This window comes from Toxotes jaculatrix, chromosome 8, assembly GCF_017976425.1.
Source record: "Toxotes jaculatrix isolate fToxJac2 chromosome 8, fToxJac2.pri, whole genome shotgun sequence".
In the NCBI taxonomy this organism is placed as follows: domain Eukaryota; kingdom Metazoa; phylum Chordata; class Actinopteri; family Toxotidae; genus Toxotes; species Toxotes jaculatrix.
In genome coordinates, this window is record NC_054401.1 from 2,989,466 (window position 1) to 3,060,782 (window position 71,317).

Consider the following 71,317-nt stretch of genomic DNA (forward strand, 5'->3'; position numbering starts at 1 on the left):
CTCTTGTAATGATGTCACTCTTGTAATGATGTCACTCTTGTGATGACATCACTCGTTCAGATTTCAAAAGTCTATAAATAGGACCCAATGTAACAGCAGAAAATCACAGGGCCTTTGGGTAAACTGACGAGATTACTATGACAGACAACTATTATAGGGTGGCTCTAGGAGCTGCTGCTGTCATAGGCGTCCTGGCAGCTTATCCAGAGGTCCGACAGGCTGCTTGGGCCCGTTTGTCCACGTGGTGGGAACGACTGTTCACAGCACATGGACAAGAAGGACAAGGTGCTGCTGAGCCAGGAAATCAATATTATGACTTGATTATTTGGGTAATTTTAAGCATCCTGACTCGCGGCAGAGGGAGAAGAAGGCGAAACAACTGATAACCTCCCACAGCCATCAATGCATCATAAAAAATAAAAAAAAATTTAAAAATACAGACATATGCCTCTTTCTCGTTTTTCTCCAACCAGACATAATAATATTGTTAAGCAATAATGCAAATCAGTCCAGTGAATTCAATTAAAAATCTTAGTGTGATTCAAGTAGCTAACAGTGTTGAAATGTCCTGTGAAAATAAACTTGCCTTGAATGCGACTGACCGTCAAAGATCTTAAAACTTGAGTGCGTCCTGGTCGACACATTATCAGCTTTGGAGAAAAAAAAAATTGAACTGCATTTTGGATCTCAGGATCCTCTGGTATTGCGATGATTCAAATGAGCTCCACCTCAACCAGCTACAAAGGCAAACTTACACATTAATGCATTAGTAATACTCTTCTGATAATATGATATAATAAAACTTGATAGTGTTGTTTTCCTGCAAAACAAAGACTTTTATTTTGATACTTTAAGTAAATTAATCTGTCAAAACTTTCTACTTTTACTTGTAATGGAAAACTTTAACACTGTAAAGAATCTTAATATTAGCATAATAGTTTCTTTTGTTTGTTTTACACTTTTTATGTAAAAAATCATTGATATGTTACTGTTTGCATTAGGCCAACATTATATTCAAGATCCAGTAAACAAGAATAGCACAAGCACAACACATTAATCAGATAATGAGGCTTCATGGACCTGGTAGTTTGCTTTATTGAGCAAATAGTGACGTGATGAGAGCAAACTCCAGCAGACACGCCTCAGCTGTCAGCCTCATACCCTTCATACAAATACAAGACAAAAAGAGTTAAAGAATGAGAAATCCATACGTGGCTAAATATGGAGAGATCAGACATCAGCAGTACTGTGGCAGACTGTGAAGAGACAGACTGTCTTGTATCTGAAAGGTCACTGTTTGAGCCCATGTGTCAAGTAAAAATGCCCTTGTGTAAAACAGTCCACCTCTTCTTCCTCACTCCCTGTCAGATAGTTTTGGTAGGCACATCAGCAAAATGCAAATTGGTCCATTTTCATTTTCGTGGCCTGTGGACAGCTGGCCTGTCTTTTCTACTCTGGAAACTGGTCCGGGAAAGCAGTAGCTCGGAGGCTTGAGAGACAGACTTAGGACTGAGCGGTTGCCTGTTTGAATTCCTGGTCGTCTGCAAAATAATGACACACGCTCCCCTCAACAGCCACAGAGTTACTCCTGAGCAGGTCCCTCACTGTCTCTGTGTAGTCAGCTGTTTAGTTACTTTTTTAAGATTTTTGAGTGGACATGGAAAAAAAAAAAATATTGTTGTGGATTTTAACTACAAAGCTCAGTGAACTGTGACGTGCAAATTTACACCACTGAAGAATAAACTGCTCCATGAAACAGATCCAGTTTGCAGACATGAGTCGATTCAAGTTTGTCTTTAGCGGCTACGCTAACAAGCTTTCAAGATAGCTACCTTGATCAGCTTCCCTCCTCTCTTCAGTAATGACATGGTGTGAAACTGCAAAGAGAGTAAACAGAGAGGGAGAGTAAACAACACAGGACAGAGAAAATCGGAGGAGGCACAGAGAGCGGTTGTAAACAAAAGGCTCTTAGCTTGCTGCCATGCTAGTTGTCAGCTACATTGCATTAGCTGCTAGCAGCACATATTTTAGCTAGGCCTCATCTACCAGAACGCAGGACACTCCATAGTGCCAATGTATAAATCTGACCTTTGGGGACTTTAAACATTGAACTTGTGTAGTTTATACTCTGTGCTGGATGGGATGGATGTCTATAACTGGCCGTTGGCCCACAGTGATCTGCTGCTGGACATTAGCTTCATTCCTCACATGAAATGAGGCTCTGAACTGAGTCTGCACCATCACCGTTCCCACAGTGCTTGGTGAGTGACAAGTGTTGTCGTCTTGCCCTGCTCATCTGGCACCAAAAGGGGGGGAGCCCCCCCTCCACCCCACTGAGGGCGTAATCACCCTCTGGCCCCTCATCCCTCTCAATAACATCGTCATGGTCAATCTGCTGGACAGAGAAATCCCCCCCCGTCGCCAGATTACAGCACTGGTCGGCTGGGATTAGGTTTTAAACAGCGATGGGACTCGTGTTATTCTTTTCATTTTCCCTTCATGTGTGCACACACAGATGCTACAGTCAGAGAGTTAAGCAGCTAACACAGCAAAACAACCAAACTGAGAACATCTTGCACATCACGTGCCTCCCAGGCTGGAAAAAAAAAATCAGGTTTTTCTTTTAGAAAACTGGATGTAGAAACTCAAAAAGTAATCTAATGACCTAAACTGACATCTGCAGTCTCAGTCCAAAACCTTAACATGGTCTATTCTGCAACCAGTAATAGTGCACATCCTACTGCACCTTCACTATTCTGCATAACAATGAAAACATAGTTAAAATATGTAAATTAAATAACTAATAAAAACGTGATGGCATTCTTATTTCATTTTAAACCAGTTTCAGTGGCTTGGTACAAGCCTTTGTTCATTTTGTTTCTTGTATTGATTACACACAGATTCATCAAACCCTGAAATAGATGAGAAAGAATAAAGAAGAAAACTTTACGGCACTTTGTCCTGAGGTGTAGAGAGTTTTACTAATCACTGAAGCTGTGTACAGTTGTGTACTTAGAGTGTTTACAGTACATGCACTGTGGCCATTATATTCTTACATATTATGTAATTTGATTATTATTAGTCATTCATTGATATAAAATCAGAATTTTGTTGTTATCAAGAGCTAGTTTTAACTCGTTTGTATAGGTCTGCAAACAATGATTGTTTTCAGTTTTTCAATTGTTTGGTTTGCAAAAACTGGAAAAAGTGAGAAATGCCATCGCAAGCTTCAAAAAAGACTAAAATTTTCTTTAAAAAAAAAAAAAATTAAAAATTAAAACTGTTAAAATAACTGGACGGAAAGGCACCGAATCAACACATTGGAACCATGAAATGTTTGTCATCTTCTGCACAATTGTAAAATTAGTTACCATCGAATTTTCTCACTGATAATTAACACTTATTTGCCTAATTGTTTCAGCTGTACTTGCATTTAGTCAGGCAGTTTAATTCATCACAAAGCATAACATTTTATAAGCTCTTCCTGTTTTGTGTGCAAATCACACACAACATATGCAAAACATCTCAACAATACAAAGGATCCAAGATGGATAAAAGCAGTCTGAGCAGACGTCACCAGTTTTCCAAATAAGAAGGAAACACACATTTCCACAACAGCTTGATAAGCCTGTGGTGTCACTACGAAATGTGTACACACTGTGAAAACATTGTGTACAGATGCTTCGCAGCAACGTCCCTAATCCCAACACAAAGGCCAAAGACAGATACACACAGATAATCCAGGTTCTCCTGCAGTTTGTGAAAAACACTGGACATAATGACGGGAAACACAGTAACAACCCTCATCTCCACATCACAGACCATCAATCCATCTGTTAGTTTGACAGCTCTATGCAACACTGCAACAGTTTATGGTACCCATTTTAAGGAACTGTTATTCACAGTAAGTGCTTTTACATTTTAATTTAGGAAAAACATTTTACTCTGTGGCAGCACTTCACTGATATTAGAGGGACAGTGACAATTTTACGTCAAAGTCAATTATCAACTCACCAGTGATAAAGCTCATCAGACTGTGAAAACAGTTGTATAATGTTGTCTATGGCCGTGAAAGAGTTTTGTCAAATCGGAGAAGGTTACTCACGATGTATCACCCACGTTTCAGCTTGAGATGGGAAACAACACTCTGCAGAAAGCCGGAGCTGTAGAGTTTGAAAGACATGGATCTTTAAGCAGGTAGAGAAGGTCGAACAAACAGATGCTGCAGGAAAATAAACCAAAAAAACTTTGGAAAAACTTTTGTCTTGTCAGTACAAGACAAGGACATTGCAGTAAGAGAGGACACACAAACAGGGTTCAGATTTTTCTAAAGCTCGATAAACAGCAGAGCAACATCTGCAGCAAGATACGCAGGCAACGAGGAACACAACAAACCTTTTCTACCATTTGAAAAGGTAACGTTTACCTTCCCACAGAGTAAACCCAAAGCCAGAGTCTGCGTTCCCAATCTGTCAGACAAGCTCACAAACAAGCCTCCCCCGGTAACCTTAGCTCAAACTCCAGCAGCAGTTTTTGTGTGATACTTATTTAAACTCATTGTTGCTGTTGCTTTGTTGAATCATAAACATTTGACTGTTTCACACTCTGTATCCTTGAGGTCTAACAAACATGCTGAATGCATTCCCCTCCACATTAATGGTATTAAGTGTATATATGGATAATTATTGACACTGATCAGCGCAGAAGATGAAATATTGTTCGACCATTTTGGGCTTTATGGCCCAATGCTTGGTGAGAGAGAAGCAGAACAGTTCATTTGTGGAGCTGAATCCACAAAACAATTACATGAAAGATGTAACAAACTGAGGGAAAGTGTAAAGGCAGGTGATTTTTGTACATTGGACACTTGGTTTTACAGCTCTCTCACTGTAAACCCTGAGCTTGTGAGAGATTTGGGCTGGTTTGTGAAATGTTGTGTTGTCATGTTGTATGAAGAAGGGTTGAATAAGATGTTTTCAAAAACCGAGACATCGGGCTCATACAAAACACAGTTTATTCGACAGTGTCTAGGTCCAAGTACCAACAGACCCCATACAAAATAAAAAAAAAAAAGGAAAACAAATGCTACAAACTTCCAAAGGACATAGATAACTTCCATCTACACAAAACTTCTCCTTAAAAATACATTACCATTAACACAAAAAAGTATTGATTAAAGATCATATATGTAAGGGGATTCCCGTCATATGTAAGTGATATTACATAACAAGCCTGGTAAGATGCTGAATGGGTGAAGGAGGGCGCGGTGAATCAGAGTGAGAGTCAGAGACTGTACGTGTGTTGGTGTATTTTCTTCTTCCACAGACTGGGAGAAGGGGGCAACAGTCAGTGATGCAGCAGTCATGTGGGCAGGAAAAAGAAAAGATAAAAGAGGAAATTAAAAGAAAGGGACGAGAGGTAGCGAAGGGGTGCGCAGAGAGGTAGCAGATAGCGAGAGGAAGATTTCTAGAAGAGGTAGCTAGCGGATGAACGAGGAAGAGGTAGCAGAGATACTAACAGTGCTAGCGAAGGTGGGGGCAGGAGTGTTTGGGGTTAAGACTTCACTTTAAAAACAACCGTATTCACGCTTATTATTAACCTGTGTGTCGACTATGGAAAGGTACGAGGCGGCGAACGTGTGATGCTATTTTGTTTTTGTATGAGAAGAACCAGCTCAAATTGAGGACAACTGGGAAACTGCATCTGCTGAGAAAGACTGTGTCACACGATCAAAAGCTCCAGAACAGCTACTAAATGGGTCAAGCAGCGAGATTATTAAACCTTAACTGCTTTTCCAGGGGTGAAGAATGGACTGTCGAGCTCCATAATCTCGATGAACAGCTGATTACTAAAATAGTTAGAGAATACCTTTCAAATCGATTACTGATTTCACCAAAGTAAATAAACATTCAGTGGTTGTTCCCCTTGCTTATGTACCTTTTTATTTTTACTGCAACATCACAGGACACAGGGTTTCAGAACTGAACTGTGAAATCCAGATTGCTTCTTGCTCGTAGCCCAGTATTTTTCAGCGTATAGACCACAAATAGGCTGATACACAGAATTGAGGATATTGCTAAGTTTTACCGTGGCTAGTGGAGAAAAAGCAAAAACGTCAGAGGTGTGTGCGTGTGAGGTGGGGTTAGCGAGGTAGGCAGCACTAGGCGTTAGGAAATTCTGAGCAGAGGTGCGAGGGGGAGGGGTTTATTCGCTACAGTATCAGCACCTAAAAACATCTACAAGCCCACCGCGGTAAGAAAGAGCGTTGCTCATGTTCTGATGTTTCAGTTGAGCCGCATCACAGCGTCTCCCTCTCTGTAAAGGCTGTGTGAAGGTCAGCAGGAGATTATATGTATGTACGTGTGTGTGTGTGTGTATGTGTGTGTGTGTGTATGTATGTATGTGGTTGTCCAGTGCTTTCGTGGCAGGGTCTGGCCAAGTTGGTGTGTGCACGCAGCCTCCAGTGTGAGCCTCAGCTTAGCTTACATTTCTGTGTGTGTTACAGTGCTGTGGTTGGTGCGACAGAAGCTGTGGATGATGGTGTGTTCATCTGTCTGTCCTTCCTCTGATGCTTTAACCGTGGGTCACCTCTCATGTCATCGGAGCTGAGACTTCTGCATTAACGCTTTAAAGAAAACACTTGTATTTTCCTTATCGACAACAAACCCAGTTAAAGGCTCAAACCAACCATGAATCAAGTCCCGCCTGACATTTTTTTTCTTGGAGCCACACACACGATGGGCTAACACGTTGCTGGTTTTGGTCTTTTCCTGGGGTTTGTTGACAATAAGAAAAAAATATAATAAAGCCAGTCGTATTCTTTGACTTCATTGATACAAAAAAGTTTCTGTCAAAAAAATCAGATGCACTTTAGAAAATCATCTTCAGACTCTTCTACCCTGTTGAGACAAATCTGCTGCCCTTTCGGAGGGTGTGTCCCAATCCTTGACTCAAACATGGCAACCAGTTGAGTAAGTTGCAGTATTTACAGATGCCATCTTTGTTTGGGTCAAGGACCGGAGATGAATCAGATTACACGACCACCTCACTGCAGCCTTTTAGGGTTTATTTTTTTGTCCGTCAATCTGCTTTGTTTTTCCAATACACACATTCTTGATAATTAACTGTCATATTTTTAGCTTTATAGCTCAACTTAATCATGAACAACTTACATGAGGTACACACTGTGGTCAGAGGAGGCAGACGCGTGAACCGCCATCAAACACTCGGTCTTGAACACACACACACACTAACAGACACACACACACAAAGATCTACAGTGTATCGTTTCAAGAGGAGCGAGAGGTAGATACTCGACGAGACGAGAGTGAGGGCAGGCTGGGTTCCCCTCTGCGTGTGTGTCTGTGTTTTATTCATATTATTGTCGGAGTCATCAGTGTTTGTGTGTTACAGCTCAGGTTGCTTAGAGCATGCACAAACAAACACACACACACACACACACACACACACACACACACAACCCTGCATGTCTGACCGGCCGTCTGGTCTCACTAGCTCCCCCTTGTAAGTGGCCTTGAAAAAGAGGCATCAGACAAGAAGAGGTGTGTGTATGCGTGTGTTAAAGAGAGACGGGAGGAGGGGGTTACAGTGTTATTTAAAACAGCATTGGAAAGAGAAAAAAGTCGAGACAGACTGAGGCTTTTATCTTTTCTGTCTCCTTGTCTTGTTTTCTGTACACAGAGTCATTCTCTCCAGCCTCCACCTGGCCCAACAGAGCAGAAAACAGTGTTTATTACTAGACCACCTTTGCCGCTGTGCCCTGAGAGGAAATCTGGATGTGTGTTCATGTGTGAAAAATTGGGTTACCCTTGCCACTGAACCCTGAGTGTGTGTGTGTGTGTCCTGTGATGAAGTTTATGGTAGTTGTTGAGGAAAAAATATTGAGCCAGTAGCAAAGGCCATCAAAAAGGGACTGAGGTTCAGAGATAGTTTTGTGTATGTGCTTTTGTTTGTGTGTGTGTGTGTGTGTGTGTGTGTGTGTGTGTGTGTGTGTGTGTAGGTCTTAGTTGTCAGCCACTCGTCCACTCGGGGGCGCTGCAGGACCCACGGGAGCTGGAGGCATCGCTTCAGGCTGTGCAGGTGCTGGGCCAGGGTCTGGAAAGAGAGCGATGCTGGTTTTAGAGCAGGAAAGAAGCATTTTATGGGGGAAAGGTGACTCCATGGTTTCTTGGCAGTGGTTCCCAACCTGAGCGTCTGGAGTCTGAGCCCTCACAAAGGGCTGGCAGGTAAATCTAAACTGTCACGAGATGATTAACACAGGAGGAAAGACAGTGTTTATCTGTCCAAACTTTCGTCGAATCTTTGTTTTAATGTCTAGTATTACTTGTAAAAATATTAAAATGCAACAAATAAGGGAACATTAGTTTTTAAACTACTAAAACAACGGTCACCTATCAGGTTAATAGCAGCCATTCAGTGTTCTGTAATGAGTCTGCCAGGCTGTTAATTATCAACATAAAAGTGCCGGAAAACCTCTGTTAATGTTTCAAGAACATACAACTGGAAAACTTTGATTTAAAATAGGTTAAATCCCTCAACACTGTTCTTAAAGTATCTATGAGCAAAACGCAACTACAAAACAGGTGGAAACACAGACACAAAGTCTGCCAAAGGTAAATTTATAATGGAAAATACTAGTAAATCTCTTTGCTTTACTTTAACAGATGCCATGATGCTGCTGCCTGATTTGAGTTATTGTTTGGCTGCAGAGTCAAAAACGTTGGAGAAATCAATGCAACCTACACGCTTAGTGTGTGATGTGATGCTAATGAGCAGCAACGACCCAAACGTTTAGCTGCAGCTGACATTCAAAGTAAATACCAGCTGTCAGCTCCTGGGTCAAAGCAGTATTTGGATTCCCAGAAGCCCGTTTTTTTCTTAGTTTGTTTGTGGTGTATTAAACGGTGTACACAACACCAAAAACAGATGACCGAGAGTTTGCTTAATAATCTGATGTACACAAACGCAAAAGACGTTTGTACTCACACATGCCGTTAGGAGCTCCGGGGTGGCGTGGGGGCATCATGGGAGGCATGCCACCAGGAGGGGGGCCAGCAGAGGGCGGGCCGGGCATCATACGTCCGGGCATCGGTTGACCCGGTCCCATCGGTCCTGCAGTACCAAAAGTATAGAAGAGACAAATCAGACGTGTGGAGATTTGGAGGAGAGGATGAACTGCAGCACAAAAAAACTGGAAGGATTTTTTTTATTTTTATGACAGAACTTGATAAAACATAAAACACAGAACACACAATTTCTCTTCTTACAATCCCAAAGTTTCTCAAATATAAATTGTAGGTACTGCAGCAAAACAACTGGTTTTGCAATAGTAGATTAAACAATAAACAATTACAGACAAAACACCAAGACACAGCAACAGAAAAGGAAATAATCTCCATCTCTTTGCTTTGTCCCTCTCTTTCTGCTCACTTTATTATTTATTATTATTTATTATTATATTTATTATATAGGACCACATGCTCTGTGTTTGTCTCTCACCTGTCTGTCCTGGGTGGTGAGGGGCCATGGGGTGGTGACCCATTGGGGGGTAGCCAGGGTGCATGGCAGCGCCGGGCGGTGGTCCTCCGTGGTGGGGTGGTGGCGCTCCGTGGTGCGGGGGTGGTCCTCCATGGTGTGGTGGGGGTCCTCCGGGGTGCATGCCCGGTTGAGGGGGCCCTGGGTGTGGTCCAGATCCAGGGGCCTGTCCCTGTCCTTGGGCCTGGGCGGCTGCAGCAGCGGCGGCGGCGGCGGCAGCAGCAGCTTGCTGCTCCATCTGCTGTCTTGCCTTCATCTCAGCATATTTGAGCTGCTCCATGTGGAACGCCTGACGCTCGGTGAGCAGCTGCTGCCGCTGAAGCTCCAGCTGCACAGAGAGACGGAGGGAACACAGAAAAAGACGATTAGATTCAGAGACTTGTTATAATCAACACCAAGAACGACTGGCAGCCAAACATCAATAACTGGTACATGAGCACACGCACAGTGGTTAATTAAGCTTCGTTGCACGACATATGAGGGTCTGTAAAAAGGTCACTGGGTGTCATTGGCAAATTTACCCTCCATTAAAAGTTAGTATAAAAGATTGTGTAAGAATATTTATGAAGTGTTCCTTGCCACATTTTCCTTCTGTGATTATAGGAACACTTACTTTCCTTGGCTCCTTAAACTTTGACAATTTTATCAATAATTTAATATGATACAAGACAAAATCAAATGGAGATATGTGGTTTGATGCATCTGCAAAATAGCAGCATGCACTAAAAACATGTTTAATAAATGTTATAGTATAGACTGTGTAAAACTGGTGCGTCTTTGTTGTTGTGCGTGTGTTTTTTTTTTTAAGTTCAGTGTTTTACACTCGATGGCAGCAGCAGAGCTTTGGTTTCTCTCCAGTCTTCAGAAAGCTTATGTAAACCAGAGTCCTTTTCATGCACTATTTACAGCTGTGAAACTGGGCTGCGCTCCCAATGCCTCCACCGTGAAAACACAGTTTTACACTCGCAGTCGTGTCTCCAGGGATTGTCCCGGGGCAGGACACACACACACGCACACACAGAGCTGAGGGCTTTTCATTTGCCCTGCAGAAGCAGGTAACAGTTTCACTTGCCCACAACCGCTTTGCTCTGGAAAATGTTCTATTTGCAATTCAGTTCCCTCACAAAGAACTGATTCTGTGTCCTCTTCAGTCTCTGTGGGTTTATTGGCCAACACTGGCAGATGGATTCCAAATATTCACTGACCACCTACCTCAGTTTAGCCACCACAAGAAGTCGGGCTGTGTGGCACAGTCCCACTAATTCCCAAAAGCCTGTATTTTAATTCACTGCTTTCTTTTTTATCCACATATTTTTTGCTGTTGTTGGGTATAAGAACAATTAAACAATATCTTTGTTAATCTGAATTGTAAAAACGTGACTTATCTTAAAAAAAAAAACAAAAATAAGAAAAAAAAAGATTTAATTCACAGTTCAAACCAGTAAATAATCAAAAAAGAGAGCGAAGATTTGTGATAAGCACTGACAACCAGCATAAAACAAGGAGTTTTCAAATACTGAATCTAATGGTTACTCTTCTGGCAGGTGAATAGTGTGAGCAACTTGAAAACACCTGAAATTATTAAAATAATCTCTTGTTGAAGCTTTAATCTGTCCTCGCAGTTTTTATGAGCTCAGAGTAATACATACACATCAAGCAACACTGGTAAGCTTCTCATATTTTTCCATCGCGGACCAGTTAAAAATGATAAAGCTCAGCAGCAGATTATAGCAGCTGCAGCTTATTAACATGAATTCCACAGCTACAGCAGTTCAGTTGTGTGGCTGATGTGCTCTCTGACACACCAGTGTCTTTACTTGGCTAAAGAAGGAAGAGAAACATGAATCTGCAGCACTGCTCGACAACTGTAAGCACACGGTGTGTTCTGTAGTTCAACAAGGTCAGCAGAGTCTCTGGAGAAAGCATCTAGCTGACTGCATGAGTCATTTACAGGAGAATCCAAGTTAAACTTTCATCGATATGTCAATAATTTAAGATCATCAACTTGAGGTTCTGCTTCAAGACCTTTAATCCAAGTAGCTGTTGGAAATAAAAGGTGTAAAAGTAAGTGGGGTACACCTGTGTTGGATATTTGCTCTTCACTTTCAGATAATTAGATGATACTTAACCAACAGAACTGAGAACTGAATGTGAGTAGGTTGTAAACGTGTTATATTCACTCTTTCATATATTTAAATGTACACTTTAGGGAGTGGGTGTGACTTCGAACTGCAGGATGAGCTTATGTTAACAGACAACCTTCATTATTCATAAGCTCAGCTGAAACCCCTTACTGAGTGCGTAGAGAATATGAGTGCTTGCAATAATTAACACTGTGCCATCTTTCCTAGTTGTGCGCGGCCACTGTTGGTCAATCACATCTGCATTTAATATGAGGTTTGACATTCAGAAAGCACAACGTCTTTTTGACTTACAGCCTCTTTCTCTCGGTCCATGATGGTCTCGAGCTCCTCGAAGTGCCTCAATTTGATCTCCAGCTTCTTCATCTGCGTCTCCACCAGCAGAGCAACCAGGGACTTGATCTTCCTCTCCTCCACTGCTGCCAAGTGCTGAAAAGATGGAGAAACAGGGGGGACAGAAAGTCGGTGTCTAATCCTGTCGCGAGCGTTACATTAAGACATGATGAAACTAAGTTCAGGGCATTCTGGGAGTTAATCTGAGACCAGCAGCTCGTTGCATTTTCTGTTGCTGTACCCTGTTCTTTATATATGTCACACATTTCACAGAATCCGCTTCAACAATCATCAGAAAACAAAGTATTTCACAAACATTCACCTCTGTGCACAGAAAGGACAGATCAGTACCCATCAGCAGAATGAGAGATTTCTAGTCTTCTGCATTCTTGCCTATTGAAGCCTTAGTAAATAAAATTTGAGTAAAACCAGGAGGAGTAAAAATAAATAAAAGATAAAAATGACTCTGCAAAATTTCCAAAATAATAACCCGAGTGAACTTTGGAAAATCCGACTTGCTAAAGTGTATGTGTTCGCTGTGGTTCGGTCAGCTCTTCCATAGTCTCTCACCTTGGCTTTGGTGGCAGCAGATGCCAGAGCAGCAGCAGCGGCAGTGGCGATATTTCCCTCTCCAATGTCATGCTCCAGTTTCTTCCTCTTGTCCTCTCCCTCCTCTGAAGACGCCTTCTCCTCCTTATCCTTCTCCTGCTCTGAGGACGATGTCTCCATGGCCTCCTCCTTATCCTTGTCTGACAGTGACAAACAGAAACACAACCACTGCAGAGTGTTTTCTGAACATCAGCATCGACAGATAAAAATTTCTTTCTGCGCTTAACTTCACTGAATAACAGTCATAGAACAAAATACAGGAAAGGTTTCCACACGATGTCTTAGGTTCGCAACTACAACATTTTTAATAATTAGTGATGAACCCCTGAAGGTGACCTTTTATACTGCAGGAGTAAAGCTGAAACGATTGATTGATTAATCAACAGAAAAAATAATGTGCAACTACTCTGACAATCATTTAAGTCATTTTTCAAGTTGAATTGCGGCCTGCATCCTCGTTCCAGATTCTTTGTGAATTTGAATTCGCTGCTTTTCTTTGTCAAATTCTGTAGCAAACTGAATGTCTTTGGGTTGTGAACCGTTGATTGAGCATCTTGACTTTAGGAAATTTTGATTTTCACTATAATCGACTGATTGAGAAAATAACTTGCAGGCCACTTGATAATGAAAATAATAGCTGCTGCAGTAATTTAGAGCAAACTGCTGATGAAAACTGTAACTGCGAGTTTAGGAACTCAAAGTGGGACGAGTTCTTATATTTCGTCGTGACTCTCAGTGTTACCTGCTGGAGCCGTCTTTGCCTCTCCTCCTTCCCCTGTCTCCTCCTCGCGCTCCGAAGCCTCCGTTCCCTCCTTCTTCACCTTGTCTGTGATCTCTGTCTTGTCGCTCTTTTCTGCAGACTCACTGGGCTTCTCTGCCTCGTCTTTCAACTCCGCCTGAAGGATTAAGACACAGGCAATCAATTAGTTGTAATAATTAGTTGGCCCTGCTAGTGACACCAGAAGTAAGAACAAGTCTGACTTTGAGATATGACTTTAGCTTGGGTGTACGAGTGTTGCACATTGCTTAAAGAGGGTAGCAGTCTTAGTAAAACATTACAGAGAAAAAAAAACATGCAAAGACGGACATAAAAAAATGGAAGAAATCTGAAAACGGACGAACAAACAACCATAACAGGTAAATGTAGCTGTGCAACTGTTAAATGCTGTGATGCTCAGGGCACATGGAATAATAGGTCCTGTTGTGACCCTACTTATGTTTTGGAGACAATCACTGACAAAGTCACTGGTTAATGGATGGTAATTAGGAAGCCATCAACAACTGAGCGGTCCAGCAAAGTGGGGACAATGTGAACGTTTGAAAATGCCATTAAATTCACCCGCTGGGCCTTTCCAAAGCAAGACACATGGACCCAACGTGGATGAATGGAAAAATTAACTTTAAACACCGAGTGAGAGAGGACAAGTGTTGGAAAACACACAGAAGTGAACATTTATGAGAGTCATAACGATGGTATGATATTTAATACACTAAAATAGAGGTATTTCTAAAAGTACTGCACAATATTTTAAGTGAGATAGTTTTTCTGAATGTTGTAACAACAATTACACGTGACAATTAGTTTTCATATTTTATGGGATAAAGTCTCGACACTCTCTAGCTGCATTTAAGTTTTAATGTGTCCAAAAACTATTAAAAACACATCAGTGAGCCGCTGTTGCACTGGGAGACATGCTCCTTCATTACCATGAACACACACACAGTAGTTTATTTTGACTCGGCCCCACATACCCTGTCCTACTGCTGTAAATACTCACCAGAACACCAAATATGTATTAATGTGCTGCTGAAAATAGTCCCCAACAAGGATAAAAACATAATTTATTTCCAGCCTTGTCTGTTTCATTTGCAGAGGTTTGCTTTACACCATTCGTCCCCAAAGGAAAAATGAAAAAACGGGTTTTCCGTAAGTGACAACATTGAAAAGTTGGTCTTACCTTATCAGCTTGTTGGGAGTCTGTGTCAGTGTCCATCTTTTCTGGCTCTGTGGTTTCTGTAAGTGACAGCGTGAGGAACAATGAGCATCACAGAAATGAACTGATCAACATGGTAGATTTTCATTGCAACACAACAGTCCCCCATTAATTCTTTATGCTGCCAAAAACACAAGAACGTGAGGAAGAAATAAGGTGGGACTGCATACATGAATTTATAATCACAAAGATTACACAACAAATTAAATGTCATGCATCTGTAACAGAATGAGGTGACACCGACATATTGTCCAGTTTGAAATTAACCAGGTATTTGTTGATTGAGGTAAACAACATCAAAAACAGATGTTTTCGGGGAGGACGTCCAGAGAGGAAATTAAGGTCAAAAGCATTTTAAGCAAACAGCCACCTCCCCTGGGAAGGGGGTGAAATGGGCACACGCACACGCACACACTCACAAATGACCAAACACACACGTGACCGGGTGAATACATGTGTACGGCTGAGTGTTAAACCATGTCATGGGTGCACTTGAGCGTGTGTTAAAGGTTTGAATATTGACTGTGTGATGTGTGCGCCGGTTGAATGCTTCAGGCCGGGCGAGGCACTGAACGCATTAAAGCTTATTGATTGCAACAGTGACTCTAGAGGGCTTTAATTCAGGTATAATAAATGATTGGTGTTTTGTGTGTGTGTGTGTGTGTGTGTGTGTGCGTGTGTGGGAGACTAAGCAGCCAAAGAGGCAGAGAGAAATATTTAAAGAAAGCACAGAGCAAAAACAGAAAGAGAAAGAGATAAGCACGTGGTAAAATGTGATGACCCAGTTTTCTGCTCCCCCTCCTCCCGCTCTCATGCCCCATCTGCCACCGTTGTTTTAATCCACTACCTCGGCAGTATGTGCACACACACACACACACACACACACATATTTCTGTATTGCTCAGCACCCTGCTGTTGGTACTAAGTGACATGCATATTGCCTTCAAATGTTAAGACAGACCTGCCTCACATTCAGGTAATCATGAAAAAACAACAACAACAAGGATTTGACTACAGGACAACGTGATGACACAGTCCACTCCTCCCTTGGTGTTTACATATCCACACACAAACACTCACACACCGATAATCTGCCATCAAAGTTGCCTCTTCCTGCCCCTGCTGGTGATAGAGCTACCATTTGCTGCCCTCCAGTGGTTGCAGAAGCCATAACACACAAAACCACCAAACCAACTCTGAATGAGATCAAATTTTAAAAGTTACAAGCCCAAAACCACACTTCCCTTTTTCCAACAAACCACTGCTTCAGGTTTTACACAATTTCTCACTTTCATTCACTGACTATTGATTTTTTCCAGGCTAATCAGAAGATCTTAACCGGCACCTTCAACTCCTGTTTCCACCCCACCCCACCTTACTCACCAGTCCTTTCTGGCTCCTCGGGGGCAGTGCCAGCGATGCCGCTGCTCTCCAAGCCAAAGGCGGGGTCCACCTTTCCTGTGCTCCTGGCCGCCTCCTGCACCTTCTTCACATGAGCCTCCACCAGCTCAGCTGGCACCTCCTCACGCACACGGGAAAACTCCTCTGTAGACAGAGAGTGTTATGTGTGTTAATTTACAATTAACACACTCATTAACAGATCTCAACGATGTTTCAGCTTCCTCCCCTCCATTCTCACCTAGGGCTGCCTTGGCAGCGGCAGACGCCACTCGGGGGTCGACCACAGAGGCGAGGAAGGCTACTGTGCTCATGACTGGGTTTCCAGACTGGCTGAAGGGTATGGGTTGGTAGGCCAGAGGGCCGAGAGAGGTCTCAGTGCTCTCCAGGTACGGATCCTCGATGGGCAGCCGCAGGAAGTGGAGGATACACTCATCCTGGGTACGTGAACCGACATGCTCTGACACTTTGTTCCAGTCGTCTTTGTACATCTCCAGGGCCTGGGAGAAGGTAAGGGGAGTGAGTATGCAAGTCTCACAATCAGAAAAACAACAGAAGAGCGGGAGGACAGAGGTACAGACTAAAGAGTTGTAAGGTGTATGATGATGGGATGGAGGGAGAGGAGGAGGGTGTTATATACTGTGGAAGGGTGGGTGGAGGGATGGCTTTCAGAAAGGGAGAGAAGATTTACAAAGCCCAGAGGACGAAGCAAGATGATCATATAGAGAGGAATTCTGTTAAAAGAAGGAGGAATAAGAGTGACAAGTGGGGAAGGGAGAGGGCAACAACAGCAAGTGGGACTCACCTCTAGCAGCAGTAGAGTCTCCTGCTCGGTCCATTCCCTGGTGGAGCTGACTACTTTACCCTGCAGGGACGCAAAACCACATTAAGATAGGTAATAAGACAGTGCAAAGACAAGGAAGAGGTAGACCAGGAAAGTCTTTTCACTGTATTTTAAGTGGAAAAGGAGAGCAGTTTTCATCAATTGCCTCCTTAGCTTCCCATATAGAGTGGACAAATGACATTTTAGGTCTTTTTGAGGATGTATTACTACTATTGTTCTGCCATTTTCTCATTATTTACACCTTAGAAGCCCTAAGAAATTATCTCACCACCCCACGGAGGATTGCAGTCTTAAAAGCTGAGAACACATTCAGGATGATGAGTGAGTTATGTGCTGACCTTGGGGCCTTTCTTGTAGAGGTCGGTGCGAAGGCCGAAGTTCTGCAAGTCGATGGGCTTGTCTTTGCCTTTGTCTCCAAAGTTGGGCATTGGCTGTGGAGGGGGAATCTGGAGGGATGAAACACAGCACATTGATTAGACGCACATGTAGAGATCTTTATAGCAAGTTTTCACTGTGCTTTAAAAATTCAACTTATCACAGAATTAGCACAGGAGGTACTGGACGGAATGCGTTATCATGCAGCTGTGATTTTCTGAAGCTGTCCTTACCGGTGGGGGTCGGTGGTTCAAGGGCATGAGGCCAGAGGGTGTGTCAGCCAGCACAGTGAAGTGGGGTGTAGGTGGAGGTCCCATAGGCAACGGGCGACTCTCAGCGTCAACCTGGTAGTTCACCAAACCCCACTGCTCCAAGAACGCATGAACCCTAAAGACAGATAACAAAGGCATTTAATATACTTTTATTCTTTTGAGAATTTTTATAATTTTTTTTTTCCAATTTATTCATGAAAAATCTCACATTTGCTCTCATGGCTCAGGAACTTCCCAGTAGGTGTTCACTTACATAAACTAATACAGTAACCTATTCTGCTGTTCTCAGGTCCAACATTTAGACTCCACAAAAATCTTTCATTGTGCCACAATCTGTTTTGAGGACAGTAAGTGACAAACAACAGAGCCATCCAAGCTAAGACTGCACATGCTGTGGGACTTAGCTCACCTCATGATGGCACAGACATCCCCGGTCAGGTTTCTGCGGCAGGAGGTGGAGGTAAGGTACTCCTGAGGGTTTAGCCGATACGTGTCGATCATGAAGTTACGGTAAGCCAGGTAACTGTCGAGGAGAACCACACAGAGATCAGCACGACAGGGGAAGCATCACTCGGGGTCTATAGCCACCTCTCTGGTGGTCTGTAATATAATTTGTGGCTGTGTGTGTATGATGGGCGTGTGTGTGTGTATACATATAAACTCACATTTCTGGAGTTTTGGATTTGTTCTTTCCATTGAAGAATTCAGGCAAAGCTCTTCTCTCAATCTCATGGATGCTGGCAACAGAGAAAAATAATTATAAAGTAGAAACATGACTAAATGCTGTTCAAAGATGTAATCTTTTAAAACCTACAAGTCATATTTAAGAGCAACTCTGCTGACTAATATAACCTTTATGAAATAAAAATACCACACTAACTCTCCTCTTGATTTAGGAATTAACAAAGCCTCTTATCTCCCAAACTCACTCTGGCCACATGGAATTTGTGGCAGAGGTCTAACATTTTCATTATTACAACAAAAGAGGAAACAAAAAGCAAAATCTGCAAAATTGTCAAGACAATCTGTGTAGTAGTAGCAGTTGTAGTGTATTTATACCCATTCCCCAACTCTTACCAGTTGTAGTCGAACCAAGCAGCGTAGCTGGGGATGATGATGTGGTGAGTCTGTTCGGTCACGTTGTCCTCGCCAGCATCTATCAGCCGGTTGATTTCCGCTTTGCCCTGCTCCTCGTCATCCTGCAAAAAGAGACAGAGTCAGACACGTCGGCATGATTAGGTCTGGTTTTGTGTGAGCATGACTGAGACACACTAAAGAACTTTTTAAAAGCTCTGTATCAAGAACGACTGCGACACTACTCCGACATTAATGCTTCATTAATTAATTATTCATTTTTCCTCATGATTAGTAATTTCTAATACTTGTTGGTTATAGTTGAGTGACAGCATCACTTTAATAACTTGTGAGTGTCCACTTGTGCGATTTTATACACTAAACAATTATTTAGCTACAAATTTGGTTAAAATCTTGTAAAAAGGGTAAAGTAACGCTGTTTATGTCCGTCCTCTCATTCACACAAGCCCACGGTGTTTGGTTTGACAGAGGGGAAGTCTGAGTCCTCAGTGATCTTACCTTTCCACCAGACAGCACAGAGTCATCCTCCATGTCATCTGTAAGAAATAAAAAAAAAACAGATTTCAGCTGAGATGTATCATGTGGCCGACGCTTATATTTGTAAATGAATCAAGACTGATTAATGTTCTGAACTGAACTGCTTAATGTTACACATACCTAAGTCGGCCACATTCCCTCCTTTCACTGGAGTATTTTCACTGTCTTTCTTTGAACTTGCTGTGTATGGAGGAAAAGAGAAAAGACGGTGAAGGACAAAAAGAATTAAAAAAAAAAAATTCAAAGAGAGTTTAATTCAGCCGTGGGCATGGAGGCATTAACCGGCACTTTGGTTTGCAAAGGAGGACACTAAAATAGATTGAGTGAGAATGAGTGTGTGAGTCCGCTGGAATGAAAAAGGAGATTTTTGTAAAAGTGGGACATTGCAGATGGGACTTGGTCTAAAAACAGCATTTTCAGTAAGGATTGTGTGTTTGGTTTTAAGCGGAAGAAGGAGAATACAGATCAAGCTCCACTCATCCACTGTGTGTGTGTGTGTATGCGAATGTCTTCTGGAGATTTTTCATGTCATTCTTATGCCCCGGGGAACAACAACCACACAGGGAACCAGAGAAAACCCACCACAGATGTCAGGCTTAAAAAAATCAATTCATTAAATGACCTCTGTTAGCGATTTGCGGCACTTTTATAATAAATAAATCATCTTAAATGAACGCAGACAAGAAAACAATGAAAGATAAAGAAAAGTGTGTCCGAAAAATAAGCTGAACTATCAATGCCCATGTACAATAAAACTGAAATACAGAGTCCTAGCTGCACAATATGACACTTTAAAAACAGATCTGCATTCTCACACGTTTGGAAATAAAGAGGCTTAATGAAATTTGTTTTTCACACTTCGTCTGATGTCCAACTTGAGGAGGCAGATTCACAAAATACAACAGTTTATATGTCTTAAGTTCTTGTGTGATATGGAGCTGTAAGCAGCTTTTATGTCACCACACAAACAGTAGACACTATATATATGACTATTAGAAAATTACAAGGTACAATCATTTGAAAGATATTGAAAATTATTGTTTGGGAGCTGGAAAACTTCACTGTGCGCACAGCCTCTTCTTTTCTTTCAGTAATTTAATACAGCAGCTATACCCAAACAGAAACTCAGCATTTCTGATAACCTCCGACCAATCATTAGTACTGGAACTTGAAACTTGAACTTTCATAATAAGTTAATCATATCACATCATAGCCTCTGAGAAAGTGCGATAGCATTTTGTAAATTTTCGATCAAAAATATTATCAATAATAAAAACTATTTATTAATCATTCCTGCTTTGACCTTGAGCTACATATTACGGCATCTGATCAAATTTAGAGCAGAACAGCTCATAATAGCAACAGCTAGTACACAATTGATAGCATAGCTCTTGACTGACATCGTTATATGAACTTCTGCCTCAACATGGTTGTTCAGAGAGACTGTGTATTACATCAAAGAAAGAGTCCCACACTAAGCACATACCATTCTTGGACATGCTGCCCTCTTCCATGCTGGCACCAGCTGATGAGTCGTCCATGTCCTTGGTCATGTCCTCCTCTGTGTCCTCCTCCTCGCCTCTGTGGCCCCTTCGCTTCCAGTGAGGCCCGGGATTCCTGACACCAAAGAGTAAACCAAGTTAGAAGTCAGTTACGTTTAACTGGAAAAATACTAAACAAGTTAGAAATTCAGTGCATAGTGCATTAAGAGAACTTCTCAAAATATCTAAAAATCACATTATAAAATACATCAAATACAATACATCAAATACAAGACGTGGCTAAAGCCATCAGCACACATGATCTGAATTTGACTTGACCAAATGTAAAGACAAAGTACTGACAGATGGACTAACACTGTTGTTTGGTTGCCTAATAAGATTTGTTGACCAAAAGAAAAGTATAGAGTAACACCGGCCTTATTGTTAAAAGTCTTTCATTTAACAACTTGAGTTCTTTGCTCTACCTCTTGCAATAAAAAGAAATATTAAAGAATTAGCCTCCTTACCCCTTCTTTCCTCCCTTCTTGCGGGACTCGGCAGGGGTGCTGGGCGGCGAGGGCGAGCGCCTCCTCTTCTTGCCGGCAGAGTTGGCCTTGCGCTCCTTGCGATCGGGTGTACGGGAAGACTGATCAGACAAACCCCGTGTAGCGCAGGGAGCGAGGGATGGAGGATGAGAGAAAGAGCCGCAGAATGAGAGGATGGAACGGTTCCACACACAAGGAGGGGAAGTGTTGGGAGAACAACGGCAGGGAGGGGGGGATGCCGTGGTGGTGGAGGAGACGACCAGGGTTCCTGTATAAATGTCCTCTTAAAATAGCCTCTCTTTCACACAAACCTTCACTTCTGGGTTTGTGTACTGTGGTGAGATATTTATCTGCCATAGATTATCTTTAGCAGACAAACTCCTGTAATGTTAGTTTCAATACTTTTTGGTTTGGTTGTTCACTACCTTTGAACCAAAAGTAACTAAAATATCTCTTTCTGATGAATCTGATCTAATCTGTATGGCCAGTTAATATAATTAGTGCTATTATTATTATTCTAACGATTAGCATAATAGCTAAATAGCGTAAAGTGTGAAGGCATTCCCAGAAGCATAAATAAACTGACCAAGTCAAAATGAGTGTAATTTTCAAAATAAGACTAAATATTATACACAGTCTTAATGAACTCTTCAAATGGCCTTTAACTGGAACTGCCTTTTGCCATGAGAAGTAATTTGTGGCACGTAAACCTATTTTAGGTAACCAGCACGCTGTCTGGCTTCTCAATCCTGGGAAAATGTTCACACTTATTTACCAAACATGGACAGAAACCCTGAAACCCATTAGTAGGAGACAAAGAGAGAGGAAAGGCTTGGAAAGGATGGGCAACAAACAGACAGAGACGAGACGGAGACGAAGGAGGACGCACGACGCACAGTCCATAGAGCATAGCCACATCCAGCAAAACACAAACTTGGAGCAAAGACACTCACACACAGGCACTTACAAAAAAAATCCATCACCAGCTTTCCATACAGTACGGAGCGCATAAGCTGTATTTATATGTTAGCCCATTGGAACATTCGACAATGTCTCTGAATTTTGAATTAATTTGTACTGATGGACAAGTGCCAAAAAGCCAGCTTTCAGACCCAGGACTTTCTGGGGCTGAAATTTTGTCAAAAAGCCAAGCCACACACAGTCACACAGCACAATACCTACCTCCTCCTCCTTGGGGAAGATCCTCTGGCGGAAGCTGACTGGCTTCTTGTTCTCGTCTACCTCGTAGTCTTCTTCGTTCATCCACTCATTGAAGGCATCCGTGTCTAAAACCCACTTGGCGTGGACCTGATGGGGAGAAGGAACGACACAGAGGTAGAGGCGAGTTGTTCACAACGATCAAGTCTCAGTGTGCCGATAGTTTATTATTTGCAGTTTATAAAACAGGAGTCTAATCATCCCGTTACACTGCTGTCCTGATTTTCCTCCAGCGTTTCCCAGTGGAATTGACTCACTTTTGCATGTTAAAAACCTCTGCTCTTTTTCCCTTAAAGTAAATATCTTATTTTGTAAAAATGCATATATTTTATTAAGTTATTGGAGGTGGTCAACCTCTGCTATGACAACACTTCAGAAATCCCTGCAGTAGCCAAAAGCAATGCTTCCTATGTGTATCCCCTTTGAACTAAAAGCCATTAAAAATTTCAAATAAACAAAACTGGATGGTTTGACTTGACACTGGCTGCTAATTTATTCCGTTTCAAAAGCTAATTCACACCAAATGCCACTTTAAAGCTGTAGATGTTAAAATTGCTTGAAGTTCCTTTTGCACAGTTCAGCTCTGCGTGCACCGCTCACCTTCCAGGGCCTGTCAGTGCTGGGAGGATCCTCCACATCACCATCCACCTCACTGGCTGACACCCAGGTATCATAGCTAACAGAACAAAAAAACAGTCATGACTCAGTGATCACTAAGTCATCATAAATCACATGGTAAGAACACAGATCTGTGAGTGTTGTGTGTGAAAGCCTCTCTACTCACCTGTCTGGGTAGAGACCCCAGTGCACCAGCACCTGCTTGTCTTTCCTCATGACAGGACGAAGCCACTCCTCTGCAACACACAAAAACCAATGCTGACAAATATACACACACACTGACCAACAAGCTTTAAGAATATGGAGCATTTTACACAAGAATTATTGCTGTGATGGTGAAAATGGTACTGAGAACAATAAGGAAGGGAACTTATCCAATTCCACCTTACCTTCTTCTTGTTGGGATGGTGAGGGGTAAATGTGGTGGGTGGCCTTTGACTTATCATCAGTCATGGAGCCCTGTGAGGGACAGAAGGGAAAAAATAATAAACAACTAAAGAGAAAGATACAACAGAGTTTGCCATTAGGAACAAGTCATCTCTACTTGAGTGAGGAATCTTTTCATTCCTCAGGCATCACTGGCTGTTCTTTTGTATGAAGTTAAGCTCACCTGGTGCCTTTTGATGATGTCTTTGAGCTTACTGGCCTGTTTCTGCTCGATGTCCGACGACAGGAAGACGGTGGGTCGAGTCAAGCAGTTATTCTAGAAGTACAGAAACATTAAGCTAGAATCAGAAAAAATATTTTAACATACTAACTAATACACTACTTCTGCTCATCTGTCTGTGTAGTTTGGTTAGGTAAAAAAATGCAAGATAGAAAAAACAACAACGCCATTACTAGATTATGTGGGTCAGATCCAAAAGACTTCAGAACAGCAGATTAATGTCAGTTCACCAAAACAGTACATTTCTGGTTTTAACAACCACCAATAAAATGAAGCCTAAAGGCTACAACTAGTTACTTTCTGTATGCACAGGAGCATCACAATGACAAAAATCAAGTTTATTCATACATCTACAGACAAAGCAACAAACATCTTAATTAGAGATACTGCCCTGTTTATCAGTCAGCAGCTTGTGAAGTGCAGAGTATGGGTCATACCTGGACCAGGTTCTTCTCTACATTTAAGAACATTTCCACATTCCTGTCCATTCGGGAAGGATTCTGCAGGTCAAATCGACGCCTGGGAATGATGGACAGAAAACGGTAAAAAAAAACAATGTGATGCTGTTGCATCGTTCCAGCACAGTACCCAAGCAAATCAAATTAGATATCTACATTATTCAGCGACCTCCTTATGATTATTATAGTTTCAGTTAGTACCTGACAAAAGCTGTTCTGATGTTAAATTCAAGGAAAAAAATAGATACAAAGGAGTTTAAAGTACTATGTCCTGTTTTACCTTATGAGAACAATCACATAGGACTTGTGCAAATAAGTCGCCACCAATCAGCATCCAAAAATACAAAGTCATTATCATTATTAGTTTCTTAGTTCTCAAGAATATGCATAATTTAAAGACTTAAAGAGTGAAAACTCTGCAGCAAGAGAAGCAGCCACATGGATTACAAGTCATGACTATGAGAAGTTTTAAGCTAGGGTCAACAGCAGTTGTAACCACAAGTCAACTCACCAGCCCTGCTCGCTCTTAAACTTGTAGACCGACCCCAGGATGTGACAGAGAGCACCTCCAGCCTTGAAATCCAGGAAACACTTGGCCTGAGAAAAGAAGAGGAAGAAAGAGGATGACACTTCTGCATTTTGGGTATACTCGCTATGGGCTTTACTGATAATCACAAGTGCAACTGCCATCAAGCACAAAAACCATGTAATGTATGTGGTTTTCATGGAACTATAATATGTTTGAGAGTGTGGTGCTCACGGGTAGCTTGGTAAGAGCAGGATTGTTGACCCTGCGCCCGAAAGCGTCCTCCTGGAACTGTAGCAGCTGAACAACCAGGCCAGCCAAGGATTTACTGGAGGGGGAGTCGTTCTGGACATACTGAGACCAGGCAGAAATAAAAGCATTCATTAATTAGCACAAGTCAAAATGATAAACACACGCCTGCAGCTACACATGCCACAAACAGCACATTCTCACAATTACCAGTTAACAGTTAAGGGAGAAAAAGTCACCTTTGAGAAGGACTGCAAACAGAGCTACAACTAGCGATTATTTTCATTAGTGATTAATCTGCTGATTATTTTTCGATTGATTAAGTTATCGTTTTGTCTACAACATGCCAGAAAACAGGAAAGCTTACGGTGAAATCTTAAAATGTCTTGTTTCTGACCAATAGCCCAAAAAACAAAGGCAGTTTTCTATGATGTGTGACAAGGAACAAGACCTGCTTAACTGTACTAGGTACACTAACTGGGTATAAACAAACTCAAGCCAAGCATCTCAGATCGCAAAGCTGACATTTTTATTACAGGTATGCTTCTGTGTTTAAAACGTAGCGTCGTCTCCAAAACTGCATCCACAATACCTCATCTTGGATAAAAGAATCGGATTACTGCCCGTTTCTTTAATTTAACCCACCAGGTGTGTCAGTGGGCTTGGATGAAAGCATGAAGAGACAGGAGGACCACTCTTTGTTTAGCTAACTGAGTGGGCGAGTGCAGCCTGCACACAGTCTGGTATGCTGCGGTGTTGACAAAACTCAACACTGTTTATTCTTCTGCACAAAATAAGACTGCGCGTATTAAAAATGCACACTTATCTAATAACTATATTCTGACTAGAGTGTGATTTTTATCGGGACGTGAAAAGACAAGCTAGGTCTTCTCAAGCTAACACTGAAAGTTGTTTGACTACATGGTGTCCCGTGATTAACATTTGGTTAGCTTCTCAGGCCTTTAGCCGTGCTGATAGGGGAGTTTAGCTAAAATGTGAAATGAGAAATTCCGAAAATGTTACTTGAACGGTTACTGTAGCTGCAACTAACATCTGCAGCTCGTTCGTGAACATCTTCCCTCTGAATGTGTTACCGATAACGTTACTGGAAGGACGGTTAGCAAGCTAACACCAAGCTAGCTAGGTGGTAAACAACTTGGCTCAAGTAAAACTAGAGCATGTCTACTTTGTGGTATACACTGAACGTTTCTATTAACCGCGTATGAGCCGTTACTCGCAATGTGAAGTAAAGGTTTGCGCAAACAGCCTAAGCCTTTGTTAAAATCAGTTCCGTGTGGCTGCAGCTAGCGGGGACATGAGCGCTCCATTGTGCCAGCGGGACGCGGGCCTTCGTAGAAATCAATGGAGGACCGCAGCAGCTAGCTCACCTTCTTGTAGTGCTTTCCGATCCACAGCCGCACCGTCTCTAGCTGGGATATCGTCTCCGAACTTTCCCAGAATTTTGTAGATGGGCCGCCGTCCTTTTTTCGTCCCACTGCGGTTCCGCCGCCGACCGGACCGCTGGCCGGACCGCCTGAGCCCGTTCCGCCTGCTGTTGTCGCCGCCGTCGCCATTGTGTGTTTTGTTCGCTGGGTTGTCTTTCTCCTCCGCGGCGTCGTTCACCGTGCAAGTTTTCGAATGGTATTGCGCAGCCGCAGAAGCGTTCACACTTTTCAAGTCTCGCGAGTCTCGATGCTAGAACAGGATTTTGTTGTAACTATAGACTGTATAAAAAAGTTGTAACCACAGTCTGTGGTTGTAACTGGAAATTAGAACAGGAAATGTAACTGTGTTAATGCTTTTACTTGCTTTTATATACGTGTTCTTGTCCTTCTCGAGACTGATATATGTATATATATATAAATATGACACCTCTTAATACAGTTTTTTTAGTTGCTTGTTTTAACAGGCTAGTATTTTATTGTCTCAACTGTAGTATTTTGTCGTTTTAACTGAATATGCCTTGTTTGTAAACCCTTTTTTTTCTTCTCTGTCTCGTTAATATGAGTCTTTTGTCTGCTTTTATTTTTTGTAAATTCATCTTTTTGCAATGATTCAAATTTATGCTTCAGCCCATGAATGTTGGTCATGTTTACATAATTGCATTTTACATTTAACTAATGTAATGTAACCTGAAAATATATATTCCTTTAATTTACTGAACGTGTTACAATAATAAGGACTGTTAAATTTACAGTCTGTGCGTGAGGGTCCAGATGGCGCCACCCTGTGGTGACACTGTGCAGCTCAGAGCAGGATTGAATTTTTGCTCATATGAGAGATTAACGTTAAGGGCTGTTTGTCAGCTGATACCAGACTCTTTCTGGCAGGAGAGACTCTGGGTCTCTGTCCATCCAAGGCCAGGAGGTGGAGCAGGTCTACACAATCTTCTCTGCTCTGAAGTTGACAACTCCACCTCTATCATCAAAAGAGGATCACTAGAGACTTTTCTTTATGAGATAAACCAAGAAGTTTAGGTTATCAAGAGAGGGGATGTTTCAGTTCTATCAGGTTGTGATTGAATTTATACTCAAAAAAAAAAAAAAACAACAACATTTGAACAAAACTGTACAGTATGTGCATCCTCATAACCGGTAATCGGTACTGAGCTGCACTTTCTTACTGACATACATGAGGTTCAAAATCAGAAATGTGAACAGAGAAGCCTGACAATGTTGTTATTTTCAACAAGATGATGTAAGATAAGATAAAATATAGGTTGTTGTTTTGGACTCTACACTGAAGCTCAGCAATAAACTGAAAGGGAAACAATAAAGGATTAAACCAGAAGCGCACATCATAAAATCAGGTTTGTTAAATCAGGTTGCTCCATTAAAACTCAATGGTCTTAGCTTTTAAAGACTTTATGATTGTGTTGATCTGCCGCACTGTTTAATTAAGAGCAATAAACAGGATGATACTCTAGCATCACAAACAAGCATAACTTCCAAAAAAATTACAGTTTCAAAGGTGTAAATGGTATATCTTTTTAAATGTAGGAATTTATCTCAACTGTCAGGGTACATAGGTACAGGGTACAAACTCCTCTCCTCAGTAAACTGAAGTTAGTTTGAGCAGCTGTTGCAACTGGCTCGGGTTGGTTTTTGATGCTAAGTGGAGAAACTGTTTCTTCTGTAAAAGTTCTTACTTAATCTTTACACATCTATGATTTTTGAAACCTTCGTTGAATTTTTTGGCAATTGGAAAATTACCAGAACAGCATTTAAAGTATGCTACTGCAGTTTGCAGGCTATATCAGCTGAAGGCTTTACCTAAGCTCCATTTAATACATTTTACATTTTTGTTGATGAGCTTCTACATCAGGTTATTTTTTTCTTTCTGTTTTTTTCAGCAGGGTAGTCCTGTGACCCGTTTTTTATGGCTGTATGTTGTTACCTTGTAAATCCTAGTAAATGTCAGAAATATTGAATCTACATTTACACAGCTACCAGACAAACTATGTTTACAGCAATAATCAATAATTGCCAAGCAATCAGCTTTAATGTTGAAATGGGCCTTATTTAAAGAACAAAAGGACAAGGTCCTCTGTGGCATCTTATCAATGAATAACAACCTGTGCCATGATAAGAAATACACATAAATATCCCCGACATATTCCTCAACACAGCTTAAACAGCAACTCCTCGTCTTCCTCTGAATTGCACGTCAAGGTATGAGGTTGTAATCAAACAGCGATGCTTTGGAGGTTAATTTCATTTTTGTGTGCTTAAGTTTAGGCATAAGGCAAAGATTGTTGTAGGCTTGGGATATGTTTCAGTACATTTCTTTAGCGTAATTCTTATATTGACTCTCTTGTCAGTCTCAACCAGAAGAATGAAGCACAGTTCAACCCTGCTGTTGCTGCTTTTTCTGGGGACATGTTGGGCTTATGTCTATCGTAAGTATGATTTGGCTGTGTGTGATGGATTCATAACAAAACATTACAGTTACAAATAATTCTCGTGCTGTCAAATGGTAAATTAATCACGTTATACTGGAGCAAAGATTAATTTGACTTGGATGTGTTAAATTTTGTGCATACTCTGGTCTTCAGCTTCAACTCCAAACACGAAAACGCTTTGTTCCAAAGCTTACTTAAGTAAAAGTATGCAATTATTATCACCAAAATATACTTAAAATAAATATATAAGTAAAATAACTCACAGTACATCCAAAACGAGCTCTGAAAATGTTAAATTTTTATTTGTCATTGTATTGGATTATTAATATTGATGCATTAAGCACCATTTTAAAATTGTGGGTGACTAGACCAGTGTAGTAGACTACACTACCTACTCAGGACCAAACAGCAAACAACAATAAAGGTATGTGTGTCTTTGTTGCAGAAAATGTGGCTTTGCGTGGCAAAGCAACTCAGTCATATCGCTATGGAGGATTGGGGGATGCCTACAATGCCATTGATGGAAACCGTGAAGCTACTTTCCTAGCTGGTTCATGCACCCATACTATGGAACAAACCAATCCCTGGTGGAGAGTGGACCTGCTGGAGTCCTACATCGTCACCTCCATCACCATCACAAACAGAGGAGACTGCTGTCCAGAAAGGATCAACGGAGCAGAGATTCACATCGGCAACTCTTTACAAAACAATGGTGCCTCAAACCCAGAGTAAGTGAACCTGCTGACGTACTAAAAACAAGGTTTTCCCCAGGAAATTGTTTCACAGAGGTTTTAAACCACCTACATCCTGAAACGTCTTGTCTTGTCGATGTACAATACCTGTAATTTATCACAAACTCAAATTCCTGCCTGGTTTACACCCATGTTCGTCCAGACCCGTTTAATATTTGTAGTGAGGGCTTTGAAGGTGAATAATTTCCAGTAAGGAACATGCTTTGGTCACACTGTTACAAGGTGAATGACTGAAGTTAGATCATATATGTTTGCCTGCTTGTTGGCAGAATGGTCAAATGTTGGCTGTTGTTTCTTTATATTGCTGTTTACCAGTCAACTGCTGCAAAACAAACTCATGCTTTGGATCCTCTCTCTCTCTCTCTGTCTCTCTCCTTTAGGGTTGGTGTGATTCCTGCTATCCCAGCAGGCAGGTCTTTAACGATAACTTTTTCCAAACTTGTGGAGGGACGTTATGTGACCGTGGTTCTGCCTGGTTCCCAAAGGATCCTTACTCTCTGCGAAGTGGAAGTCTATGGTTATCGTGCCCCAACTGGTGAGAACTGAACTTGTGGCTTAAGCCACACAAGATATGATTCGCTTCATGATGCCGTTGTTTTAATTTAATATTCTGTACTGCCATGGTCACACCAGAATTTGAATCGCATTCATTTAAAAGAGGAAAATGGAAAACATGGACACACTTCCTGGCATCAAGTTGAACTAAATGTGCCTTAACTCTAAGTAAGAATAGAAAAGCTTTTACTGCAGTTTCCTCTTACTGTTGCAAAGGGTAACTGTGCAAATAGTTGTGAATTTCAGGTTCAAGACTTACACACATTGTTCTGCAGATAGCATCAAGGAAAACTAGGTGTTAGTGCTGATGTCTGCAGCTATGTCCTTTGTGCAGGTGAGAACCTGGCTCTCCAAGGAAAAGCTACACAGTCATCACTGCATTCTACAGGCATTGCATACAACGCCATAGATGGGAATCGTGCCAGCGACTGGAACCAGGCTTCTTGCACTCACACAACAAACGAAATCAATCCCTGGTGGCGACTGGACCTGGGCAAAACCCATAAAGTGTTTTCAGTTAATGTCACCAACACCAGAGATTCTGTCCCAGAACGACTCAATGGAGCTGAGATCCGCATTGGAGATTCTCTTTCAAACAATGGCAACAACAATCCCAGGTACTTTACAGTCTATTCATTAAAATACTACTATAACTATCTGTCATAGAGATGTTTGGAACAACACACTTATGCTCAATGAAAAAACAAAATCTAAGAATATTGGTTTGGCATTATATTTATGTATTACACTCACACGACACATCTGTTCTTTCAACTGATCACTCATTGAGTTAAAAAAATCATTTGTTTTTCTCCTAGGTGTGCTGTTATCTCACAAATCCCTGCAGGTTTCACCCAAAACTTCCAGTGTAACGGGATGAACGGTCGCTTCATTAACATCGTCATTCCTGGAAGAGCCGAGTACCTGACCCTGTGTGAGGTGGAGGTGTATGGCTCCAGACTAGATTAGATCTGTGGAGGTTCGAAATTTTTAACAATGACGTTTTACATGCAGGTGTTCAGATTCTTCAAACTGAGTGAGAAATCCTGAGCAGAATATAAATGAGTATTGCCTCCGTTGCTTTAGCCTTGAGCCATATCCACTGGTCCAGAGGCAAAACGTGGTGATGAATGTTGAAGAGAGCAGAAAAGAAAATGAGCAGTTAAGTTTCTCTGGAAGAAATAAAGGAAAGGATGCTCTTGTTGCTTTCGGTTTAAGGGAGCTGCTGCAGGAAAACCAAACATCAGAGCAAAGGCGCTTGGCTTTCGTGAACCAGTCACAACGAATGTGCACAGGTGCTGCCGCCAGTACACATGTGGCCTCCAGGCAATGGCATTAAGTAGTTAATTTATTTACATGATCAAAAACTCAAGTAGCTTGTTGTTTGCCACGGCTTTGGTCTGTGCCTTGTATGACTGTAGAAAAAGCAGCCTGAGTTCTGCTTGATGTGACTGATACAGCAGATATTAGAGTGGTTCTTCTCAAATGTGGGGGTTGTATCTCCAACATGTATTCAAATCCACTGACTGACATCTTGTTGTTTTTTGGGGCATTTTTACACATTTAAGACCAAAAAATAAAAAGCTCTGCTGCTGACGGCAAATGTTTTATTCTTTAAAATACAGGCAAAATAGACAAATATTATAAAAGACATCTGAAACACACCTATGCCTGTGACAGGAATAAACTACTTATGTCAAAGTGTTTCGTGAAGTGTGACACAACAGCCCCACTCCTTAAAAACCGGCACTTGACTTACAAGATCACTTCTACACCGTAGATCTTCAGAAGAGCTGAACATAAACAGCACATAAACAGCTCTGGATTCAAATGCACAAGATGTGAAAGATTAAATGTGCGCTGTAGGATTTGTTCAGCCGCTCACTCTGGCACTTTAAGTCTCACCACAGAAGCTCTTTTTGAACTGTGAATGTATGTTTGTTTTGTTTAAAAGTGTCCGCTCACTAATCTCCTTTGTTCTTTCGTCTCATTCTGATGCACAATCAATGAAATCATCTACCCCGTGGTGTGCCGTACTACCCCGTGGTAACTGCTTTCACAGTTTCCGAGGTGGCTGTAGGCGTAGTTTTGAAGTGGCCTGACAAAGCCAGGTCTTCGTGCAATGCTAAGATACCCGCCTATTGGCTGCAGCTTCATATTTACAGACACGAGTGGTATCAATCTTCTCATCTAACGCCCAGCCAAAAAAAACCAAATGAATGTAATTTCCCTGAATGATTTCTGATGATTTTGAACTATTGCTTTTAAGACAAAAAACTGCTGTAAGTTTACTCATTCGGTTCATTTATAGAGCCATAATTAAAAAAAAAAAAGAAAATCCTGGCAGCTCCACAGCTTCTGCCCTCCTTCTGAAAAATGGCACCGAGCTTTGGAAGCAAAGTGTCGGATGAATCTGATTATATTTGGACAAACCATCAATACAACATGCAGCTATGCAGCTAAGCACAAAGACAGGAAGAAGGGAAAAACAGCTAGTCTAGCCTCTGTCCAAAGATCAGAAACAGTAACAGTAACGATAACTAATTAACTGTGATTAAGTGTTGTAGTTTAACGGAGGTGACACAGGATTATTTCTTGGCCGGAGTCTTTTTGTCACCGTGAGGTTGTCAATCAACAGCGAAGGTTGTTGTACAGACTAAAGAAAAGAGATATAACATGTTAATCAGTGAGTGTTATGTGTTGAAAGGCTAATTTTTTAACCTTAGGACAGAGCCATGCTAGCTGTTTAACCCTGTTTCCAATCTGTATGCTAAGCTAAGCTAACTGCCTCCTGGACGTAGCTTCATATTTTTTTTACCATACAGACACGAGAGTGGCATCGTCTCATCAAACTCTCAGCAAAGAAGCGAATACGCATATTTTGTAACATATCCAACAATCATGATGGAGGCCTGAACCAAAAAAACCAACCAACATCTGCTACCATTTACACCAAATTCACTGCTACAAAAAGTTTGGATTGGCTGTTACTGAACTCACAAAAAAACACATCTCTCAGTTGCTACAGAACCCGAGTTGGTAACAAGACCTCCTTTGGCAAGAAACAATAATTCAAGAAACGCGAAGAACCTTTTAAAGGCTGCACATCAGTATTGTACAAAACAACTGTTTGGATATTTACAAAAATGTCGTTACAGGGCACAGTTAGGTTAAAAGTACTTGTTTTTTTTGTTTTATTTGTTCCCCAATATGTTTTGCCATTAAAAAAACTCTGTCAATTTACAACTGATTTAAGAACAAAAATATTCTCGAGTGAAACAAATCTGGACACCGATGCTGAATGATATGTATTAAAAAGATCTTAAAAGCTTCCAAACACAGGAAGAGACTCTTAAAACACTGTTTGCTTCCAAAGAAAATGTCTTAACACCTTGAAATTTGCATAATAATATCCACACAAATAAATAAAAAAAAAATCTTTTCAGAGAGCAACACTGTGCATAACAATAGAAGAAGTCAGCTTTTGTCAAGTTTGCAAAGGGTATTGCTTCACAGTATGTGGACATCATTGATTAGTCCTGCCAGACACAATTTCCTTCTTAAAATTAAAAAATAAACAAAAAAAACCCCAAACAAAAACAAAACATGAAAGTAAAAAATAATGTTTGAACAGCATCTCCGTAAAAGAACTTATGCAACAAGCTAAACGAAGAGCTACGAATCCTTTTGGCTTTCACTTGGGCACCGACTGGAGCATAATGGGAACATGGCTGGATCACAATGACGCAGCAAGAAGAAGGTTTAGCAAAATGTGGGGAACGGGGAGTTTTATTAAGTAAATAAATACTGAGAACCACAAGGTCACCAGGAGCAGAGAGACTCTCATGTCAGATTGTTTTGGTAAGTTCAACCTATTATTAATCGACCACTCAGTGAATCAAAGCACCGCGAAAAAAGTAGGAACTGTGGGGGTTTGAGTTTTGGGAAGTAAAAAGCAGCAACGGCAGTGACTGACCCAAGAAATGAAAAAAAAAAAGTGGCGGAAAGAACATTTCGGTGCTGGACCAGTCCATCCAACGGTGTTATCTGAGATCTTTGGTGACTTTGGGGACTTTAAGAACTTTGTAAATGTCATTGGAAAAAACTGTGGTGAAGTGGGGTCGTGAGTTCCTGGACATGTGGGTGCACAGGGGAACTTTACCAACGTTCTGGGGATCCTCAATGTCCCAGATCTCTGGCATGCTGCACCCGGGCCTGGGAGGAGAGAGACAGAAGAAAAAGGATAAATGAGAAAGACAGAAAGAAAGAAAGAAAGAGAACCAGCGTTCATCAGAAATAGAAACCATTTCTCTGGCAAAAATCTTAGATTTTAAAGTAGTTTGCTCTTTGTAATTCTTTCTGAATAAACACATGAGCTAAATCCACAAAATCAAAATGTGAAAGAAAAGGTGGTCCCAGGTAACAATGTGAACTCTCCTGTGAGAGGGCACCGGTGGTGTTTTGGTACCTGGTTCGCCTGGTGCACCAGGAATCCTCCAAGATGAAGAAGTCCACGCCCAGCTTCATCAGATTCCTCTTCACTGTTTCTCCAGACATGCGGCTGTACATGGAGTAGACCAGCTTGGTTCTCTCCCTGCAAGGAACACATTAGAAGACAATAATGTATATGGTGTATGTTGACCAGGATACAGCACTCTGGGATCTGCTGTGAGCTCCACTGACCTCAGACCAGCATCTTCATAGTGGGGATGGTTGACAATGGGCCGACCTGTGGACAGCTTCACACTGGCCATGGTGGGCATCGCTCCCGCAAACACAGAATCTGTGTCACAGAAAAACATGAAGAAAAAAGTCAAACACACTCTGTCTGTGCTGCTGGAATAAAGAATAACTGACAGAACAGAAACCCTGCAGTAAATATATTCCCCAAATCAAGTCTTCGTGCCATGGAAACAAGCCACTTCACTTACCAGGGTGAGTGTTGTCCTGGATCCAGTCCAGCAGCTCCTCCTGTGGCAGGTTGCTGAACTCTCCGATGATCGCCCACTGGGCCTGCAGGTTGGCCACTCCCTGTATGGCCATGACGGCCAATACAGCAAACACCATAATCTGATGCTTTAACTTTTCCCCGATCCATCCAAACAACTGACATAACAACCAGGACGGGGAGAGAGAGAGAGAGAGAGAGAGAGAGAGAGAGAGAGAGAGAGAGAGAGAGAGAGAGATAATGTCTCTTTACAGGTCAAACACTGACGACATGAAGGAGACAAATAACTGTAGCTTTTAAAATGTAGTATACGGTTCTGAGAGACGGACCTGTTTGGAGCAGATAAGCGAGGCCATGATGCACATGTGGGGAGTCAGGAAGAGCTTCAGACGCATGATGAGGATGGCCAGGGCCGCAAACGCCACCAGCTGCAGACTGTGGTAGACCAGCTGGAGGGCGACAGGTTCACAGACAGTCTGTCACCACAACTGACAAGAAGGTCGCCTTTTATTAAACCACAATAATCGAACAGGAACTTTGACCAAACTCTTTAACAGCTGCTGCAGTTAAATGAAGACATTTTTAAAAACTGAGAGTCATAATTAATAACAAAGTCATAAGAAGAGCTTTCTAAAGTTTTCATGTCGGTACAAAAGCTTGTGATGCTTTGATCTTTAGTATGTTTTTAACACTGCTTTTCCTGTGAGGAGGGAGAAACCCCTCTCAGCGTTACTCATCGAGCCGTTCACAAACATTAAAGCAATTATCTGAGAAACTCTGGAAGCCTCCACACACTGTGGCTGGTGGATGAACGTCTGAACGTCTTCCTGTCCTGAGAGGGACGTTAGAGAAAATGGCACGGAGCAGCAGAAAAAGGCAGCACGGTGAGATTTGATAGCAGGAGAGAAGCTGCCTTTCATCTCTCAGTAATGAGAAAAGGGATGAAAATCACTTAGGGACGTAGTAACCGGGCAGATGTAACTGCCCTGGAGGAATCTAATAAAAACAGGTTTAGAAAAATGGAAAAACACTGTAAAAATGCACACTTATGTTGGTGTTAGCAACATAATGTTTGTGCATATACTTAAGAATAGCATGGAGGATGTGAACAGTGTTTTTCCTCACCTCTCCTTTTGCAGCTATCTCAGACCTGCAACACAGAGCAGACAGAAATAAACACTCAGCTATCTGGGACAAAATAATGTGCAAAAAGTTTTTATTATTCATCACAGTGCTGCTTATTTAAAGCTAAGGTAACACATCATTCCAAACTCATTTCTACTTCCCTATCCAAAGTTTCTGGTAACTGACAGAGCAAACGAGTAAATACAGTGAAATCATCAAGGAGGCCTCAGGTCGCTCACCCTGCAGCTTCATCCACGTCGTCACTCTTGGCAGACGCCTTCCCTCCGTCCCTCAGGAACCGGACTATATCCTGGATGGTCTGCAAAGGACAAATTGTTGGAATAAAACACGTCTTCCTAACAGCTTGCTCACGTATCGCCTGCCATGCTTTGTCAAATCGACTCATGTATTCTTAGCTTAGCGTGGGCAGGGCATAATGAGATTAGACTACATAAAGAGCAGTTGCTTAAATATTTTTTTCTTCTCTGATGTCCTGTCGCCTCCCCCCAAAAATCACTCAGTTGGCAGTTTCTTAGGTCCACCTGGCTGGAACAGGAAATCCTGCCTTTATCAAGGTTTTAATGTTCGGTTTGCATTGAAACTGTTTCAGGCTTTGATCCAGCCAAACGATCATTTTGGAGGATATAGTTTGTGATGCTGTTTAAATATATTGCATTATACAAGGCTGCTTCTATAGGGTACAAATCTAAAAGCTCAATGATACACATGTAAATGTAAAATAGGCATCCCACACAGAGCAAATAAGACAACTGCTATTTCCTGAAAAGGAAAGAGTATAACCAGAATTTAAAAAGGCTCTTTCAACATGCAGGCAGTTCTACTGCGTGGTAACCAGAACAGATAAGACTCCCAGCTCTGTCTTCCTGCCACAGTGAAGCAACGTCTCAAGGCTCTAAAGTGATTTGAACTCCATGTCTGACTGCCTGCTGTATTGTTCTGAAAGGCGAGACTGGAGACTTCGTACTGAAGGCCTCGCATGTCTGACAGTCACGTCCGAATGATTCCTGCCACAGAAGACAGAAGCCGCACAGAAGACTCTTCATTTTCACACAGAAGATGTGTTATTCATATTTTTTAAATTTATTTTGTGGGTTTCATGTTATTCTATTTACTAGAAGATGTGTTATGGTTTTTTTAGATGTATTTTCACTATTTTTTCAGTTAACATTCTCCTAAAAAGACACTAGAGTTGAACATCAGTCAAAAATAAAGCAGCAACAAACAGTGCACCGTGCTCTTTGTAGTGAATGGAAATACATTATTTATCATAAACTTTCAGGTCAAGTCTCAGAACACAATTTTAAAACACGGTTAGTGCATTATTAATCCAGTAATTTACATTTATATTTTGTTTCTGGACCCAAACCTGCACCCTTGACTGAACGCATTATAGTGCTAAGTGTTCTGTGACTGTTTGTGCAGGCAGTAAAGCCATGCTGCTAACCGTTGATTACTAAACGAAAGGGCGTAATATCCACAGGGAATTGGGCACGTGGACACGTCGCCTTCGCTTTTCAAAACCCTACACTTTCACAGTTTCAGTTAGATTTCATCTGTAAAATCTCATCTTACTGTCCAGCTGCTTAAATCCAGACAAGAGAAGAGCTTCTAAAATTATTCATGCACTCGTGTGACAGCTTCAGTGATCACCATTTGCTCAAAGTAATTAAGTTTTACAAGCCTCAGACTTTGAGTAGAAGATAATTATGCTGGTAATGTTGATGATGGGGATTTCACTTTGCAGATCTTCACTCCCTTTAACGTCCTCAGCATGCTTTTAAATCACACCATCTGTAGCTAACGTGCTCTTTTTGTGTCAGATTTATTCTTCAACTTCCAAAACAAGCCAAACTATTTCCCCACGTCTGAGGTGTGGTCCAAAACCCATGAGAAGACTTACCCTACCAGCAACGAGAGCAACCACCAGCATGTTGATGGGCAGCAGCAACGTTTTCAGGTAACGTACAGGGGTCTGAGGGAGAGAGAAATAGAGGAGAGATAAACAGCAGCAACAGTTATCTAATAATGTTTAAATTCCACTAATAATGTAATCAGTCACTCTTGTACATTCGAACACAAACTCACAAACTCGCACGATTTTCGCAATAAATCACCCGAGACTCGCATTTTGTCAGAGAACAAGGCCGCGGCACGCAGAGCTCTTTAGTTATCACCATTCTGTGGCAGATTTGACTGCAGGAAGATAAATGTCAGCTCTGATGGAGGGCCTGATTTTGGTAAAAACACGGCTTACCTCCAGCTCCATGAAGTCAAATTCTGCGGCGCATGTGTACATCAGAGTGTGGAAGTCCTTGTAGCTGGTGAACTTTGACTTGATCAGTCCACTGATGTGAGCCTGGAAAACATTTGACATATTTTCTAAACATTCTGTTTCGAAATAACATTTGTCAACATTTAATTTCACAAACTCAAAACAGTGGATTTAATGTAAAGTCACTTACATCATCAGAGGCACCGAGGATTGTGGACAACATGAATTTGAGCAGAACTGTGGAGCCGACCCACGCCAAAACCTGCATGACCTGAGGAGGAGGAAGAGATACACACTGGCAGGCTGGCATTTACACACAAACACACAAAACCCAGACAGGAACCTGGGATCAGTGTCCTGAGGTGCTGTAAGGTAAGCTCTGCTGCTGACCGGACACAGTGGCCAAAAAAGCCAGTCAGTTCCATTGCTCCAGGTCTCTTTCAGCTTAAGCTACAGATGTTCAGATTTTTTTTTAGTATCTATATGTGGGGATTGTTGTTATCTTATTCTCCTTGTGTATTTTTCCACATTATATGTTTTTTTTCTCTTTTTGGTTTGTTTAGTTTTCGTTCCTCTATATATATTAGTTTTCTCTTCCTCGGTAAAATATACAACACAGAAGCAGAAGTCGATTTTTCATACCCAGATAATGATGCCAGGTTTGAAGACTTGAGCAAATCGATCCCTCAGTGCAATGATTGCCTGCAAGAAAATCACGAAACAGAATTTAAAATCCAGATTCACCAAATTAACAAAACAGTCATGCTGTTCCAATTTCAGTCCCTCTCCTCCCATGAATCATTTGCTTGTACAAATGTACCCATGATTTTGGACTAACTTATCTTGTCAGGCCCAATCAACTTCAGAACATCCAATAACTGTGCATACAGTACTCCATATCTTCCGACTGTAAGGTCCAACTCACCCAGATGGAGACGAGCGAGGAGGCGTAGAAGGACGTGAGGAGCATGGAGTTACCAAACATCAGGATAAAGCAGACGCTGAGTGTAACCTGTAGGCGGGGGGGGCGACAGGGAGGAGGAGTTATTCATCGCAGTCCTGCGGTATTCGCAAGGTGCACACGGCTGCGATCCAGCGACAGTAACTGCTGTTTCCAGTAGCTTTATGAGCGTGACCTGTCTGTGTAATTAGAAATAATGATAAACATGCAAGTTTGGCAGTGAGCTCAGAGGCACAGCCAGCTTTCTGTGGGTTTTCAGCGGTCTCATAAAAACACTCAGCTCCGTTTTCACTGCCGCCTGCAAATAATAACATCTGTCTCTCTATAGCAGGAGGGTGGTCTGGCATAGATCGCATTAAGTGTCAACAATAAGTCTTTCTGTGCGACAGTGTTGTTGAAACCACTCCAGAGATTTAAACCAGTGCGTTAAACTTTGAATACGCAGCCACTCTCAGAATATAATCCTATTAAACTCACTTTCTGATGCTTAATCCCACAGTGAAGAGTGGAATAATGCACCACTCTGCATTATGAGGAACAGTGGGATGACCAAAACCGCAGCTTTGTAGTGCTGAAAACAATAAATTAATCAATTAATCTATTAAGTAAATATATTAATAAATAACTGATCAGTCAAGTCACAGAAAATTAATGGTCAATTTTTATAATTGATTTGAAAATAATTATTTTTATTATCAAACTTGATCGAATATGAAAATTACTGCAGATGAATTTTCAGTTGATCAACAAATCAGTTACCTGACTTACTAAAATATCGAGCGTTATCTGACTCCAGCTTCTCAAATGTGAGGATTTGCTTTCTACTGTTTTCTATCATTGTACAGTGAAAACTTTTGGCCTCACTTTGGGAACTGAGAAATCAAAAAAAAAAAAAAAATAACTGAAATTAACTGATAGTGAATGTATTAGTTATGTGCAGCGCTGCACGTTTGTTCGCCCACTAACAAGTGGCACTGCTCAGGCTCGCTAACCGTGCTGTAGGTCATAGAGGACACACGCCTGGCTGTGTGTCTGTATTCCTTTCTTGAACACGCACACACACTCACACAAAGGCGAACTCATCGTTGCCAAGCTCTCTAAATTATGCAGAGCCATATGCCTTCCTCTGACACAAATCTCCACCATCTTACCACAAACGGTCTTCTCCTTATCTGTGGAGCACACGGGCCCTGGCTAACAGCCTGGCATGCCGAGGGGATTAGGGGGAAAGAATGTGGAGGAGAGGGACGAACGGCCAGAACAACACACACACACACACACACACACACACACACACACACACACACACACACACACACACACACACACACACACACACACACACACACACACACACACACACAAACAAAACATCTTTACACATTATCTCATTAAGAGATATACTTTTGTCCTTGGCAGAGTGAACCAATCCTCCCTCTTTCATGTTAAAAAGGCACTGGTGCACTCGCAGTGGAATAGTTAACACTAAAGAAAGTCATCCCTGTCTCCGCTGGTGTTGTCCTCCCCGCTCGTGTGAAATTCTCCCGGCCGAGGAGCTGAGTGAGATAAGGAGAACTGAAGCGGAGGACATCACACTGCAGAGGACAGCTGCTGGAAAGACTTTCACTTATGTCGGGTGCAAGACATGATTCACACACACAGCTTTTTTCAGTGGGGGATTTGTTTTTCTATCTCACCTGCACAGATTGGTAATTTGCATCTTTTCTTTCTGCATTCTTAATCATTTTGTCACAGCGCCGCTGCATGATGCACCAGCAACCAATTAATGTCAAGTTAGGAAACAGAAACACTCTCCACACTCTGATGAACTGACTGATTACTATAGGACTTGGAAAAGACATCTGCTGTACCATATGAGTGACCAGGATGGACTGCATCTTGGCGGGGCCGAGGTAACCCAGGATGTACGAAGCAAACAGAGAAGCCACCTGAAAACAAACAAACAACAACAAATGCTTTTAATAGAGACTGGATATTAATGTCTATAAACAATTAGCTGTTGAATAACTCATCTCTTGTTAAAATCCCCGTACAGAGAGCAGCGGTGCCCTGAGGGACGGCGTGGGCTAAACTGCTGCGGAGCACAGATGCTCGCTGCGGTGGCCTGTTGGCTCTGGAGTTGTGGTTCAAACCGCGGCTCCTCTGTCCTCCAGCCTACACTCATGGACTTACTACTTCTGTCTTTAATTTGCCTGTCTGAAACAATACGTCCTTCCAACTGTCTCAACTATTCCACTTTCCATCGCCATTTTGTAATGTAAGTCAGGAGAGATTTCATAAAATAAAAATGTAAATGGTATCTTCTCATAATTTCAGCTATCTCTACCCCTTTTCTTTTAGTCTTTCCTGCCTCTTCATTTCTTGGCCAACATCTGAGCCCTTTCCTTCTTTGCCAGAGTCCTTTTCTCTCTCCAAGAATCTATTCTCTCTTTAAACTCTTCTGCCTAATCTGCCTTCCCACACTATCTCTCAAAGTTTCTCTTGCACTCTGTTTACCTGAGTGAGCAGCACAAACTGGGCGAACTGCCAAGGCAGCATGAAGCACAAATTGGAGATGCCCAGAGCGACCATGGCTGTTCTGCTCGGGCTCCGTGTCCTGGGGAGAGAAGAGAGACAGAGGAGTAAAAAGAAAAAAAAAAAGAAATGGAGAAATGTGGTGAGTGTGTGTGGGTGTAATGGAGATAAGAGGAGATGCATTAAGACAGCTGAGAGAAAACACACATGCACAGAGACAAGCGCACACATTCAATTTCTTTCTGAGTGTACTATAAAGGCCTGGTTATGTACTGAGGAACACGACACACGGGTTCATTCTCCGTTTACTGTTAAAGTGATATAAGTCCCAGTTTACTGACTGCACACAACACAAGGCGGCGTCCACTGGCTGATGCACACTGAGGAGAACACTAAGCTGTGACAAGTACTTCAGCCCACTGAAGGGTCTGCTTCAGTGCACAATGTGGCTGACAACAGAAGCAAGCTTTGCTTCACCCCCAGTAATTACCACACAAAGGGCAAACTGTTAGAAAGTGTAGTCTGCCTCTGATTCTGATTTAAAGCCACGAGGAAACATCTCTCTGATCACGTCTCACATTTGTTATTTTCACATATTTAAGGTTTAACAAGGTTTTAAAAGAAAACCAGATGTCTCTCTGTGCTTTTGATGGATCCACCTCTGACAAATGTTGTACTTTTTCTACAAAATGTATGTTTTTGTTTATTTAACAAGGACCACACTGATAATCAGTGTTTCATACAGATAAATAGTGCAACAGATCATGCTTTTAAATCAAGGTTAAAACATCAATAACATCAATAACTTGATAAAACTGAAAAAAAAAAGCATAAAACAACAGGACAGATACAACAGACTGTGCACGTGTTCACATTCGCACCTAAGCGTCAGTGTGCGTATATGACATGAACCTGACATGAATTTACCGTAGGATGTAGGTGAGAAGAAGCATCTGCAGGACTAAGAAGGGGTAAGCAAAGCTCTCCCTCAGTGGCGGAGTCCACATCACACGAGTGCTCTGATAACATACGTGAACACACACAAGAAAAAACACACACACACAAATTAAAAAGCAAAAATCGAAGTGGACGGAAAACACGTCAGTTAGCTCCGACTTTCCAAAGGAAGAAACCCAGAGAGACGCAGAGCTGTTAGTGAGTCACGGACATTTTGTTTCTACTGGTTCTCAGCTAAAATAAACCTGATTAAATCCTGATCCTTTTTTCTGTACTGTGTTTTGTGTTTTGTCCACCTCAGCCTACTTGTGTTGCAAGGGTGCTCTTCTTTACCACAGCCAGGTTTTACATAATAACAGGACAAAATTAAATTTGGCTGTTGCCAGGTTTGTGTGCTCGCTGCAAGCTGGTGTCTGTGCTCAGCCAAAGATCATTCGTGAGGGAAGAACTTCCCTCGTTCTGTAACACCACCGTAGAACCACGGGAGTGTTGTTCCATCGAGTCCAACAGAGCGATAACATCTTTTCTCATTCTCCAGTTAAACCTTCTTTCACATCACATATAAATAATTCAAAAATAAAAATAAAAGGAGGTGATTATCACAGACACTCCTGTGATAAGTCACAAACCACCAAAGGAAAAAGGTGAGCAGGATGTTTGAAAGGACCGAGATCCACATGTGAGTGTGTGACTGAAACGTCGGTGAACTGCTCTGGAAAACAGAGACTCGCTATATGTTCTGGAGGTAACTGGAGAAAAGGCGGTGGGTGGAGGGACTCAGCTTTGAGTGCCAGCCCAAAACAACTCTAAGCTCCTTTGAGGGCTGAAATGAGCTCCTATTAACCACCCTCTGCTTTTCTGAGTGCCTGTTCGTTTTGAGTTTTACACATTTCAGAAGCTTACACCCAGAGAGGCTTGCACTGAGCTGCAAAGCTTCGGAATTTAAAAATCCTGACTTACTGACACTGATAGTAGGGAGGACAAGGACAGTGCACTCACCTCGCCATGATTGAAGAAAAAACACATCGCGGTAACAAGGCCGCCCAGCCGACTGCCACTAAAGACGAGAGGTGGGGATGCATGATAAGAGAGGCAGAGAGCGGACAGATTTAGAAAGGTCATCCTCCAACTGATCTTTCAAATCCATATTTTTGGCAGAGACAGGAGACAAAAAGCAAAACAGTTTTTCCTGTCCAGGTCTGACATCTGAGAGATGAGATGGGCCATAAAAATTCATCCTCTCGTCTCCCATCAGAGAATGACAGGACGGAGCTCTGGGCAGGAGGGGAGTTACCTGACGTAGGCACCGTAAATGAAGAACAGGCTCATCATCACACCGTTCAGCAGGAACACACAGGTCACGTAGAAATACGCTGGATCACCCATGCCTGATGAACACAACACACACAGAGCCGAGGGTTACGGATGGAGCTTTTCTCCATTTTATATCATACAGAATATGATACAAAACTGGAATAACTTTGGGTTTTGGTGAAACAGGCAAATGGAAGATGTCATTTCTGGGTTCACCGATGCCCATTTCTGAGCTCTAATAATGGCAGAGTCGGGCAGCAACTGTAATGTAAAAAGTCTTTTGATCAATCTTTAACAACCAGGGAGCAGCGTACACGGGTCACCTTCAAACCGTACCGCCTGCACTTCTGGTGCAGCATAATATGGAACACTCCGAGTTCATTAAGGTGGGTCAGTGCAAAAATAGTGTATCTGCAAAGCCCCTGGCCAGGATGATAAATTCATGGTGCTCTGCTTTTTCCCATGAGGACACCATGTTGCATGTTTTTCTTTTTGTGACTTCATGTCGGCTCCAAAACACCATCTAAATACTGTCCCTTATCCAAAATCCCATACAAAAAAAACGTGTGAAATATAAAGCACAGAGTAGCTGTATAAAAACACAACTGTCCATATTTCCTGGTGGGAAATGTCCCCGTGAGGGATCAGATCAGAGGGATCATCAAAGTTGAGCTGAGGTTAATATGAGAATATTTAACATCTGGGGAAGTTAAATATTTACAGCGTGTGTTTTCTTTGAGAAGCTGGTGTGTTGATGAGCAGCAGTAGATTTAAAAACATGTTACACTGAATAATAATGAGCTGAATTTTGATGCAGAAACGTCGGTTCCTCAATTTGTACGACTGAGTAAATGCAGGTTTTTTGGTGGCAAAAAAATGGACCTTGATTCACACCCTGTATTTCTAGCACCATTAAATAATCTCCTCTCAGAAATGCTGTCAGCCAAATTAGCAGGTACACAGAACAGATTGACGAGGATGTCATGACTAATAAGATACTCTGAAGCGCGTTGATATTACTATTTCATCACCACGATGTGACGAGAAATCACTAGAAAAAAAAAAATTACCCAAGAACAGCTCAGCCTGAAAATATATTTGACTCGCCACTGTGTCATTACTGCCTAACAGTTACAGGAAACGTTTCCTCTTTCTGACTGTTAGCTCTTATGCAAGGCGGCTTGCATCAGGTTTATGTAAACACAGTGAGAACAGCCTGTGTTCGTTGACCCTACGGTGCACGGCTCCACTAATGAGACTGACAGGAACACAGAGATTGCAGATCAACAAAGGGAAGCTGACAACAGTTTCTGCTTGTTTACTGGCAGCAGATTTACTCCTCTGGGAAATGTTTCTGCAAAGAAATAGAAAAACATACTTCTGCATAATATGTTAAAAACAGTTTTCTTTCCCTCAGGGCTACTATAATAATTATTGTGTTTCACTTCCTGTTGCCGTGTTCTACCTGTTTGTTCCACCATTTGTTTTGCTGCCATTCTGATGCTAAATGGCTGCATCTTTGCATGAAATGCCTGACATCATTTAGTGAGCCTTTCTTTATTAGAATCAGTTTATTGTATCTCACCTAAATGTTATTCTTTTTAGAGCTGAAATGCTTATTTAATTATTCTTTTAGTTAAGATTAAGATTAAGATTATTCTGACATATTAAAGATTTAAAAATTCACTGATTAGTAGATTAATCAGAAAAAAAAGATCATTGATTGCAGTTCTGATTTAAATTGTGCTTTGCTGCTTTTAATCTGTGCGTATGAAAGTTGCAGCTGATGACTGGAGGAAAAACAATAATCCGTTGGTGTCTGTTGAGCATTTTTTGTGGAAAAGGAAAAACAAAACTCTCACTAAGTTTCAGTTGAAAGTAGAAAAACAGGAATCAAGAGTGCTTGATTCCTATGTTCAGTTCCTTCTGTAAAATGTAGACATTTTCTTTTTACTGGCAGCTCCCCATGAGGCTGTTTTGACTGAGTCTGTCCACAAGTCAAGGAAATCATCAAAGACTGTGAAGTAATTAGTCATCAAGTCAATGCTGTGTATTTTAAATGTCAGTGTAGCTCCTGGTCACTACTGTGATACTATGTGCTTGAGTAATGTAGTGATTACACAACCGACTGTTTGTGTGTGTGTGTGTGTGTGTGTGTGTACGCATGCACAAATGAGCGTATCTGAAGATCAGACTAAAGCTCCATGGCGACGGCCTGCACCTTCACAGCTATCCACAGGAGTGAGTCCCTCTCCTCTGTTGATGGACCAGCACATCTTCGTGGGAATCCCTAAGTAGCCCATTACACCTGTGTACATCCGGTACCAGCTGGCCAGGACCACCTGGGGAGAGGAGACGGACAGGCAGGGGAGAGGACAATCGGTGAAAAGACTGTTGAAACAACAAGAGTGAAAAGACTTTTCTGTCCTGTTGTCTTTGAGGAGGACACACAAACAGGATTATCATTGTAGTTCTGTAGAATTCCTTTACTTTTCCAGCACTGACTGTTCCCATGAGCTGAAAATGCTGATCTTTTCTGCACTGAGTGGTGAACTGTACTACACTTCATCTAACTACAGTGAATAAAGGAAAACTGCTGATTAACTAAATCTGACACACCTTTTTTTCACAAATTCTTCATTAAAATAGAGTTCAGATTTATTACCTTCATACACTTATTGATATGATATGAATGAAAGTTTAAACTAGAGTATGTGACTCCTGAAACTGACTTAACAAGATCTATGAGTTGTTGGCCTTAGAAAAACACTGATTGTACAGTGGTGTTACAGAAAGGAGCTTTTTCCCTCACAAATGATCTTCGGTTGAGTGTAGACAGCAGCTGCAGAGTGCACACAAACCAGACTAGAGCTGCGAGTATTAAAAGAGCTGTTAGTTGCAGCCCTAAACCAGACAACAGACACACTTAATTTTGGCCTGTCGCTGAGTTAATGAGAAGCTGCTCCAGTACCTGAGTGTTTTTTAAACTGCTCTTTGTTAATAAGAAAAGGAGGGAAAAGATAACAGATACCTCGAGATCTGAGCTTGTTGTGAGATTTGAACTTTTACTGTCGAATATTTTTGAAGTTTTTGCTGAAATTTGAATTCTGCAGTCGATAACAACAAATGCAAATCACCGTGAATAACACTGCCAACATTACCTCTGGATAGAGATTAAATCTCTTCAGTGTATTAATAACCAGGGGGTACTCTGTCAGCCGATCGTTCATGATCATGTGGAGGCCATCCAGGAAAGAGGGCGCCTCAATGATGGTTTTATAATAGGAATAGTACAGACCCTGGAACCAACAGAAAATACATATAATAGATTAAACTCATAAACTCAGAATGAGAGAGAAGTTTGGCGAGAAATGTCAAGGCTGAGTGATGGAGAGAGAGTGAACAACAAGGGACACAAGTTAAGAGGAGAGACTTTAGAGAGAGAGAGAGAGAGAGAGCAGAGTGATACAGAGAGACAGAGACAGACACTAAATATAACTCTACAACAACTCAGACAGAAGAAACAGGAGTGAGTTACACAGGCTCACAGCCCATCTGGTAGCACACAGCGGGGGCGAAGCAAGAAAAATATTCTGTTCGCATATGAGGAAACTGTCACCTTCAGTCATCTTTAAAGAGGGCGTGAAGCCTGCGCTGCACTTCAAACACCAGCAGCTTTTACAGTTATTGTGATGATGATCATGATGATGATGATGCATAAACATATGCTGCACTGAATCCAAGGCAGAAGGTGACCAAAACAACACAGAAATTAGAAATGCTCCGACAAACTGCACATTGTTACAACCAACCAGCTCAATATAGTTTAATATGTTGTGAGAGGAAAAGGTGATTTTCTCTGAATGTGCAGATGCTGTGGAATCAGAAGAGTTAAGATTTAGTGACACAGCACTTCTGCCTTCTGAACATTCCCTCCGTGTCCCTCATTCGCTTTAACTAAAGCATGCACAGCTGCCATATACAAGCCTGCATTTCATCTGCTCATCTACTGGCCAGCTCTGGTGAACTCACTGGTCAGCGTTCGCCTTTCGCTCAGATCTGCTTCGTAAATTCGCTTGGCTGTCAAGAAGAAACATTGATCCAATGTGCTTGGAAATGTCGAAGTCATTATTCTGGTGCTGTGTCAACACCTTGTTTTTGACAATAACCCACTGCCAAGTTACAAACTGCAGCATCGCTCAGACCGGCTACAGTTTTCGATCGTTCTGCTCCATATTTATTTATAAACCACATTCAAACCATGACATCACATCCTCTTCTGAGGCTGAGAGCTGGGCAGTTTGTGTTGAACAGAAGCCAAATATGACAGTACCTCCATTATTATCATTAATATGCACATTAGACTTAAAGAAAAATGTTAACCTTTCCTTTAAGAACAATTTGTTTTGCATAAGGCTGTTGTTAGGGGGACACCCATTACAAAAAATATATGAGCTATTTACCATTTCAGTCCGAAAAGCCATCTCCTTCTCCAGGTTTGACAGGTGTGAAAAGTGTCTGTCATTCTCAAACAGCTGTGAGAGATGATACCTGATCACAGAGGGGGGGGGGGGGGGGGGGGAGAAGAAGACTGTGAGCCAAGAGCTGCATCTCAAAGCACACAACACACCTGTAACGTTTGAGTAATAACAAGCCGACGGAGCAACTTACCAGTGCAGATATCCAGTCAGAGCAGCTGTGGACAAAGAGAATTAACTTTCAGTGCTGCAGGAAAGCAAGACACTGTGTGTTTGACAAACTGCAACGGCGTCCAGGAAGAAGCCACGGGGGTGAAGACTTGGATAACAACATTTACCGTGCTGCATTTTGAGGAGAAATCGTAGTAACATTAGCTTGAACTTTGCCAGAAAACCTGTTAACACGTGTGAAGCTGCAGGAAAGAGCACGGGCTGCTCTGGTGGGATTTTAACGAATAGCGACAAAGGGAAGCTAACTGGCGAGCTAGTGCCTCGGCGAGCTAACGTTAGCCAACTGATCAACGGCAGCGATAACTTAATTCAGCGGATCCGCTAATGCTACAATATAATGTGCACCGCGTTAGCACTCGTTAGCGGCTAGCAGGCTATAGCTCCCAACTTACCGAGGAGAAGAGTGATTCCCAGCTTCGCGGCTGCAGAGGGAGTTAGCCCAAGCTTGTGCCTGATGCCCGAGAGCCCGTTTGGGTGAGAGCTGGTGAAAGCTTTGCCCTCCCTGCCTGGTCGCCTGACGTTACTTTTACCAGGAGGCGAAACAAGCGGGATCTTGTCGCGGTCAGCCTGGGTCGGGGGACTCTTCCCGGTCTGTTTTCTGTTTTTAGCCACCATTGTTTCCTGGGAGAGCCGAGGTTGAGCAGCCGGGGAGCTGTTAGCGGGGGGAAAAAAGACACGCACACACACACTCAACCCGAGGGGTGTGAGCTGAGCTAACCAGCCCCACGGTTGCTCGTATCTGGTCCTCGGATCTGCCCCTTTACTACCTGAGCGATGCTTCCCACCGACACTCGTAGAAATCTGATGAAACTTCGCCCCCAAGTGGACACCTAGCGGTACTGGACAGAGCTTCAGGCGGTAACCATAGCAACGACGAGCCGTGAGTACCATGCAGTTCAGCAGAGAGAAGGACACAGTTGAAAAACACATAAGCAGCCACAGTAAATGTGCAGTTTAACAGCCTACACATGGCGGACTTTGTTTTCTGATTCCAGTATTTTGCTGAAACAGTCTATTTAATTTTGCACGCCTGAGCTGTCTCCCCCGGCCGTGCAGAGAAGACGTTCAAACAGCATTTACACCTTCATTTTGAGGACTAAAATAAATAAGAGAAAGATATTTACGCAATTCATAGAATAGGGTATAAATAAAATATGAAAGCCTGAATAAATAAGGATTTATTTTTGGTGCATGCTCAAAAATTTCAAGGGGTCATGGGGGCTAGTAAATCAGAATCAGACTCTGTTTTTTCTATTATTTAGCCAACCCTCATTGATATAAAGGGTGGGAGGTGGGGTGGGGGGCTCCTGTCTGTGACAGAGCTCTCTTCAGCGTTCCTGAAGGAATCGAACACCTTCCACCAGCATTTTGAAACCAGTAGATGTCCCTGAAGGACCACGGTGTATCTGCACCCTAAACTTGTCACACTGCACCACACAACAGTGGCTCTGGTTGTCTGTTACTGATAAGAAATTATTTACTTAAAGGGATACAATTGTCACCTGGGCTTCAAACTCCCAGACATTTTCATCTCTTTAAATAATTTGTTTTTCTTGATCTTCCTCTGTTTTCAATAATTCACATTTTATCAATAGCATCCAGACTACAGCTGCAGCCTTATCGCCATCGTCTCTGGATGGAAGAGATTTTGAGATTTGTTCCTGGGGCATAAAAGAAAAAAGCAAAATTGTGTTTTCATAAAAATATGGCAGTTTAGGACTCTGGAAATTGAGCAGACTAGCAGACAGTGCGAGGCCGATGCCTTTGGGCGGAGATGTAGGTGCCACAGTCTCACACTGGATGGTGTGGCGCTCTATCTGGCGACAGAGACAGGAACATCAGGGGAGATGAGTTGATCTCATCTGTTTAGCTTGGAGAGAGACAGGATGAAAGTAAGAGGGGAAAAAACCGTCAGCCGTCTGGTGGTGACATCACGACAGCTTCCCTCAAACTCCGCAAACAAACACCCACCGGGGGAACCTCGCAGACCGATTCCCGCTCGGGGCGATGTGGTGGTGAGCTTGGGAGGGTATGTGGGTGAGAAAACCAGGGAGTTTTTGGAGACAGTGTGTTTGTTGTTCTCTCTGCTGGCTCAGCACAGAGAGCCAAAGGCTGCATGTGAGAATCCATGAGAATTGCCACAGAAAAAGAAGGAGGAGAAGATGAAGACGGAGTCAAAGCTCTGATCATCCAGGTGTTCCTCAGGATTGTAAAAACTCTGTGAGGGTCTTGGTGAAACTGACAATAACACTGGAAATAGAACAGACTCATTACCAATAATTAACATAGGCTAAAACTGATTAAATAAACAATAAGTAACAAAGGCAAATACACATAGAGCTCTTTATAACCTGTTCCTCCATTAAGCAGCATGGGAAACAACAAAACTTCAGGGCCAACATTGAACTGGGAGTGATGGGTCAACTTCAGATGCTCTGAATTACACAATAACTAAAAATGAAATATTTTATAGTAAATATATCTTATTTGCTTGCTACAAAACGGGACACACCATGTAGTGTTTTGTGTTCCTTCACAGGCTGGTATAATGTTACTGCCTTGTTGAAACAGGTTTTCTCACTACTCACACACACATCTGACAGGATGCTTATTGTTATACCACCCTACTGCAGTTGTTGTTGGAGCGCCATGCGTTTGTGCCCTCCCCATTCTGCCCGTCCAAAGCCACGCCTGAAAACCACCAGCACATGTGGACACTGCATGGGATCAAAACCCCTCCCTGCGTGCTACATCTCTCATCATCAACCCCACTTTCCAGTGGTGTTTTCTTAAACTCCAGGCTGATTCGTGGCCGCTGAGCCCAACCAGAACACAATAACTGAGGCTGAGTGGCCGTCAGGGCTGTCAGAAATGTCGAGGTGTTGCTGGATGGGACAACGGCGAAGGACAAGCTACTGAAAACTGTTAGCTCTGCTTGCGATTACACCGAGGGAATTTGTTTTTACACCAAACACAGCGTGGCAGAGGCACTGGCCGGGTGAGAATGTGGGCGGGTACAGAGAGGCTGAGTTAGTGTTGGGGTGACGACACCTTCTATCCAAGATGCTTCATGGGGTGTGTTGCTTAAGGGACCTCCTGCTAATTAAAGACAGCTGGGCTGGACAAAAAAATAGCTGTGTCCGTGTCCCTACTAAAGAAAAAACTCGACACGACATACTGAATGACTGGACTTTGCAGGTAAAAGCCACCAAAACTTAGATTTCCTTCTCTGAGCATCTCAAGCTACAGGATTGAATTTAGCCGACTTCAAAACATCACATCTGTTGTGTCTCACTGACAGGACCGAGGTGTGAAACAGTGAGCAGTGCTCATAAACCGAGGTCGTCTCTGCTGCACAAACTTCTCCCAGGCAGCTGCAACAAAAAAAAACAAAACTGATGAAGCAGAGGAGGAGGTGGAGCAGGAGGAGGTGGAGGAGGAGGCCTCTGTCTTGGACAGCAAGGGCACTCACCGACGCCAAAGTAACCAAGGAACAGTGGGAGGACGTCTGTGTGTGTCTGTGTACGTTTAACTGAGTGTGTGTGTGTGTGTATTTCTTGTTCATGTTAGTAATTGCGAAATTGCAAAAAATATGATTCACTTTTTGTTGAACTAACCTCCTCACTGTAGTAGTGGAGCAATCAGCTCAATCCTGTGTGTGTCTCTGTGTGTGCTTCTGTATGTGTATGAGTGTGTACTCTGCTTTTTTGAAGTTTAATATATCAAAGATATATTCCCAATATCCATATTAGTTTGCACATGCAAATATTCCCTCTGAAACTCCTGCGTTTTACTTCATCTGGGTCCTCACAAGTATAGCACATACATCTGTGTGTGTGTGTGAGACAGGGGATTGGACAGGACACGGGGGGAGGAATAAATTTACGGACCAACTGGCTCCCCGTGTTCCTGTGACATGTTTATTACGGAGCAGAAACACATGCTGTCAATGATCACTCGTTGTTTGAGTATCAGTTATCTCAGCATTAAGGCCCATTAGTATTCTCTGGAAACCAATTCAATTAGTGCTCTCCAGGGGCCCCGGGGCCGCAACACCACATCAGTCAGACCGCAGGAGAGAGCGACTGTCACAGCCAGTGTGTGTGTGTGTGACAGAGAGACAATTTACATCTAAGAAGCTAAGAGTGAGGATCTTTTACCCGGTTCTTACTTATTCCAGGGGCACTGATGTGAGACAGAATCAGACTCTGCCTCAATTTTCATCGTCTTGATGAAAATTTACCCACTTTGCCTCAAACTTGTTGGACACCTACATATTAAATATTTCTTTTATTTAATTTTTTTGGAACAAGTTATAAGTTGAGATAATAATAACAATGAGCGAGTTTTGTCGCTGTATCAAAAAACATTAAGATTGCTTGAACAGTTTCTGCTACCAAACATTAATCTAACTGATGGAAATGTACGTGGATGGATTTCATACTGTCGCATTGGATGGAGTTTTCCTTTCAGATGATCATTAACTCCAGCAGGAGCTGCAGCTGTGGCACTTTTTTCCCCCGCAGGTCGTCGTTATGACAACAACTGTTTTAGGTGGGCAGAGTGACGGCCTTGGCCTCGTCTTAATCCTGGTAACACAGCTGTCTGGATTACCAGCGCACCTTGACCTTGAGCGTTTGAATCCCTCCTTTCCCGAGACAAAGCTGTCGGCCGGTTCACCTGCTGCTCCGCTGATGGAGAGATAAACTGAGAGGGAGACGTCAGGCTGAACGGAGTCTGATTCACATCAGAGACACTGTTTCGTTTCATTGAATGAAAGCTGCTGGTGGCTCAGCACAGTGTTTGTGCTATAACTGATTATTATTGGCTTTTTATCAAAACTCACATCAGCAAATCAGGGCCATACATTTCTAATATGATGATTGATCAGATATTTATTGTTACATAAATATACATCATACATCAGCAAAGAGCATCAGTCACCTAAAGGGTTTCCAAATAACATAAATTTTACATAACTTATCTGAAACAGTTGTGTCTGAGTGTGACCATGCGTACAAAATACCTCATTTGAATATTTGATGCCAAATAAACTAAATAAACTTACAAAATGCTTTACTGATGTCCATATTAAAACAAACAAATAAAATAAAATAAAATAAAATAAAATATCTTAAGAGTAAAATGGATTCATGGACTGATGTTTTGCACAGTTTATAAATAAAGGTAGCCATATCTGAGGCCTGAGAGCACACAAAGAAGAATTAAAGATGGAAAAAAAGAGACGGAGGGAGAGAGACGGAGGGCAAGTGAGAGGCCAAGCGGCGGGTTGAGAGAGAGGACATGATTGGCTTAAGCCAGTGCAGAAAGATTGTTTCCTTTGGCCCTGTGCTGCGATTTCCTGCCCTGTGATCATCTCTTCCATATGATTAGGCCGATGTGCAGAGCATGCAGTCATATGACGGGCTTTGCTCCACGCTGGCTGTGCAGACAAATGAAGCAGAGCAGCAACACAGTCAGCAGGAGAACACACCGAGGATTAGCTATTAGCTGCAGCGGAGAGGAAGACACACAGGTGATGTGGTTTGGCTGTGAGGCTGACTACATGCTAGTGCTGTTAGCGTTGGCTCCGTGCCTTGATAACAGATGGTGACAGACGTTTGATGGATGCTAGAGGAGTGTGTGTGTTGTTTTGTTAATTATTTCTCTTTTCCACTGTTTCACACACTTTTCTGTTGTTCTCATCCAGAAGACCCAAACCTTAACTAAAACCCCGGTCTGATCTGAACCCTAAAATAATAGGTCGTCATTCTCGAGGTCTAAAACTCAAACTGGTTCTGACAAAGATATATGTACAAGGGAACACACATAACATATAATGACACACACACACACACACACACACAGGCTCACTCGCACACATAAATACAGACCTAACCAGCCCTGAGTAGGCTCTATGTAATATAATTAGCCCAAATCAGTGACCTCCTTTTCAGACCCTACACAATACCAGAGGGGCCCTGCTCTCCCTCAGCAACCTCCCAACACACACACAAACACACACACACATCTACACACCCACACCCACACAAACACACACGCACACACTGTAATTCCCTAACTGCTAACACAACTAGTCCTTGGAGTCTCCCAGCTGGGACCTTCTGGCTAATGGACTCTGGAAGAGTTAGCTCAGAGGAACCGTCTGCCAAACACACAAAGAAAAAGAAAAGACACACACTTTATATGTCACCAAAATGAAACACAAATGGCAGGAGTTTGACACTGTCAGATGAAAACAAAGTTTTCATTGAAAATACAATTTACGACTTTACCAGGAAAACTAAACTGGTGCTGTTGTGGAAGCAGTAACATGGTAAGTACAGGCCACACAGATACACCAACAGTGCAATTCAACATACTTTATTACTTTGTACTCCTGACTTTGTTGTACTTGCACTTTCTTTCACGTAGATGTATTTAAAAAGTAAAATGATGAAGATAAAAGTGTACTAAAAAATAATAGAAAAGCAAGAGAATTAAAAACACGAGAAAGGAGCAATAATTTTCAAGTATGTGAAGTACGCTGTGAAATAAAAATGAAAAAACTGAACAATTAGATGCGCAGCAACACCACACAAACAATCTCTCTGTGCACAGGTCAGTTTTAATTTTCCTTTGAAGAAGACTTGCTGTGAATGAATTGCTTATTCATTCCCAGATTTCTCCATCTCTCCCTCTCTCTCTCCCTCTCTGTCTCCCCCCTCTCTCCTTCTCATCCTAATCTCTTTGTCTGCCTATGTCTGTGTTTATTTCTCTGCCCTCCCTCCTCTTCCAGTACTCCCTCTCTCTCTCTCATTACCACTACGGTTTTGACTAAGCCTCTTACCGCTACCTGATCAAGTATTGGGGAAGCAATCTGGAAAGCCAATTGCTTTAATTGAGGTGAAGAGTCCCTGACCACTCGGAAAGGGGGGAAGACCCTGCACACAGTGTGTTAATGTATGTGTGTGTGTGTGTGACTCCACCGCTCTGACTTACACACTTGACGAGGTTCTTCTGTCACTTGTCAACACCCTGACGGTTTAATCTTTCCTGCCTGTGCTGGTATTAAAAGATTATGAGCGTTCTGCATGGCTTCATGCTCGCCACATAAGGGGCTGTTTCTCCCGGGGCCCCTCGGGTTCACTCTCAGAGGGGGTGAGACAGAGGCCGACAGGGGGAGAGAGGCGTGGAGAAGGGGTGCAGATGACGGTGGTGGTTGCGGTCTTTGGTCTTTTCAGGGCATTGCAGTTACAGTTTCCTCCAGCTGCTGATGTAAGAGAGACACTGGAAGAGAAATCACCGTACCATGCTGTCTGCTTTCAGCTTGTTAACAGCAACTTTCGAATGCGTCCCTGCAACCTAAAGGGTGCACTAGTTTTCACGCTGCAGTCATTTCAAGGCTGAATGTTAGAAATTTCACTTCTGCATCTAAGGAAAATGTTCCCAGACTGACTTTTCAAGAAGTCCCACCTTCCATAGATTGTGCATCCATAGACAACTCAGCTAGCTAATTAAGCTAATGTTAGTTCTGTGAATTGGATCAAAATGCTGCAGCAGGTCTTTTAATATGCACTTGATAACTACGTACATGATGTTGAGCTAAACGACATTAAAATAAACGGAGAAGGATTGTTCTTGCCACACTCCCACAGTGCCTCACTTCTCATCTGTCCATCTCCACACTTGTCCGACAGACCAGGCCAGATGTATAGTGTGTATATTTCTTCCAGACAGTGTGTGTGTGTGTGTGTGCGTTTTCATTAACACAGGGTCCAGGTACAGAGGCGAGGTGTAATAGGCTCTTTCAGCGCCTCGGCCGGCTGGCGTGCTGCAGTGATCTTTCAGCGACTGGGCGCCCCGCTAACACCTCTCTGCTCACTGCAGTCCTTCAATTAGCAGTTTATTATTGCAGGGGCCCTCGGCTTCGGCCCCCAGGCGCTGATAGCTACATGCCAATACTGCTACTGACGGTCTGTGAGCTGGTGTGTGAGAGAGAGAGACGGGGTGCCGGAGTGCAGAGTGACACCTTTCAGCAGCGGTCTTTGATGAGACCTGCTATGAGTTGACCAAAGATTTTATGTATTTGTGTTTGAGTCCTGCAGAATATACTGATCCGTGTGTGTGTTTGTCTCTGTGTGTATTCATGCCTCCCCATGAATCCTGCCTCAGTCAAGTGTGTGTCCTGTTCTGGTTAGTAAAAGTGATAGTCAGTATAGTACAGCTAGTATGGTACAGCAAGGGCGTCGCTCATGGACCCTGTTAATGTTTTACTTTGGTGATAAGATTATTAAGGAATTACGTGTGTATACTAAATTGTATTTATAAAGTCAATAACAGTATCATGTTTGTGTATTAAATTTGGAGATAAACTTAGGACGCAAGTAGCTTAGCTTAGCATAAAGACTGGAAGCTGGTAGAAACAGACGATCAAGCTCTGTCTAAAAGTTAAAAAAAGTGCCAACCAGCACCTCTAAAGCTCACAAATTAACCAGCTTAGTATCTACAAGAATTGGACGAGTCTGCACCTAAAGATTTAAGGTAATCATAAGGATTCAGTGGCTGCAAAGCCAGAGCCATTGAACGTCCCAGCAGAGAAAATCATGCAGACACACCTACTTCTAAACGACTCCTGACACAAAACTCTATCATATTAACTAAGCCACCAGTCAAAACACAAAGTGCAAAAACGGTCCTGAAACGCTTAGAAAGCAAAAACTGAGAACAAAGTCATGACCTGTCACCATCTTTATTGAATTAGCTATCATCATCTACATGGAAAAATCCATTCTCGAATCCATCTGTCATCATCAGCACGGCTGTGTAATCAGTTTTACTGAGTTTAAGAAAAACTTAATATCAACATAAACATATATAAATTTTTGTTTTTAATCACTTAATAAAATAGCTTTAGTCTGATTTCTGGGTGGAGAGATTAACAGAAAATTAAGAAGTAGATTGAGTTTTCACTGTCACAGTGACATGAACATCCCTGTTCGCTGCAGAGGCCTCAGACCCCACCGCTGCTCTGTGTCTGTTTTACTGGGTGGGAGTGGGTTAAAACACAGTCCTAGCAAATTGTGGGTTTCTCTGTGTCCATGTTGGTTTTTGCATGATGAAAAACTATGCACACACACACACACACACACGCACACACACACACAGAGTTGCAGCCCCCCTCCTTCTCCTCTCCTGCCAATGCACCGCTGGTTAGATATTGTTAGCATTCCATTTGCCATTTACATTTTCTCTGCTTGACATAATTGAGGAATGGATGCTCTTATGAAAATTAAACTCGCGGTCCTCCTGGGTTACTGTAACCCTGTTAAAATGTAATGAGATTCTTTATGCGTCGTCTTGTGATTTTTTTATTAAATAGAATATCAGTATGACTAATTCCCTGGGCCCAAATGTGGACTGGGACACCGCATTATTGATAGGCCAGTGCATAAGTGGTCTCTCTTGGCCTGCCTCTAATGGCCTAATAATGCATTATACCAGTATCAGTGGGCCTGCGGCTTGCAGTGCTTATTGTCGTTATTGAAAACACCTGGGCGGACCATTCATCAAGGTTAAATCACCAGGGCCCATCCGTTCATTAGGCTGTCAGTAAACATCTTTATTTAGTTTCGGCTGCCGATACTGACAGAAGGTACGAGGAGCCCTGACGAGCAGCTGCAGCCCCCGAGCATCCAGGAAGACACGAGGACATGAAGCCACGAAGCTCGCCGTGGCGAGGCTCCAGGCCCAACCACCGGACCGAGCCTCCCCTGTCAATTGGACGGATGATGGAGCGGAACGGATTAGGGTGGCCGTTCCCGGAATAGAGGCAATTTTTACGATAGCTGTGCGTTCGCTGTGCATATTTATCTTCTCTGATGATTGTTTTGAGTGTAAGCAGAGGGAGAGGCTGAAAAACTGTCGGGCAATCTCAGAGAATTTGGAGGCTTTTTCTCCTCGTGACAGATGGCTCGAGGCCCTAACGAAGAAAGATTGGCCGGGGCGGAGGAGCCAGTGGAGAAATGATTAACCTCATTGACTCCAATGTTTAGTTAAAGAGCAACTTGACAAATCCTCACCGCACAGGCTGTAGGCAGCAGTATTAACATATTCATGTGGATAATAAATAACTCTAATTTAAAACACACATGACTTCTGCACCTGACAAAACACAATTTCATTCAAATGACAGCTGACACTTCTCTCCTCAAAACTGGTTGATTTTAGGTTTTAATCATGTCGCATTAGCAGCTAAGCATTTGGTATTTAGATGAGTACTGATCTTGAAGTTTGAGGTTTAGATTATATATATTCTGCAGTTCAAATGGTGGCAATACAACACCTTCACTGAAAAGACGGATCAGCTGACTTTACTTTGACACATAAACGTGATTTTGATTCATTTTGATCAGTGATATTGAAAAAAAAATTAAATGAATTTAAAGCAGACTGATGAAACATTTAAATGTTTAAGTTGCGTTTGAGTTTTCTTTCTGTGCCTTTAGACACAGTTCAACAGACTCGGTTTGTGCTCATTAATAAAATTAACAACTGTGATATAAAGTTTTGGCCTCACACTGAACAGTGAACCTTCATTAAGCTACAAGAAAACAGAAGACATTTGTTTTAGCCTTTGGGCCAACATGGATAAATAATTTATTGTCTCTTCATAATTAATTTCTTTACTGCCATCGGACTCTCGTAGCCGAATTGGACAATTTAATGAATAAATTAGGCAGGTTTGAGAGAATTAGTGACTGTGTCCTGCAACACAAATGGGACCTAATACGTTTGACCATGACATTAACGATTAATTCAGAGAAAACTGCAACAAATTAGGCAGATGGGATAAAGTTTCAGGCCTTACTTAAAAAAAAAAAAATAAATAAAATACAGGACCCAGGCTCTGTTTTATTGGTTTGGATTCTAATCTGGAAAATGGGCTAAAAATCAAACGCTGCCATCACTGGCTTTTAGTTGGTTCAAAATAAATGATGTGGGGGGGGGGGACGTCTGAGTGAGTCAGAATGAAGATTACAAAAGCATGGAGGTCAAGAATTTGCTGACTTGTGGCCCAGTGAAACAAATGATGTGTTGGTCCATCAGTTTATCACAGACTCTCTGCAAAATGCAGATATTTACCAGAATCATTGGGAGGAGTTATAAATGTTGGTTTCTTGTCCTGTTTGTTTAATAATCAATAATGAGTCTTTTTTTTTTTTTTTTTTTTTTGCAAATGGCAGAAAGCTGAAAAACACTCAAGGTTTACAGATAGATTTTTCCTCAGCTCTGTTTATGTGCACACCCACATTGAGGGTATTTTTCAAGTCTTGAAAAGGATGTAATTTATAAAAGTTCCTGTCCTGTGACAATGACATTTTTTAAACAACAGAAACCATAATTCTGTTCTGTTGCACCTCTGTAGTTTCTCACCTTCAGTGTTTTCAGGTTTTTTTTTATCTTCTTCTATCCCGTCACTTTCAAGGGGCGAAGGGATAAACACACTAATGATTGCTGCTCAGGTGTAAGAGATAATTCTCTGCTGTGGCTAGTTCTAAGACCTTAATTATTCTGATCTATGTTGTGCTCACACGATCCATATTCCTGATCAAAGTTCTGTTCAATCACATTTCTACAAACTAATTTACCCCCACAAAAGTTGGACAATTCCAGCAGAGAAGTACCGGCCCTGTGAAAATGCCCAGCTATATTTACTTTGATATGCATCTAAATTTGCATTGCATTAAAATATATATTGATTCAATTTTACTTTTTTTTTTCTATCTTGGAGACGTCTGAACGCATATTTCAGCCAACAAACCATGACAACTGCTTGTAATTGGTCTGAACAAATGGAAACACACATAAATATTATCTATTGATAACGCAGAGAGAGCTTTACCTATACTGTCCATGCCAGCAGCCGTGGCCATGGCAATAGGCACATGTGCAGAGGCAATACACACACACACACACACACACACACACACACACAAACCCCTCTGGCACACTTGGATGTGCCACCATATGTGAAACGGGCGGCCGGCGGTGTTGATGAATTGATGTGGCGGGCAGCTCTTCCCCTGCCAGCTCGGGACACACAGCTTGGATTCATGGGAACCAAAAGTTCCAGGGAACCATATATCTCTCAGAGGCTGAGGGTGGGGGCATTAAAGAGCTGCGCACGTCTGTCACTGAGCTGGCTGGGCCCCGGGGCCTCAGACCAAACACAAACATACTCCAATAGCTGGACCAAGAGAATTCAGATACACATTTTGATGCACACAAGATCCTGTTCATTCACGTGGCTCACACACATGGTTCAGACACATGCACCCAACTGATTATCTCTTATACGTGCTGAGTACCTGGCCATCAGCATATCTGCAAAAATAATTTCTGTTAACTCTAAAGTTAACTCCATTAAAAGTCAGTTTTTAGGAGAAAATAGTTTGAAATGTGTGACAGTCGAGGGGAAACCAGGTGGGAGTGGGTCTAACAGGTGAGTATGATCCTGAAGCACACGAGACAATATTGAGGAACATGCACACATGCACACATGGAGAACTGGAGTTTAAATGCTTCTGCTCGGCTGATGAGCTGATTAGGGGCAGGTGTGTTGGTTGATAACACCTGGAGGTGGAGGTGACAAGTCGTCATGTGATCCATCGATGCTGTAAAAATGTCGAAAACAGCCACTTTAAGTTTTCAGACATTGTATAAAATGCCTGAAAAATTATGCATGAACACGTTTTAAAAATTTGCATTTACTCTGATTCTCAGTGTGTTTTGTTTTGTTGGGGATTTGATAATGAAAATTATTCAGATTGTTTTTTATACATTTACCCTGACTGGGAGATTCAGTGTGAGCCACGAGCTGTGTTGTTCCTCCATGAAGCTCTAGGGGGAGATAAAAGCATGACAAGCTTCCTGACCTTTAGACACAATGAGGACAAAGCACTGCAGAGAACAGAGAAATCACTTTTCAGCTCTGGAGGAAGAGAAGAAAGTCTTCAGCGAGAGAAACAAGATGAACTTCAGCTCATCCTGAAACACTCTGACTTCGTCCTTCATTTGGATTCTTAACTTACTATGACAATAACAGGAAACTGACATGGAGTCTGATGTCACTCAACCAGTCTTCAGATTTAATTGATAAAGCTCTAGTTTTGTTAAAATAAACAATAAAATAAAATAAAAGGAAATATATATTTTTTATTTCACAAAACTACAAAGAACAAGATGAAAATGAAAAGTGTTTTTCACTTCCCCTGAGGTTTTTCTTTCCATTTCTTATGTTGTATGTGACTCTTCCCTCTTTCTCTCCTTCCTTTCCTACAGTTCATGTGTTTTAGCCACAGTCTCACCTGCAGTTTGCCTTAAACTCACTAAAACCTGCTTAAAAAAAAAAAAAGAAATCTTTCAGATCAGTGCCAACATATTTTTCCAAACCACTGCAGACAGACACGAACAATTAAAAGCTGTTAAGTGACCTTGTTTGGCAGCGGCAGCAGACCGGACAGCAGCGACAGCCGGCAGCTCTCCTGGCAGAGAGAGACTGAGGGGAGAGTGAAGCCTTCTCGACAGCGTTCGTCATCCCAGCCGGGCCCTCGAGAACTTCTGAATGAGTAAAATGATTTGATTATGTTGAAGCTAATGACGATGGGCATACTTAAATCCATCTCCACGGTTTTCTTTGCTTCTGCCCCTGATTCAGCGCGCTGTCAGCAGCTTGTTAGACGGGTTTTTACTGCAGTACGTCAGCTCACTGCCCCGTCAGATGAATGCTGAGAGAGAGGCAGAATAAAAGAGAGGCATGAGGGCAAAATAAGAAAGGGAAGTGGAAACAGAAGAAGAAGAACAAGAGAGAAAGGGAAGGACAGAAGTGGCACAGGAAGTTGATCAAACTTTTAGCCTGTGTTTGACCCACACAGTCTGGAAAGTGAAGCTAAAGTAAGAGGTCACTGAAAGGTTTTTACTCAGTCAGACAATTCAGATGTCTGACAAGTTGAAGAAAGAAGTTGTCAAATGTTTTCCAGGTAGCCGTAGGACACTGAACTATCTGAGACATTTTGTGATATAAAATAAACAGTATATTTTCTTTTCTTTTTTAAGTCTCAGAACTAAATAACAGTGATAAATCTCTCATGATAAATGATGGTTTGCAGAGTCGTCCATTATAAATGTTCTGGTCTGCCGACAGGGTTGAGCTAAAGCTACAGTTTGTACTGTATACTGACTTCATTTAGTGTGTTTTGAATTTGCCTTTTTTTTTTTTTTACACAGGAAACGTTGCTGTTCAAAATCAAGCGTCTTGCCAATTTCTATATGCAGACTATTGTGCACAACTGTCCCACAATTGCTCCCCATTGCTATGAAGAAGAAGCCAGAGTGGAAGTAATTTAAAACTCTTGCAGTTGTTGCAGTTTTTAACAAAGTGCGGCTCCACTTTAGCTCCATGAATTGGCCGAATGTCTCATTTTAAAACAGCAACCCTGTAAAAAGGTTTTAGAAACGCACATCATGGCCACTTAGACAAGAAAACAGAAAAGAAAAAGCATACCAGTGTTGATTAGTGTCCCTGTTGCTTCAAACATCAATACAGACCATATGGAGACCTAAAGTCATTTTTCCTGTAATTGGGAGAATTTTAATACCAGGTCCAAAGCGAAACAATCGGCAGCGTGCCGAGCTTGTCCATCCCTGCACTTTCACCGACATATCAAAGCAGTTGAACAAAGCTGGTGACTGACAGAGAGTGACCTCTCTTTCCTGCCCGTCAACACAACAAAGACACTCGCTGTCCATTTACAGACAGCTGCCGCTCCACACACAGCGAGAGGCCGCCCTCCAACCCTCTGAAACCGAACAAATTACTGTAAAAAGAAAAAGAAAATCTCGTTAGGGATCAGAGTGGATGTGAAGAGGAATCACGGCCTGTTGTTCTAATATTAGCGATGCCATTGTTGTAGAGCAAAGCCTGCTGGGAGCTCTGTGAATGGATATGATACACAATAGCAGTTGTGTCACTGTGATTAAATTTTGTACTCAGGACAATGTCCCAAATAATTTGTGTGTGTTTTTTTTTGTTGTGTGTCTATTCTCCTCGATGCATTAGGTCCAATCAGCGGACGTCAGTTGCCTTGTTACTGTCTCATCTACTGTTGTGTGTTTGTTTGTGTATGTAACAAGATTAGATCAATATATTGGGATGATACTGAGCTTTTACCAGGTATCTGCAGGTGACCGGTCCCTGCTGCGACTTGACAGGATGATGGAGACAGAAATCTGACAAAATTTAGATCAAAACAGTCGAAAACCTCCAAATCTTTTTTTCACGTTGGACTTATTGTATCTCTGTCACATACAAACCATGAGCAAAAAAGAAGCGAAGAAAAAAAACACACAATATATACACATATACGCACAAACATATAAATAAACAGTACATATGGATGGATTTAAACAAATAAATACGTGGAACATGTTCACATTTCTACAAAAGGTAAACAAGAACTTATATTACTTTGTGTAACTTAAATAAGTTCAAACGTCCCAGATCGGTGTGTTAAATGTAAAGAAGATAAAGTGACACTACATCAGTGTTTAAGGGAAACGTCCTGTTATCAAAGACTTTTGGAAGAAGGTGGTATTTCCTGTTTCTTGTAATGTTTGTGTAATAGTGAACGTTCTTTGCACGCAAAGTTGTGCTTAGGTGTTATCTGCAAATATATAAATATTTATAACTGTTACATTCTGGAAAAATCTGTCAGTAAAGCAATGTAAAGCCATTTCATATTTACGATATATGAAAAAGTAAACTGTTGCATTAAAAGAAAAATCCATGAACTTTTAAAAGATACGGACAAATGTGGACTTTATCCCACAGCAACTTCTTCAGTACGAGAACTTTATGTATGCCTAATGTTGATTTTTTTTTTGTCTGTGTCAAACTGTTAACTCAAAGAATTCCCTAGTTTTTTTTCTCTTTTTGTTATTTGTTCTTCATTATTTGTTATTTAATTTTCATTTATTGTTTTAATTAATCTGAGTCGAAATAATGAAAAGTAAAAAAACAAACAAACAGAAAAATGTGTTCAAATCGCTTGTACTCCAATCCAAAAATAAAAAGATTTTGAATTTACATTGATCAAACAGAGAGAAGCAACACGTATGAATCAGTTATCAAAGTTCCTGATTCAATCAATACTTCCTGTTTTATGAACTGTTCGTCAATCGACTAATCATTTCAGCACTGGTCTATAGGCTGTTTCCGAGGCTTTGTTCAGGTGTAAAGCTGCACGTTTGAGAACAGGAAAAACAATAAACAATATTAGTTGTACACAAAATAAAAAAAAAAATAGGTGTCAGTCTTTAAAACCATCAGTCAGTCCATTCTTCAACTGCTTGTTAATGTGTGTGTGCGTCCCTGCATGCATCTGTCAGTCTCTCAACATTATCGTCACTTCCTCGTGTCACTTCCTGCAGCAGGTCACGGCTGCTGTTGCTGCCGCGGTGAAAAAGACAAAGAGTGAACACATGGAGCGAGATGGAGTAAGAAGAAGAAGAAGAAGAAGAGAGGAAGGAGGAAAAAAAGAAACGTTTCACCGCTTTCATAGAGACTCCACGGGTGAGGACACCCCTCACCCGCCCACCCCTAATCACATTACCCAAGAAAACTTTTACTTATGGCTAATGGAATTCGCTTAAAATTGAACTGCTGGGGCAAAAGTAGATTTGCATTGATCCAGATATGTATAGAGCCAAAGTCAGTCTATCTATTCTGTGAGGGAATTAAAGGCCGCTAAGCCTATAGAGCCAGACTGTATAATCCTATGTTAAAAGATCAATACTGGCTGGAACCCGCATGAGCTTTTTTCATTGTGTGTTTTTGTGTGTCTGCCTGAATGTACTCACATCACATACAACTGTGTGTTTTAAATCCAGACCGTATATTTTTACCTGTAAATCCTTCAGTGTGTGGGAACTGGCGCTCCTTCGCTCGTCTTTGGCCCCGGGTTTCGTCGTGAAGGAAGAGCTCTTTTGGAAGAGCCGCAGGGGTGTGGTGGGGCTTACGCAGTCAAACTGTTAACACCATACAAATAAGCCCGGCTGCCTGGCGTTTATTTAGTCTGACACCCATCGTCTGCCATGCCCTCTGACTGCTTCAACCCCGGGAGGAGCAGGAGGAGCAGGAGGCCAGAACATGGTGGGTGCAGATCTGGCTTCAGTCATCAGAAACCAACTGGAGGTGAAACACAGCGTTACAGCATTTGTCTCCTGCTCAGTTACAAGACATGTGAGAAACTTATGTGGCATGAAAGTGACATTTGTTCCCAAACTGCTTTTGGATCATTCACAAATATGTGGAAGGAAGCAGGCTGATGATGTTTAGTGGCTGCAGTGTGTATCAGTTGATTATTCCTGCAATATCTGCACATTTCAATAACAGTACAGTACAGCTAGGCAACTAAATCTGCTTGATTAAAGTTAGGAAAAATTTGTGCTTATTGTAAATAAATTATAAAATAATGAGGTGGTTTAGATTAACAATTATTTAAAATATCAATTAATCTTATGTTAATTATCTGAAATAGAACTACATAAATAAGCTTCTGTTACTGCTAAATGCTTCTAAAGTCACCGGTATGATCACAGCATACCTTCAGGGGAGAGCTCTTTCTTTGCGTGTGCTCAACATGAAATCAAAGAGGGAGATTAGCTAAGTGGTCAAACCTAATCGCATCACCAGATTTTAACTGCGCGACACTGATGAGCTGGGGAAAATAATTCCTCCTGACGGTCCATCAATCTCATCCATATTCACTCTCCCCCTCAAACATCTCCACGGTTCCTCTGCAAAGCCTGAGAATGTGCTAAATGACCTCACACACTGACAGCGAAGCCGCGCGCACACTCGATAGTGACCTCATTGATGAGCCAGCTCCTGCCAATACTGTAACACACACACACACACACACACACACAAACATACACACATACACACACACAGACTCATCAGTCAGGAGGTCAGGGCGACCCCATCATCATCACGCCGGCTGGAATGGGCAGCAGCAGCAGCGCCGCAATGACATTGGCCGAAAGCAGCGAATCTGATGACTAAGAAATCCAAATATGAGATTAGTCCCTCTGACTATCCTGATCCTAAGTGCCACTCCACACAAATGGGGCCCTAAGAAGATAATAACCGTACAATTGCTTTCATAGGGATGGAGTTATTCGATTACAAGCCCCCAGAGTGAAATGTTGCTATAACTGTACCACAGCCGGACACGGCTGAGACAGGAGCCATTTTTAACATCTTCAGAAAGAAGAAATCTGAGGGCGAGTGTGTGTACGAAGACAGCACCGGTCCTTTTTTTTCTTATTTTAACTTTTCTTAAATGTAGGATGGGTTAGCTGAGCATGAAAGATTCCTGCCGCTCACAGTTGGAGGTTGCCGCTGTCTTGCTCAAAAGCACGTGGCTCGTGGCAGGAAGCAGGGAAAGGCTCCTTCCCCTCAGCACACAGCAGAGCACAGTGACCTGATGGGCACACGTTTAATGCACAGACTGTGAGTTCGCATCAGGTTCAGCCCTGAAATCTGAATACTACAACAACATCAAATGTTACTGAACCACTTATATTAAAATCAATTAAAGTCTGATCTAGGCATGTCCACACATATATAAATAAATAATAATAAATTCTTTAGGTTATTTAAAATATCTGCAGTGAGAGTTTAGATGTTTTCATCTGACCAAACAGACCCGAACACGTTTCTCTCCAAACATGCTTGTTGCACACGTGGCCCTGAAAAATGAGATGTCATTCTGTACCTGAACTCACCGTCCTGCACGAGTCACATTTGGTTTTTAATTTGCATATCAAGAGCCTTCTTAACATCACCAGACCTAATTGAACTGCCACATTCAGATGCATACACAAGTAATGAAAATAAATTACCACACAACAACCACAATTTTACCTAAAACCCTCGACTGTAATATCTTCTTTGCCTCACTGTGCTTTTCCACCAATGAGAATTAACTTTCTACTGCACGACGGAGCAGAGCAGCTAAAAGAATGAGTGTGTTCGACCATTCTTCCTCGGCTCTTTGGCAGCATCCACTCCGAGCTGTTGAAAGTCCCGAGGCAAGCTCGCCCTCTCCCCAACCTGCTACCTCCAACTTAATCCTGTTTGTCCCCGTTTACCACGATTGAAGTGGAGAGGCCTCTCCGGATCCCCCCACCGCTGCCTCCCCCGTTTAAAAACATTTCCTGGACCATATCTATGTGCCCTCATCCAGGACAACTTCTATTACTTACAAATTACAGGCTCAGTAACCCAGTTACCCACCGCGGCTTCGGTTCTTCTAGAAATCGACAGGGTTTCCAGGGGACAACCGCTCGGCCAAGGGCAAACCGCTGCACAGCTGAGCAGGTTGTCTTTATGAAGGAAGATGTCGAGAGTTGGGACACGGGATTGTTTTTTAACAGTCAGGGATTTTGGGTTGCGGCTGACGTAAAAAGAAATTGTGCTTTTCATTCAAAATGACAGATCAATGTACCGTGAATCTAAAAAATGCTCAATTTCAAAGCTAATGGGGTAAAAATAAATCACATCTGAATATTTTATGCGTTTGTTGTCACATGATTATGACATAATGATCGATCCTCATGCGCCTCCATCCTCCCCAGGGAGCTCCTCAATAAAGACTTACAACAGGCATTAAAATTATTGATTAATCATCCTCAGACACTTTCTGTCCGCCTGAGGACGAGACATGTTGGTGGATAATCACCTATCAGTCTCTGGGGAATCAGTGATAAAGTGTGGAAGTGGTGTATTGAAGGGGAAGAAATCCTGCCAAAGTACGGTAAAAACTTAGATAAAGATTTTTTTTAAACAAATATATGATACACAAGCCGTGCTCAACAGTCTGTGCGACCACACATTTCGTTTGTCCCTCAGACGTGTCTGAGAGCAGAAAAATGTCGAACCACCATCCATCCTTTCCTCCAGTCTCAACCTCGCTGCCAGTCCTGCAGCACAATACCTGGATGCTGCTCTGTTTTCTCAGTAAACAAGGCTGTGAATCAACAGAGAGAGAGAGACAGCTCAGCTTAGTGAGCCCCACAGTCATCTCAAAGCTGCTGTTTTTACTGCCGTGTACCACTGAGGAGGGCAAGACGGGGAAAGAGGAATGCGCCATGCACACAAACATGCTACTCTTAATTCTTCTTCATTTTATGATCTCCTCCAGTTCCCAAAATGCTTTTCAAAAAAACCCTGAGAACAGAAATGTAGACAAATGTAGAACAACGTACACACTTCGTGCAAAACCAGAGATTCGGTTTCTCATCCAGCCCTAAGTATTTTACATGCATCAAATTTAATGATGTAGATGTAAGTCTGTCTTTTCTGCTACATACGTAATGAGAAGCAAACGTAACCTTATTTACACATAACACTTAAAAACAGTTGCATTTCTGAACTGACATGGAATCACAGAAAACATTTAACTCGATTCTGATTTAAAAACCTCCCTTTAAGGGGCAGGGACCAGACTGCAGATCTATTCTGTGATCAAACAAAAATCTGGTATTTTTCTTTTTTCCATAAATCTCTCTCTCACTGAGGTTTAAATGAACACACGTATACATTTAACTTTATACAGCAGCTATGTGCTGAACGTCTGTTGCTGCTCTTCGCGTGAGCATTCATTCGTGGAGGCTCTGAGAGGCCGTGTGATATACGAGTCTTTGATAAGTGCAGAGGTGTGGAGATCTCGGGACACGCAGACCCGTTGCAGCGACCTGCGGGCTTCCTACCAGAGGGGATTAGGTTAAACTAACTCTCAGTCATTTACAGTTTATCTTGGTGCAGCAGTGTCTGCCAACTACTTTAGAGCACTTTCACTGGAGAGGTCGGGTCTGGGAAATTTCACACAGATCGAGGCTTTATTGATTCCCTTCTTATCACCGCACACACACACACACACACACACACACAGTTACACAGGCATGCACCCAAACATGATGTATGTGCACAGACGCATTTATTAGAAAGAGAAAGTACAATGAATCAACTCGAGAAAGTAAAGGTCAAAACAACTCGTACGAACAGACTTGTTCTTAAGTGGTACGTATGTATTAGGGAAGAAAACTTGTCTTGTTCTCTGACTTTGTTGAACTATTTTGGATGAGACCTCTCATCCACACTGCTCTTTGCTGGGTCCTCGGCAAATAAACGTGAAGTTTAAAGTCGACCACATGAGCGGTTTTCCAAGGACAGAAAGATTCTTCCATTTATAGTTAAATGAATTTGATGAAAACATGTTTTACCCCCCCTTCATTCTCTCTCTCCGTCTCTCACACACTCACACCCAAACACATACACTGACCCACACATGCTCACTCAGTTAGCTGCACACCTTCCTTGTGGCTCCTCCAGTTTCCCTCCCTACCACCAGGCCTTGAGGGCAACAAGCACAGTAAGTAGCTAGCTAATTAGCTAATAACCTGCTAATCAAATTGGCAGCCACCAGCCCTTTAAAGGCTCAGGGTAGGGTCCATTAGTCATTAGTCATCATCAGACTGTCATCAGAGCTCTGCTCCGTCCAATATTCAACCCAAGGGCTCAACATTTCTCATCCAACATTGCACCTTTATCCGTTCACAGGCTCCGCTGATAACAGCCCTCCTGTCTGAAACTGAACGTCCCTTTAAATGTCTGCCTTTACAGTAAATGCCCCAACACACACTCACACAGACACACACAGACACACACACACACACACAAAGCGACACACTCACAATGCCTTTAAGAGCGCAGAGCTCTCCTCGCCTCCCCAATTAGGTCTCTAATTTGGCTAATGGAGCATTAATGGAGAAAGAGGCTGCTGAAGACCTGAGCTCAGCACAATGTCCTCCAAACCAACATCACACACACACCTACACACACACATTTGTAGTTCTGTCTTTGTGAGGACACTCATTGACATAATTCAGTTCCTAGCCCCTTAGCCTAACTTAACCTGAACCCTAAAACCAAGTCTTAACCCTCAAACAGCCGTTTGAAGGTGTGTGCAATAAAAATCAAACTGGACCTCACAATGTGTAGCCATGCAAGAACACACACACACACACACTCACTGATGTGAGCACAAAATGAAGATCATTTCAGGTAAAGCTGTTTATTCACTGACAGGATCTGATGACTTAAGATCAGAATCTTTACATATCACACACCATATGATTTTATCTGCAGACTGTCAACACCACCTGACCCGGTGCCACTTGGTCCAATAAGTCGTCATGGCAGAATCATACCATACAGTAGCTGT

The 71,317-nt window shown here is 42.1% G+C and overlaps 3 protein-coding genes across 5 annotated transcripts; 1 reads left to right on the plus strand and 2 right to left on the minus strand.

The window, feature by feature from the left end:
* Positions 1-4,997: 4,997 nt before the first annotated feature.
* Positions 4,998-26,534, minus strand: smarcc1a (SWI/SNF related, matrix associated, actin dependent regulator of chromatin, subfamily c, member 1a). 3 transcript variants are annotated; one of them, XM_041043896.1, is made up of 28 exons: positions 26,304-26,534; positions 24,901-25,020; positions 24,652-24,737; positions 24,120-24,201; positions 23,626-23,718; positions 23,405-23,474; positions 23,182-23,251; positions 22,998-23,073; positions 22,362-22,487; positions 21,162-21,256; positions 20,640-20,770; positions 19,274-19,333; positions 19,115-19,152; positions 18,599-18,720; positions 18,187-18,258; positions 17,931-18,044; positions 17,483-17,636; positions 17,213-17,320; positions 16,836-16,895; positions 16,272-16,530; positions 16,016-16,177; positions 14,597-14,652; positions 13,381-13,534; positions 12,600-12,778; positions 11,991-12,125; positions 9,520-9,883; positions 9,007-9,132; positions 4,998-8,115 (listed from the first exon to the last, which is right to left on the minus strand). In XM_041043896.1, the coding sequence occupies exons 1-28, from the start codon at positions 26,487-26,489 to the stop codon at positions 8,024-8,026; spliced, it is 3,390 nt and encodes a 1,129-aa protein (XP_040899830.1). In that variant the 5' UTR covers positions 26,490-26,534; the 3' UTR covers positions 4,998-8,023. The 3 variants fall into 3 exon arrangements, with proteins under 3 accessions (XP_040899830.1, XP_040899829.1, XP_040899832.1); XM_041043895.1 differs by having other exon boundaries at positions 21,162-21,280; XM_041043898.1 differs by lacking the exon at positions 19,274-19,333 and having other exon boundaries at positions 21,162-21,280.
* Positions 25,529-31,092, plus strand: si:ch211-215k15.4. The gene is made up of 6 exons (XM_041043899.1): positions 25,529-25,658; positions 28,736-28,813; positions 29,262-29,544; positions 29,949-30,103; positions 30,458-30,740; positions 30,942-31,092. Exons 2-6 carry the CDS (start codon positions 28,750-28,752, stop codon positions 31,090-31,092), a joined length of 936 nt encoding a protein of 311 aa, XP_040899833.1. The 5' UTR covers positions 25,529-25,658; positions 28,736-28,749.
* A 630-nt stretch (positions 31,093-31,722) lies between these two features.
* On the minus strand, positions 31,723-49,760 carry dpy19l1l (dpy-19-like 1, like (H. sapiens)). Its single transcript, XM_041045142.1, has 22 exons — positions 49,358-49,760; positions 48,928-48,952; positions 48,720-48,807; positions 47,418-47,555; positions 46,478-46,598; positions 44,237-44,330; positions 43,942-43,999; positions 42,913-43,004; positions 41,968-42,067; positions 41,322-41,399; positions 39,415-39,501; positions 39,132-39,191; positions 38,680-38,760; positions 38,472-38,573; positions 38,118-38,189; positions 36,436-36,515; positions 36,197-36,221; positions 35,401-35,520; positions 35,055-35,229; positions 34,807-34,906; positions 34,592-34,717; positions 31,723-34,338 (listed from the first exon to the last, which is right to left on the minus strand). The coding sequence occupies exons 1-22, from the start codon at positions 49,578-49,580 to the stop codon at positions 34,167-34,169; spliced, it is 2,217 nt and encodes a 738-aa protein (XP_040901076.1). The 5' UTR covers positions 49,581-49,760; the 3' UTR covers positions 31,723-34,166.
* Between the last annotated feature and the right edge of the window lie 21,557 nt (positions 49,761-71,317).

What these genes read in the sequence shown, in the direction of transcription:
- si:ch211-215k15.4 (XM_041043899.1), top strand. Translation starts at nt 28,750, where the DNA reads ATGAAGCACAGTTCAACCCTGCTGTTGCTGCTTTTTCTGGGGACATGT. An exon ending in TGGTTATCGTGCCCCAACTG is followed by an intron (nt 30,104 to 30,457) that starts GTGAGAACTGAA and finishes TCCTTTGTGCAG; the next exon opens with GTGAGAACCTGGCTCTCCAA. An exon ending in AATGGCAACAACAATCCCAG is followed by an intron (nt 30,741 to 30,941) that starts GTACTTTACAGT and finishes TTTTTCTCCTAG; the next exon opens with GTGTGCTGTTATCTCACAAA.
- smarcc1a (XM_041043895.1), bottom strand. Translation starts at nt 26,489, where the DNA reads ATGGCGACGGCGGCGACAACAGCAGGCGGAACGGGCTCAGGCGGTCCG. An exon ending in GCTTGGTTCGACTACAACTG is followed by an intron (nt 18,259 to 18,598) that starts GTAAGAGTTGGG and finishes CTCTGTTGCCAG; the next exon opens with CATCCATGAGATTGAGAGAA. An exon ending in TCACCACCCAGGACAGACAG is followed by an intron (nt 9,133 to 9,519) that starts GTGAGAGACAAA and finishes TTGGTACTGCAG; the next exon opens with GACCGATGGGACCGGGTCAA.
- dpy19l1l (XM_041045142.1), bottom strand. Translation starts at nt 49,580, where the DNA reads ATGGTGGCTAAAAACAGAAAACAGACCGGGAAGAGTCCCCCGACCCAG. An exon ending in AACCTGGCATCATTATCTGG is followed by an intron (nt 38,761 to 39,131) that starts GTATGAAAAATC and finishes CCTCCTCCTCAG; the next exon opens with GTCATGCAGGTTTTGGCGTG. An exon ending in TGGTGCACCAGGCGAACCAG is followed by an intron (nt 34,339 to 34,591) that starts GTACCAAAACAC and finishes CTCTCCTCCCAG; the next exon opens with GCCCGGGTGCAGCATGCCAG.